Below are 67,261 nucleotides of genomic sequence, written 5' to 3'. Positions count from 1 at the left end.
TCATTTGGACAAAAATTAAAAGAATCCCAAGTCTAAATTATAGATATGATTCTTTTATTAACCTTTGGTCGAGAATACATTTGTATTTCAGAAAACAACTCCAAGACCATGTGGATTCCTGCAACAGAGAGGAATTTTCAGGACTGCTCCAGCCACAGAATAGCAGTGGCCCCATGAGACAACGAGAAGAGAAGCAGTCCAGAAATAAAGATGGTGAAGACGCCTTATCATGCTAGCAGTCAGCAGCTGTGCATCGCTGCAGGTTGCCCAGGACCAAACCAGAGACAGTCGAACCTACATTGCCACCATTTGTCCACCATCCAGAACTGAAATATTACTGCTGACATGTACTCATAAAAAACTGTCGGACACTGAAACATGAACTTCGCCTAAAAAACAAAGAAGGGGGATATGTTGGGGGCCAGATGTAAGCTGGCAAGGTCCTTGCACCTGCAGGGGCTAGCAAGGCTGGGACCCTTACCCACACAGTTTTCCCAGACTTGTGTGGATGGTGATTATCAGTAGAATGGGAGTAACATTTGTAGAATGAGACCAGCCTTTCATAGCTTGCCAAGAAGTCTATAACTATTTACTGAGATATGCTGTACTGAGAACTTGTCCTTCTGCTGTATCTCTCCCTTAGAGATTAAGAGGAACAAAGAATACATTCCTCTCGACAGACCTCCGATTCAGTGTGTTGTGTATAAATAGGATTGTATAGCTAATAAACTCGCTTCAGTTCATCGAGAGAACTGGGGTCCTCCCGACCCCGCTTTCTTGTCTTTCTTTCTTTTCTCAATTCCCACCTCCCTGCCTCAGCCCGGCTCAACCCTGTCAGGCTGGCCCTGGCAATCGATGAGAGAGAAACATCGATCAGCTGCCTCCTTCACATCTCCCACTGGGGATGTGCCCGCAACCCAGGTACATGCCCCTGCCTCTGACCGGAATCGAACCCGGGACCCCTCAGTCCGCGGGCTGACGCTCTATCCACTGAGCCAAACCGGTTTCGGTCCTTTTCTCTTTTTTGTAAAGAACACTCCTAATTGCAAAGACATTGCCCAAGCCAAAGGAGGAACAAGGATAAAGTCCACGGTCTGTGTCTATCATGACAGCTCAACAGGCATCAACTCCCAGGCATGTGAAAGGGGCAAAGGTGGAAAAGGGGAGGGACTAACTGAAAGAAATGGGGCACTCTAAAATCCTTTAGGAAAAGGAGCTGAGCTGTGGCAGCTCTGATTTGTCAGGGGCTACGGGATACTTAGAGCTTTCTTTCTGATGCAGATTTTATCAGTTTAAAGGGAAGCTTAGCTCCTAAAGCTAACATGGTAACATGGACACCCTTTCTCTTACCTCTCGTTCCCAGACCATTTGCCATGATCAGAAGAACCAAACACCCGCTGAGAGAATGGCTTACATGCTTTTCCTTTCCTCCCCGAAAAATTTCACTTCAAAAGCCCCTAAAGATTTCTTGATTTCCAAAAGCCTGCTGAGCAATGAGTTGAGTAAAATGGCAAATGTCCCCATCCCTGACATATGCTCCTGTGCTTAGTAGGAGATGGAGGTATTAGCCTTTCCCTCTTCCTCGTCCAGTCCAAGATCCAGGAACCAAGTTATCCATTGTGTTCTCAGATCAATGTTTTCCTCACCCAAGGATATTTTTCCTTTTTTTTTTTTCTTTTTTAGGGAGTGTGGGAGAGAGAGGGAAAGACAGAAAGAAACTTTGATGTGAGAGAAACACATCTCGATTGGTTGCCTCCTGCATGAGTCTCGACCAGGGCCGAGGTCCAGGAGGAGCCTGCAACCAAGGTACCTGCCCTTGACCAGAATAGAACCCAGGACCCTTTGGTCCCCAAGCCGACACTCTACCCACTGAACCAAACCGAGAAGGGGTCAGATCAATTTTTTAAAAAATATATTTTTATTGATTTCGGAGAGGAAGGGAGAAGGAGAGAAAGAAACATCAGTGATGAGAGAGAATCACTGATTGGCTGCCTCCTGCACACCCCACTCTGGGGATTGAGCCTGCAACCCAGGCATATGGTCCCAGGGGAATCAATCGCGGGGACCCTTCAGTCCACAGGCCCACACTCTATCCACTGAGCCAAACCGACGAGGGCTCAGATAAATTTTTAAGCGCAAATTCACTGGTCAAGTCTTACCAAACAATGATCATTTTACTCCTCTGAACCCAATTAAGGTGTTGGTCCATCTCTCCTAGATCACTAGCCCCTCCACATTCCTGATGCTCCTTAAGTCGGTGCTTCATTAAAGTAGCAGGCAGGCCACAATGACAGGAACCCAGGATGATGGGCAGACCTCCAGGGACACCACACAAGTCCCTGCCCTAGGTAGGGGTCAGGAAGTGCTTTCCTCCAAATCACCCCGTACTGTACAATTTTAGAAAGACAAAAATATGTGTGCAATTACAACCAGTATTTAACGTTATGCAAGCATACTGTACAGAAAAGAAGAAAAAAGAACACCACTTCATCTAAAAGAGCCCTCTGGGACGCAGACCCCGAGGGCTGGGTTCGCAGTGGCCGGTGGGCAGCGCTAAGGCCTATGGGGTCTGCTTACTTTTCTCCTCCACGTTCTTCCCGTCGTCCCCGCTTTCGGAGCAGCCCTAGAAGGAGAGCAGGTGCGACACACACATCAAGAGGGAAGCGATCGATGGAGCTCACACAAGGCTCCCGGAGGGCATCCGCAGGGGGGCTGCGAGGTCCCAAACCCCTTCCCCTGGGGGTCAGAGCCCCCCGATGCAGGTTCCAAAAAAAAAAAAAGCCACCTCCCCGAGGCCACCACGGTCCCCTCCCCGGAACCGCCAGGGCTACCTCCCCCGAGGGAGGTGCCATCGCACGGGGATGGCCACGGCCACCACCCGGGACTCCCTCCCGGGAGGCCTGTGCCACCTCCCCAGATGGCCACGTCCTCAAGCCGGCCGCCAGGGCGCCCTCCCTGCCACCATCTCCCCTGGTCGGGGTTGTGCCACCTCCCCGGGACACCCGTGTCCCCTCCCCGGGCCACCCGGGCCGCCTCACCGGGGGGGCCGGGCCCTCGCCGGTCGGGCCGGCCGGGAGCATCCCGCCTTCGCGCGCGCCCTCCGCCCCGAGCGCAGCCGGCGTGGCGCGGGAGCGCGGGCCAGCAGCTCCGCTCGGAGACCGCGGGCCGAGCGACAGGGCCACTTCCTCCGTCTCTGTGGTCGCTTCCTCTCCTGCCAGAGAGGGCCTGCCGCGCAGCCGCGGGCCCGTGCGGGCGCCCCCTACCGGCAGGGCGCCCAGCCGGCCGCTCGGGACGCGGGCCCCGCCCGGAGGCTCTCGGGAGAAGCGGCGCCGGTCCTTCCCAACCTCCTCCACCCACCCCGCGGGGGCCCTTAACCGTGGAGCTTGGGAGCACCCGCCCGTCCACGCCGCACATTCAGTACGGGTCATTTCGATGTGTGTTTTAAGCGACAGCTCAGGTGTTCTGGCAGTGGGAGGGGGCTTGCTGACTAGCTGTAATGTCATTGGGTCGCGCTGTCGTTTAGTTGGGGCATCTCCAGTGTCATTATCTTTGGATCCTTTAAGGTTGATCTGATGCAACTAGAGATGCCCTGGGAGCAGACTAGACCAGAGCAAAAGGACTCGGCGTCTAATACGCACTTTACCCAGGGCAGAGACCGCCCCAAGCCTGCCCTTTGCCAGGGAAAAGGAACAGGAGCTACCTGGTAGCTAGAGGAAGGTGGAGGACCAGGGATTTGACAACTTCAGAAAGAGCATGGAAGGTGGTGCCATAGAGACATAAACAGGGTGGGAGTGGGATGCGGGGGGGTGGGGGGGGGCGGGGGGGGCGGGGGGGAGCAACCCAAGAGGGGAAAACTTTTTAAAAAAATTATATCAGTATCCTGAGTTATGAAATATCATTTCAACCATAAAACAGTAACAGATTACTGTTTCAATAGAAGCATTCAGCCATGGCCTGTGTGGCTCCGTGGTTAGAGCTTGGGCCTGCACACCAAAGGGTCGCAGGTTCCATTCTCAGTCAAGGGAGCATATCTGGGTTGCACCCTCCATCCCCTGCCAGGTCATGGCTTGGGCGGGAGGCAACCAATCGACGTGTCTCTCTCACATTGATGTTTCTCTCTCTCTCTTCTCTCCCTCCCTCTCTCTCCCTCTCTTCCACTCTCTCTAAAAAGTAATGGCGGGGGGGGGGGGGGTCCTCAGGTGAGGGTAAGAAAAAAAAGAAGAAACATTCAGAGACAAAAATAAGATAGCAGAAATGTGAAGTTCAATAAAAGAGTTGGAAGATGGGAAATATCTTAGGGGGCAAAAAGCAAAAGGGCAAAGAAATGAAAATAAGAGATAAATAATAAATTAGAGGACCACTCCAGGGGGTCCAAAATCTGAGAAATAAAGAGTTCCAAAAGAAAAAACCAACAAGGATTAGGGAAGGAGTGATCATCGACAAAATAATTCAAGAAAATGTTTTCCACACTAAAAGTTTCCAAATTGAAAGGGCCCACTGAGTGCCCAGCACAATGAATAAAAGTTGACTAATCCCAAAGCTCATCGTTGTGAAATTGCAGAACACTGGGGGCAAAAAGGCAGCCCTAAGCTTTCAGAGAGAAAAACAAAGGATCAAGATTCAGGATATTTTTCAATTTCTCAACCGTCACAAAGAAAGCTAGAAATCATGGGAGCAATTCTATCCACTTCAAAGAGAATTTTATTTCTAACTGGAATTTTTTGCTTAATTACTAGTAAACTACCAATCAAATGTGGGTAAAGAATAAAGGTATGTTCAGCCATTCAAGATCTCAAAAAATTTCCGTTTCACTTACTTCTTTTTTCAGGAAGCTACTGGAGATTGTGCTCCACTAAAATGAAGGACTAAACAAAGAAGAAGAAGACATAGGCTGTAGGAAACAGAAGCTACAACACAGGATTCTCTTTCATCGATGTTTCTATCTCTCTGTCCCTCTTCCTTCGTCTCTCTCTAAAAAATCAATAAAATATATTAAAACTAAAAAAAAGAAGATACAACACAGAATTCTCTTTCATCGATGTTTCTATCTCTCTGTCCCTCTTCCTCTCTCTCTAAAAAATCAATAAAATATATTAAAACTAAAAAAAGAAGATACAACACAGGGAAAAAATGAAGCGATGTCCTGACACCTGTGCATTAGACATAGACTGGTGCAGGTCAGAAGGGTCCAGAGTCATGAAACTGATAGAATACCTCATCTATCTCAATCTCTGCAGGAAAAACAAAACAACTGAACAGGAGCAGTAATCACAGTATACAGTACCATTTTGCCCAAGATGTGAGTAATTACAATGTAGTAAAAACAAATCTATTTTAGGCATATAAAGGGATGATGGGAAGGGTGATGGGGTGGGAGGATGGAATCGGGGAAGTAAGAAGACCTAATCCTTATTTTTTTAAATATATATTACTGATTTTTTACAGAGAGGAAGGGAGAGGGATAGAGAGTTAGAAACATCAATCAGCTGCCTCCTGCACACCTCCTACTGGGGAGATGCCTGCAACCAAGGTACATGCCCTTGACAGGAATCAAACCTGGGACCTTTCAGTCCGAAGGCCGATGCTCTATCCACTTAAATCCTTAATTTTCATTAAGTGAAGTCAATAGATAATATCTAAAAGTGAAAAACCAAGAAATAGAAATACAAATATTTTATGTAGAGAAATGACGATAAGTACTAGTATCTAAATAACCAGTTGAAAGATGAGATGACTGCCTTTGAGGAGAAGAAAGTAGGTAAGGGGAGGAGTCGGAGACAGTCTCTGCTGTTCCATTGCAGAACTCTGACCTCAGATCCAACTATTGGTCAAAGAAATGTGAATGCTTTCCCTCCACACTCATTTACGAGGAGTTGGGCCAAAATCTCAGAGAAGACAGTGTTTAAGTTACACAAAAATTAAAAGTTTGAGTTTGAATTTTTTACTGCATGGCTGTGATAAAGATATTTGCAACTGCTGTCAATTGGACATTAAACTATGTATTAACCACAGCCCAAGGGCATGCGATTGTGTACTAGGAACAGAAAACTGAGGTACTTAATTGAGGTGAATAATCTAGGCGATTTAGAACCCTACCAGTCTGAGCAAATTATCTCTATTTAGTTAGACAGATCCCCACATGTAAACCCAGATTTTAAAAACAAGTCCAGCCCTAGGTGGTTTAGCTCAGTGGATAGAGCATCGGCCTGCGGACTGAAGAGTCCCAGGTTTGATTCTGGTCAAGGGCACATGCCCAGGTTGCAAGCTCAATCCCCAGTAGGGGGAGTGCAAGACGCAGCCAATCAATAATTCCCTCTCATCATTAGTGTTTCTATCTCTCTCTACCTCTCCCTTCCTCTCTGAGATCAATAAAAATATACTTTCAAAAGAATAATAAAAAAATAAAAACTAAGTCCATAGCTGCTATGTAAAACAGTATGGGGGTTGCACAAAAAAATAAAAATGGAATTACCATATGATATCAATTGCACTTCTCCGTATATATACACACAAAAATTGAAAGCAAGGTCTCAAAGAGATATTGAACACCCTATAACACTGCCATGAACATGCAGCATTGCTCACAATAGCCCAAAGGCGGAAGCAACCCTAGGGATAGTAGGCATATTGAGAGTGGTACATACATATAATGGAATATTATTCTGCCCTTAAAAAGAAAAAAAGGAAATTCTGACACATGCGACAGTGTGGATGAATCTTAAGGACATTATGCTTAAGTGAAGCCAGTCACGAACATATATTGTGTGACTTCACTTAAATGAGTTACCTAGGTGTTACAAAAAACCCGGAGAAGAACCAAGCAACGCTTAGAGAGATGGAGTTACACTTATTACGCACGAGCCCAGAGGAAAATGTCTCTCAAATTCTGGGTGAAATCACACAGGAAATTTCCCATATTTATACTATTTTACCTTCTTTGTCTCCCAAATATAGGGTTTCTCCGGTTTCCTTTGCAAGTTCTTAAAGGGCCCTATGTGCTGGGGCTTTGAGACCTCGACCAAAAGCTTGGCCTGGATGCCAGCACTGATAACTTCATCTGGGGAAGGTTTAATGGCCGCTCTGAAATGGGAGTAAGTCTTATTTTCCTTACTATGTAAGCCAGCAAGCATTTACAGAAGCCAGAAATAGCAGGGTTAAAATTTCAAACGGCAGTTTTTATATAAGATGGATGCTTCATAGGATTTTAAAATTCATAGGGACCAAAAGTAGAACGGTGGTTGCCAGGGGCTAGGGAGGAGGGAAAACTAGAGAGTTAACAGTACAATTTCAGTTTTCAAGATGAAGAGTTCCAGAGATGGGTGGTGGTGATGGTTGCACAACAATGTGAATGTGCTCAATACCACTGAGCTGTATATTTAAAAACGGTAAATTTTATGTTATGTGTATTTTAACACAATTAAAAAACCCCACAAGTCTAGCAAAAATATAAGGGCTTGAAATAACACTGATTTTTCACTCAGGATAGCAAAACATTAAATGTGCAAAAGCTATTTGCTTTGGTCTGGAAACAAGTGCTACTTGAAGAGCACGGGAAGAGTAATGAATTTAATTTGCTTTACACAGAGCACAAACTTGCTATGATCAGGATTTTGAAGGGGAGCCATCAAACATGCACGTAAATTGAAGGAGTGGAAAAATGGTGCTCTTGGATCCGTTGCATTCGAAGGAATTATATACATAGAACAATGTGGACCCTAATGTGATTCTCTATTCATTATGACGTTAACTGCGTGGCGGAAGGCAACAAAAAAAGGGCCATAACTATGTGGAAGAAACCCTTATTAGCACGCAACTGACATTCCTAAGGCAACTGCTGCTTTAGAAGGCACCGAAAGGGCTCCTTGGTGCCGTAAAATCACTTCTTGTCCTCGCCAAAGCCCAGGAGCCACCGCCTGGGAAGCTCCTGGAGCGAAGGGGCCACGGTGAGCTCCCCACCCCGCAGCGGATAAGGCCCGGGGGCGCAGCTGCAACACCTGGGGACCCGCCGCTGGGGGCGCTCAGCCGCGGGGCCGCCCCGTCTCCCGGCGGGCGGGCGGTTCGGGCGGCGGAGGGCGGGCTCCGCCCCGGGGGAGGGGCCGGCTGGGAGCAGCGCGTCCCTGCGCCGCACGTGTGCGAGCCCGGTCGCGGGCGAGTCCACCCGAGCTCTGCGGGCCCCCGGCGCGGCCGGAGGTGCCTATGTCTGGCCGCCCTTGCAGCTGGCTCTTCCGAGTGACTCTCGCCGCTGCCGCCCTGCTGCGCCCGGAGCAGCGCGCCCGCCCTCTCTCCGCTCGGCCCGCGGCGCGCCCGCGCTCTCTCGTCCCGGGTAAGTGCGCGGCCTCCCTGCAGCCGCCCGGGCTCCGCCGCCTGCCATCGGCCCGGTCCCGCGCCCAGGATCTCAGGTCCCGCCTGGAGGGGCGGTGCGGACTGGGAAGGTGTCCCAGCCGTGGTCTGTGCCCACGGTCCGCCCGCGGAGCCTCCATTACGGATTGTACCGACGGGAGCGCCGCGGGAGCCCCGCGGATCCTGCGCTCCGGTGGTGCCAGCTCCGCCCCCCGCACCCCCCCACCCACTACCGGGGCAGGTCCTCGGGGAACGCTGCGCCCTCCTTCCTCCCCGCGGCGCTGTCAGGCTGACGATCCCAGTCCCACTCCTCCTTTCTTTGCCCCAGACGCTCCCTAAACTCTGCTCCCTCCCGGAAGAGAAAACTGGCTTTTATCCCAAAGCCTTTCCCATCCATCGCTGGGCCAGTGTGTTACGGGGTGCAGCCCACGTGCTTGCTCCTCGCACTCCGCTTCCATCACTCCTTCTTGCGAGGCTTCCTGTGCCAGGTGACTGCCTGTTGGGTAGAAGTAGGAGCGAACAGGTTGGAGCCAGGAGTGTGTTCTGGAGCCCTCTGCCGGGTCGGAGTTTAACCAGTGGAGGGAGGGCGTGCAGCTGTGCGCGTGGAGACATCCGTCCGGAGCCCTTACCGCCAGCCCTGCGCCGAGTGAGAGGTTGATAAGGACTTCCTCAGTGCCTGGGTTTTAGCGCCTGCCAAGAAGTAGGTTTGGAGTTGGGTTTTTCAAATATTTGCTCCCGTGGTCAGACCACCTTTTTTTCCCCTTCATTTCGAAAATATGTACTAGGATAGAATTACTAAGGGCTTCTGTTTCAAGCCTCTAATCACCTGTGAGACAGGCAGGCCCCATTGGCCTGCGGATGCCTCGACAATGGAGGGATCTGTCCAATAGCCAGCAGTGCACTCGTACTGAAAAGGGGATGGACAGGCAATGATTTTGTCCAGTCATTAGACAAGTAGCCAACACTCAGTAGTTATTGATTTAATAACAGCTTTTGATACAGGTATTATTAATAAAACACAACTTTTGCCCTAGCTGTTTTGGCTCAGTGGATAGAGCGTCAGCCTGCGGACTGAAGGTTTGATTCCAGTCAAGGGCACACCCCGGGGCTGTGGGCTCGATCCCCAGTGAGGGGGTGCAGGAGGTAGCCAATCAATGATCCTCTTTCATCATTGATGTTTCTATCTCTCTTCCCTCTCCCTTCCTCTCTGAAATCAATAAAACAATATTTTTTAAAAAACGTACATCAATAAACGTTCACACATATTTAAAAAAATAAAACATAACGTTTGCTCCCAAGTTGGAGAGAGAAATTATAACCCAGTTGAGCTTACTGTTGACTAAAGTCCTTTAAAGGCACCTCCATGGAGAGTCTTCACTAAAGAGTACCCCTCTTTTTCTCATTCCTCTTATTTGTCTTTATTTGTAGCTCTTATGCTTGCATTTTAAAAAAAAAATTTATTCTGCCATATATCCTTAAGTATATGTAAGCTCCATAAGGATGGGAAAATTTCCCTTTATTCACAGCACCTGAAACAGTGCCAGACACATAAGAGACGCTCAATAAATATTGTGGAATGAACAAATGTAATGAACTTAACGATTTTTGCATATTAGAGTGTAGTGAGTGTGTGCTCTGTCCTGAAGAAAGTGCTCTTTATTGTGAGTGCTAGAGGGATTAGTCACAGTTTGCAGAAAGGAGAATAGAAGCATTTAAAAAGGAAGTTATGGAGGGTTTTGAAATATGGATACGATTAAGACTAATATGGCCCTTTTTGTAGATGTTCATTTTGCAGAAAATAATACTAAAGAACTGTCAATGATGTATTAAAATTTTGAAAATGCTAAACTTTTATTTTTGTTGTGGGTGTAGAGGAAGCTTATTGGTGAATCTGATACCATAATGGAAACAATTTTATTTATCTATTATTTAAATCCTCGAGGATATTTTCTCCATTGATTTTTAGAGAGTGGAAGAGAGAGGGAAAGACAGGGAGGAATATCTATGTGAGAGTAACACATCGATTGCTTGCCTCCTGCACGCGCCCTGATCAGGGCCCAGGCTGGGGAGGAGCCTGCAACCGAGGTATGTGCCCTTGACTGGAATCGAACCCAGGACTCTTTGGTCTGCAGGCCGACGCTCTATCCACTGAGCCTAACCAGCTAGGGCATAATGGAAACAATTTTAAAATACAGTTAAAATTATAATATTCTTAATCTCATTTGGCTCATTTGGAGTGTAAAGGAAACAGAACTCATTTTAGTATTCCCTCCAAAGGATTGTGTAGGACTTCAGTTCATGGGTTAGTATCAGTAAATTTCATCCTCTGCCCAGTCATAGAATCAAGCTTCCGGTCTAGAGCGATTTTACTTGACATATGAGATACTGTCATTTCTATCATGGACAATGTATTTGTATAGTATAATATTTCTTTAAAACTTAAAAAAAATAACATTAAACTCATAAAGCCCGTCCCTTCACCCCCCTCCCTTTTCTTCTAAGTCAGTCACTTTTTTTTTATATATATATATATTTTATTGATTTTTTACAGAGAGGAAGGGGGAGAGATAGAGAGTTAGAAACATCGATGAGAGAGAAACATCGATCAGCTGCCTCCTGCACATCTCCTACTGGGGATGTGCCCGCAACCCAGGTACATGCCCTTGACCGGAATCGAACCTGGGACCTTTCAGTCCGCAGGCCGATGCTCTATCCACTGAGCCAAACCGGTTTCGGCCTAAGTCAGTCACTTTTTCTAGCTTTGAGTAGAATGCTTGAATATATGTATTTGGATTTTTCTGAATTTTCCTTAGGGAAGTTTTTAAATTTTCCTAAGGGAAATTACATTGGGGTAGTCAGGGTTGTTTTATCTTTTTGATTGAATTCTCAGTCTCTTTCATGTTCACAGGATCTACCCCCCCCCCTTACCCCCCTCCTTACTTTCTCATTTGTTTTAATTTTATTTTTTAATATTTTTATTGATTTTAGACAGGAAGGGAGAGGGAGAGAGAGATAGAAACATCAATGATGAGAGAGAATCATTGATTGGCTGCCTCCTACATGACCCCTACTGCGGATCAAGGCCATAACCCAGGCATGTGCCCTTGACCAGAATCGAACCTGGGACTCTTGAGGCCACAGGCCTACGCTCTACCCACTGAGCCAAGCCAGCTAGGGCCGCACTTTCTCATTTAAAAGCTATATTGCTCCCTAGCTGGTTCCCTCAGTGGTTAGAGCATTCGCCTGCAGACTGAAGGGTCATGGGTTCCATGCCTAGTCAAGGGCAGGCTCCCCAGCCCCAGCAGGGGCACATGTGGGAGGCAGCCAATCCGTGTGTCTCTCTCATGTCAATGTTTCTATCTTTCTCTCTCCTCTTCTCGTCCCTCCCTTCCACTCTCTATAGAAATCAATGGAAGAAATCAGGTGAGGATTTAAAAAAAATAAAGTTATATTGCATTTCAATCTTTCCTTTTATATAGTTCCTCCTTATATAAACAATACTAATTTCAGTTCTGCCTCTTCTAGTTTAGCAGTTTGCACAGCTGTTCTACTATGTTCTCAGCTTCTAGGCCCAAATACAGAACTTAGCAAAATATATATTAAGTGATTTATAATCATTGGTGCTACATATACTTTCTTTTTTCTTTTTTATTACTTAAAGTATTACAAAGGGTATTACATATGTGTCCTTTTCCCCCCCCACCCTTGACAATCCCCTAGCCTCCCCTACCCCCCAGTGTCTTATGTCCATTGGTTATGCTTATATGCATGCATACAAGTCCTTCGGTTGATCTCTTACCCCCCTACCTCCTGCCCCCCAACCCTCCCCGGCCTTCCGGCTGCAGTTTGACAATCTGTTTGAGGCAGCTCTGCCTCTGTATCTATTATTGTTCATAAGTTTCTAATGTTCTTTATTATCCATGAATGAGTGAGGTCATGTGGTATTTTTCCTTCATTGACTGGCTTATTTCACTTAGCATAATGCTCTCCAGTTCCATCCATGCCGTTGCAAATGGTAAGAGTTCCTTCCTTTTTAGAGCAGCATAGTATTCCATCGTGTAGATGTACCACTGTTTTCTAATCCATTCATCTACTGATGGGCACTTAGGCTGTTTCCAGATCTTAGCTATGGTGAATTGTGCTGCTATGAACATATGAGTGCATATATCCTTTCTGATTGGTGTTTCTGGTTTCTTGGGATATATTCCTAGAAGTGGGATCACAGGGTCAAATGGGAGTTCCATTTTTAGTTTTTTGAGGAAACTCCATACTGTCTTCCATAGTGGCTGCACCAGTCTGCATTCCCACCAGCAGTGTGGTGCTACATATACTTTAATAAGTCATGTCTGATAGGGCCATCACCTATAACAAATGTAAGGTATAATTTCATTTGAAAACAAAAGTGAGGCCCAGCCAGCGTGACTCAGTGGTTGAGTGTTGACCTATGAACCAAGAGGTCATGGTTCAATTCCTGGTCAGGACCCATGCCTGGGTGCAGGCGCGATCCCGAGTGTGGGGTGTGCAGGAGGCAGCCAATCAATGATACTCTCTTGTCATTGATGTTTCCCTCTCTCTTTCCCTCTCCCTTCCTCTCTGAAATTAATAAAAAAATACATTTTTTTAAAGTGAGATTAATGAACTTGTCTTTGCAATCCTATATAATAAAAGCCTAATATGCTAAGTGTCTGGTCAGCTATTCAACCAATCAAAGTGTAATAAACTAATGATATGCTAAGGCTGCTCTGCCACTCGCTATGACATGCACTGACCACCAGGAGGCAGATGCTCCAACGGTAAGTTAGCTTGCTGCTGGGATCCGGCCCATCAGTACTGAGCGAGATGGGCCAGACATGCCCTTGAGCCCTCCTGTGGTCCCTCCCTGGCTGGCCAACCTCCCGCGTCCCTCCCTGGCCCTGATCGTGCACTGTGGGGTCCCTTGGCCTGGCCTGCACCCTCTCACAATCCAGGATCCCCTGGGGGATGTCAGAGAGCCAGTTTTGGCCCGGTCCCGCAGGCCAGGCCGAGAGACCCCACTGGTGCCCGAATTCGTGCACTGAGCCTCTAGTCTATATATATAATCTTATATCTATACTAATAAAAGGGTAATATGCTAATTAGACCAGACATCCTTCCAGACAAAGCCACGGTGGCGGGGGCCAAGGCAGAGGCAGTTAGGGGCTATCAGGCCAGCAGGCAGAGGCGGTTAGGGGCGATCAGGCAGGCAGGCAAAGGGGTTAGGAGAGATCAGACAGGCAGGCAGGTGAGCAGTTAGAAACCAGCAGTTCCAGATTGGAGAGGGTGGGGGCCAGGCTGAGGGACACCTACCCCCCGTGCACGATTTTCGTGCACCAGGCCTCTAGTATATATATAAAAGTGTAATACGCAAATCGACCAGACGGTGGCTGTGATGCACACTGACCACCAGAAGGAGATGTTCAATGCAGGAGCTGCCCCCAGCCGGCAGGCCCGGATCAGGCCAACCTCTCGATCCCTCCACCTGGCCAACAGGCTCCGATTGCCCGATGGGGAACCAGGAACGGGTAGTGGCATGTCTGCTGGGGCCCCGATCGTCCCGCCAGTCGCCCCACATACAGAGGGCGACTGGTTCCAGTGGGGGGGCAGGGCCGGCGAGCTGGTGGGAATGGCCAACCTCTCGGTCCCTCTCCCCCAGCCGGCAGGCTCTGATTGCCCAATGGGGAACCAGGAACTGGAAACCAGGGGTGGGTGGTGGCTGATGCAGGCGGTGCCAGGGCCCTGATAGCCTTGCCGATCACCCCCCACACACACAGAGGGCAACTGCAGTAGTGGCAGGGGGCAGGGCCGGCTGCTGGAAGATCGACTCTGATCGCAGTTCCAGGCCTAGGGACCCTACCCGTGCACGAATTTTGTGCGCCGGCCCTCTAGTTAAATGTAACCAAAAAAAGATCAGGCAAGGGTCCACAGGATCAGGAAAGACTTCCAAACAATACTGAAGGTTGTATTTGATGCTACTGCCAGTGCTCTGAGGGTTTCTTAAAATTAAATGGTTATAATAGAATCAGGGGCATAGAAAGGGAGTGGACTGACTATTCTTGTGGGGGATGCGGGAAGAGACTGGACAAAAATCGTGCGCCTCTGGATGAGGAGGGGGGCGGTGAGGGTGGGGGGGGTAGGAACCGGGTGGTGGGGAGCTATGGGGGGGAAAAGAGGAACAACTATAATCTGAACAATAAAGATTTCATTTTAAAAAATTAAATGGTATTTGAAGGAGAAAACCATGTTTAATCATTAGCCTAGTGAATGAAAGAAGCATAAGCTTTGTTTTTTTCTCCAGATTCAGCAATAACAACTCTGTGTAAACCATCCATAATAAATATTAATGACCCACAGTTAAATAGAACAGTTATCACAGGCCTTTGACCAAGTCATCATTTTTCAGCTTTACAGAGAAATAAACTGAAGCTGAGAGAGATTAAGTGATCTGTTTATTAAATGGCAAAACCTAGACCAGGCTCCACATTATACCCCACAAACTGTTACTCGCCTAATAAGAGTTGAAACCAGTGGTTGATATTTCAGATTCATGGTCTGCTGATATTCTCATTCCAAGGATGTTGGGCATAACAATGTTGTCCTAAACCTTCTAGAATTTTATTCACGAAATCACTGATATAGGTGTAGGGGAGAGGGAGGAGTGGGATGACGCCCATATTCTGACACAGGTGACTGGTAGTTAGTTGGTGGTAACATTCCCTGAGGTAAGAGGTGCAATGTAACAGAAGTGTGTTTGTGATGGGAAATGATGAGATCAATTTAGGGCATGTTGAGTTTGAGCATTTGATTCTATCTCTTACTAGCTCTGTAAACTGGAGCAAGATGCTTCATCTCTGGGCCTCAGTTTTTTAGTGCTAAGCTGGGAATGGTAATGACCCTTCTGTGATAGGGTTAAAGCGAGGCTTGAACAAACTCACCACATACACTTTATCATTGCTTAGCTGTCTTTTTTTTTTTTTAAATATATTTTATTGATTTTTCACAGAGAGGAAGGGAGAGAGATAGAGAGTTAGAAACATCGATGAGAGAGAAACATCGATCAGCTGCCTCCTGCACATCTCCTACTGGGGATGTGCCCACAACCCAGGTACATGCCCTTGACCGGAATCGAACCTGGGACCTTTCAGTCCGCAGGCCGACGCTCTATCCACTGAGCCAAACCGGTTTCGGCGTTTAGCTGTCTTATGATTGCCTTGGACCCTGGGTAGGAGTTGGAGATGGAGGGGTCTTGACTGGAATACTTAGGAGTGAGAAGGGAGCAAGACGGGAGAAGCCCAAATTTAAGGGGCAAGCATCTCCAGAGGCAGGAAGGAAGGAAGAAGCAGGAGAGTTTTGAAGCAAGAAAGCAGTGATCTGTGTTGCGTTGGGAAAGGGTGTCAGATAGGGCCAGGCTTGAATGACTGTTATTTGGGCAAGGAAGCCAATGCCGGTGGGGCATTTATTTCATTCAGTGCCCTGTCTTGTCCCTAGTGGGGATAATGTCTGGTGCAGGGGTGCATGGTGAAAGTTTGTTGAAGCGATGAAGTGCAGTGCTGAGGAGTGAGTGCTAAAGTAAGTATGGGCTTTCCTTAAGAGGGTTCCCCTATTAAGGGGAATGGTTATAATATGTGGTCTTGTCACGGGAAAGCGACTGAGATCAAGGCAGGTCTGCCCCCTAAGGTCTGTAATGTGTGGGTTATTGACTTTGTGCAGGAAAGATTTTGTGGCATAAGTCCAGGCGATTTTGAGAGTACATTTATTAAAACTGGGGACAGGGAAACAAGGGAAGGACTTAAGAGAGAAGAGGCAAGATCTCAGCAACAGGAGTGAACCCAGGCAGGGCTGCCTTGGCCCTTTATTTATTTATTTTTATTTTATTATTTTTTAAATATATTTTTTTGATTTCAGAGAGGGAGAGAGAGATAGAAACATCAATGATGAGAGAGAATCATTGATCAGCTGCCTCCTGCACGCCCCCTACTGGAGATTGAGCCCACAACTTGGGTATGTGCCCTGACCAGAATCAAACCTGGGACCCTTCAGTCTGCAGGCCGATGCTCTATCCACTGAGCCAAACCAGTTAGGGCTGCCTTGGCCCTTTAGGAAAAAAAGTCACCAAGACAGAATGGAGCCAGCTGGGTTGTGTGAACTCAGGAAACAACTTACAGAGGCAGAAGGAGGGCCCTTGGAGACAGTTGCTGCTGCCCAATGCTCCCCTGCTTGTAAGTCCCCTGGGAACCTTTAGAACTTAGAAAGAAAACAAAGATACACCCCTGAGGAAAGAAGGGGTGGGAAGTGTGTGTGGGGGGGGGGGGGAAGGGGGGAGGCAAGGGCATGCTCCAGAGCATACACTGGGTCCTTTGTCTTAAGGGTTTTTATCTATTTTCTGATGGCAGGGAATTTTAGGGGAAGTGTCCGGAGAATCTCAACAGAATATTCATCAGATTTCAAAATGTGTCCTTTGATATGGTGATTCATCCAAATGAACTTATAGATGGGTCAGGATCATTCTCTGGTTAGTTTCACCTTCAAAGAATGTCACAGAGGAGGGACCAGACAGGCGGGCCTACTACCTGCGTGGTCTGGAATGTGTAAACCATTTGCTCCTAAGTGTCCTTGGTTAGGGAAGATGAGACTTTGCGATTTATTATCTGGCTGTAAATTGCTCAGCTGGTTCAATATCTGTCTCAGTTTCCCCGTTCTACTTGTCAAGGAATTCTCCTAGCTTTTTACTGTCCTGCCTCATTGGGAGTATGCTGGAGGGAGGTGTGTCTGCCGGGAGACCTTGCTGACTGGGGAGGGCCAGGCAGTGTGGAGGGCTGTCCTAAGAGTAATTCTCCTGACTGGCCAGCTTTTCTCCAGCAGCAGCCAGAAGCATAGGCACAGGCAGTCAGATTGTACGTGGTTGAGGTTTAGCAAGGATCATGGGGCAGAAGGACTCGTGAACAAGAATACTGAGTAGTGGCTAAGCGTCATTGAGGTTTGGGGCGCTTGAACAAGTAAAGGTGGAAGAGGTGGTGTCGTGGGCCTGGATATCTCTGCATTTGAAGAACAGGTCATGGGAGAAAGGGAGCAACGGACCTGAACAGATTGGTGGTTTGATCAGAGTAGAATAGCTTGTATATCATTTTAGACTTTGCACTTTTATTTTTTATTATAAAAAATATTAAACAAAATGTAGCGAGAATGATGATGTGATGACCTCCCTGTGCTCCCATCACTCAGTTTCAGCAAATTACCAACTCAGCCAGTCGTGTTTCAAATCCACACCCACTCTGCTTCTGTTCACCACAGGTAAATTATTATTTTTTAAAATATATTTTATTGATTTCAGAGAGTAAGGGAAAGGGAGAGAGATCAACGATGAGAGAGAATCATTGATTGGCTGCTTCCTGCACGCCCCAAACTGGGGATCGAGCCCACAAACTGGGGATGTGCCCAGGAATCAACCCATGACCTCCTGGTTCATAGGTTGACAGTCAACCACTGAGTCATGCTGGCCGGGGCTGGTAAATTATTTTGGAGCAAATTCCAGACCATATGTTTTCAACTATAAATAGCTCGGTTTCTATCTCTAAAATACAAGGATTCTGTTTTTAAATGTAACCACAATAACATTATTTCACTTAAAAAGTTGACAGTACTACTAATATCATCACATACCCCTTGTGTTTCAGTGTCCCAGATTCTCATAAATGCTTTTAATTTTATTTTGCCAGGCTGGTGTGGCTCAGTGGTTGAGCATTGGCCCATGAACCAAGAGGTCACCAGTTCGATCCTCGGCCAGAGCACACGCTGGGGTTTTGGGCTCGATCCCCAGTGAGGGGCATGCAGGAGGCAGTGATGTTGATTCTCTCCCATGTTTCTATCTCTCCCTCTCCCTTCCTCTCTCTCTAAAATCAATAAAAACATTTTTTTAATTTAATGTTTTTATCCTCACCCAAGAATATTTTTCCATTGATTTTTAGAGAGAGGGCAAGAAATATCGTTGTGAGAGAAACACATTGATTGGTTGCCTCCTGCATGCACCCCAACCAGGGCCCCGGATCAAGCCTGCAACCGAGGTGCATGCCTTTGACCGAATTGAACCCGGGATCCTTCAGTCCACAGGCCAGTGCTCTATCCACTGAGCCAAACCAGCGGGGGCTTAATTTTATTTTTTAATTGATTTTTTAGAGAGAGAGACACACACACTCACATAACAATAAGTTGTTCACTTACTTTATGCATTCACTGGTTGCTTCTTGTATGTGCCCTGACCGGAGACTGAACCCGCAACTTTGGTATATCGGGACAGCACTCTAACCAACTGAACTACTCAGCCAGCGCCTCATAAATGTTTTTTAAATAGTTGGTTTGCTTAAATCAGGATCTGAAGCAGGATCCACCCATTGCATTTCTTTGTAGGTTTATCTGGAGATTCCCCTTCCTCTTTTTTTCCCTTTGCTATTTATTAGTTGAAGGCACTAGCAGTTAGACATAGAATTTCAATCAGTAAATATTCTTCATAAATTATAGCATGTAATTTCAGGGGTAGTCAATGTCTGGTTGTCTCTCTTTGTGATGTTAGTGGATATTGATGGTTATTGCCCGGGTCCACTATTTCATTAAGGATTTGCTATTTATTGTGCCTTTGATCTTTATAGGTAGGGAACTATTTGGGCACCTATTTTAAGAATTCTGCAAAATATCTATTGATGCTTGTTATATCCTGCTGGATTTTCTGGCATGTACAAAAGAAATAATAGACTTAAAGAATTTGCAGCCTTTTTTTTTGTTATTGTTGTTGTTAATCCTCACCCAAGGATATTCTTTTTTTTTTTTTTTTTTTTTTTTTTTTAATATATTTTATTGATTTTTTACAGAGTGGAAGGGAGAGAGATAGAGAGCCAGAAACATCGATGAGAGAGAAACACCGATCAGCTGCCTCCTGCACATCTCCTACTGGGGATATGCCCGCAACCCAGGTACATGCCCTTGACCGGAATCGAACCTGGGACCTTTCAGTCCTCAGGCCAACGCTCTGTCCACTGAGCCAAACCGGTTTTGGCCCAAGGATATTCTTTCCATTGATTTTTTTAGAGAGAGTGGAAGGAAGAGGGAGAGACAGACAGAGAGAAACATCGATTGGTCGCTTACCGTACATGCTCCTACGGCCCCTACTGGCATTGAACCCACGACCCTTCAGTCTGCAGGTGGATGCTCTAACCACTGGGGCAAAGGTATACAGATTTTTAAAGCTTTTGATGCACACAGTCAAATTTTTGCAAAAATGTTCTGTCATTTTTGTATGCCACCAAAGGTATACACCAACATTCGGAAGAATTATTATTTTTTTAAACACCACTTCTCTCTTCTTTTTTTTAAAATTGATTTTTAGAAAAAGGGGAAGGGAGAAAGACAGAGAGAGAGAGAAACATCCATGTGAGAGCAAAACATCGATCGGGTGCCTCCTGCACACCCCCTACTGGGGTTGAGGGATTGAGCCCACAACCCTGGCAATGATGTGCCCTGACTGGGAATTGGGAATTGGTGCACTAGATAATGCCCAACCAACTGAGCCACACGGGCCAGGGCAGGAAGAATTCGTTTAATTAATGGTTTTTAGGACTAGGAACAAAATTAACTGTGCTTCTGTTTGCTGAAACCCACTTAATTAAAGAAGTGATTATTACTTGTCTACTCTGTCTTCCTAAAAGGTTTTCTTGGAGCCTTAAAAATGGAGATGACAGAAATGACTGGTGTGTCACTGAAACGTGGATCCCTTGCTGTGGAAGATAATGACAGTCTGACCCCAGCTGAGGAGGCAAAAAGACAGAAGGTCTCAGAAGGCTGGCTGACCAAAGGTCAGGATGGGATAGACAATAACTCTCCACCCAGCTGTGAGAATGTGCCTGGGCTACCTGAAGTTGTAAGTGCTGGAAAGAGGAAGAAACATTCGGATGCCCCGTTGCAAGAAGAGGAAGAGGAGGAGGAAGATGGCCTTTCAGAGGAGGGTGAGGAGGAAGGGGAAGCTGAGAGCTTTGCAGACATGATGAAGCATGGACTCACTGAACTGGATGTAGGCATCACCAAGTTTGTAAGTTCTCATCAAGGATTCTCAGGAATCTTAAAAGAAAGGTATGTTTCATTTATGTACAAAGTTATTTTAGTTATGTTCTTTATAAAGAAACTAAAGGCCTGGTGCACGAATTCGTGCACCAGCAGGGTCCCTCGGCCTGGCCTGTGGGGATCAGGCTGAAACCGGCTCTCTGACATCCCCCGAGGGGTCCTGGATTATGAGAGGGCAGTTCTCGGGTGACGCACCCTGGAATTGGGCTCCCTCCTCTCTGGTTCCAGGTGCGTCACTCGAGAACCATAGCTGCCAAGTTGCCGCAGCTCAGCAGCTCTGTGTTGAGTGTCTGCCCCCGGGTGGTCAGTGCGCATCATAGCTGCTGGCCAGTCGCTTAGGCTTTTATATATGTAGATCAGCAGTATAGTCTTCTATTTATTTCTGTTCCCCAAGGATTAATTTCACAGATGGTCAAAAGGATGAGAGCTGCCGTAACCAGTTTGGCTCAGTGGATAGAGTGTCGGCCTATGGACTGAAGAGTCCTGGGTTCGATTCTGGTCAAGGACATGTACCTTGGTTGCGGGCACATCCCCAGTAGGGGGTGTGCAGGAGGCAGCTGATCGATGCTTCTCTCTCATTGATGTTTCTAACTCTCTATCCCTCTTCCTTCCTCTCTGTAAAAAATCAATAAAATAAAAAAAAATTAAAAAAAAGGATGAGAGCTGCCCAAATAAGTAAATGAAACCATTTAAAGAAAATATAGTGAAACCATACAGTTTTTGTTCTTTTTACGTCTGACTTATTTCACTTAGCATAATGCCCTCAAGATGTATCCATGTTGTTGCAAATGGCAATATTTCATCTTTTCTTGTATATATAGAGTGACAAAAAAAATGTATATACACTTTAACAGCTGATAACTCACTTAGTTTTTTGTGTTTTTTTTTCCTCACTTAGTTTTTAAAATGAACTGTATGTTAATAAACACTGACTTGATACTCGTTGAAAGTGTATATACTAGCTGATCATTCACTTAATTTTGAAGTGTATGTTAACACTCATTTTATAACCATTCAAAGTGTGTATACGTTTTTTTAGACACCCTGTGTATCCCACATTTTCTTTTTATGCACTCATTCATTGATGAACACTTAGGTTGTTTCCATGCCTTGAGAACTATAAATAATACTGCAATGAACATGGGACACATATATCTTTTCGAATTATGTAGTGTTTTCTTATTCTTCAGATAAATAGCCAGAAGAGGAATTGCTGGAGCATATAGTAGTTGTATTCTTAATTTTTTGAGGAATCTGCATACTGCTTTTCATAGAGGTTGTACCAATTTACAGTTCCACTAACAGTGCACAAGGGTTACTGTTTCTCCACATCCTCTCCAGCACATGTTATTTCTTGTTTTTTATAATGGCCATTTTAACACATGTGAAGTGATATCTCATTGTGGTTTTTATATGCATTTCCCTAATAATTAGTGAAGTTGAACATCTTTTCATATGCCTGATGGCCATTTGTATGTCTTCCTTGGAAAAATGTCTATTCAGACCCTCTGCCCATTTATTAATCGGGTTGTTTTTTGTTGCTGTTGTTGAGTTGTATGAGTTCTTTATATATTTTGGACATTAACCCCTTATTGAACATATTATTTGCAAATATAATATGCAAATAATATGGTTGGTTGCCTTTTTGTTTTGTTGATAGTTTCTTTTGTTGTGCAGAGCTTTTGAGTTTGCTGTCCCATTGGTTTATTTGCGGTTTTGTTTCTTATGCCTTTGCATTTTTATATATATATATAAATTGTTATATATATCACTACATATATTTTATTGTTTATTGTTATATATCACTATATATATCTATATATATAGTGATTTCATAGAGGAGGGGAAAGGGAGAGAGAGATAGAAACATCTATGATGAGCGAGAGTCACTGATCAGCTGCCTCCTGCACACCCCACACTGGGGATTGAGCCCACAACCGGGCATGTGCCCTGACCGGGAATCCGACCGTGACCTCCTGGTTCATAGGTCGACACTCAACCATTGAACCATGCCAGCTGGACTCTCATGCCTTTAGAGTCAAATTCACAAAAATACCACTGAGACCAATGTCCAGAAGCTTAATGCTTATGCTTACTTGTATATATTTTATTTGTTTAGGTCTTACATTCCAGTCTTTAATCCATTTTGAGTTCATGTTTCCATATGGTATAAGACAGTGGTCTAGTTTTATTCCCTTGCATATGACTGTCCAGTTTTTATTTATTTAAATGTATTTTTTTATTGATTTCAGAGAGGAAGAGAGAGGGAGAGAGAGATAGAAACATCAATGATGAGAGATAATCACTGATCGGCTGACTCCTGCACGCCCCACACTGGGGATCAAGCCCGCAACCCAGGCATGTGCCCTTGACCGGAATCAAACCTAGGACTCTTCAGTCCACAGAATGATGCTCTATCCATTGAGCCAAACCAGCTAGGGCACCCAGCACCATTTATTAAAGAGATTTTTCTTTCTCCATTGTATTTCTTGGCTCCTTTGTCATAATTTAGGTGTCTACAAAGTATGGGTTTATTTCTGGGCTCTCGATTCTGTTCCATTGATCTGTTTTTATGCCGATATTGCACAGTGTGTTTTTTAAGGGTTTTATTTATTTATTTACATATTTTCTTATTGATTTCAGAGAGAGGAAGGGAGAGAGATAAATAGAAACATTGATGAGAAATATCCATCAGCTGCCTCCTGTATGCCCCCTACTGGAGATCGAGCCCGCAACCCAGGCATGAGCCCTGACCAGGAATCGAACCTCAACTTCCTGGTTCATGGGACTGTGCTCAACCAACTGAGCACTAGCTGGGCAGTACTGTACTGTTTTGATTACTGTAGCTTTGTAGTATAGTTTGAAATCAGGGAATGTGATACCTCTGGCTTTGTTCTTTTCTCTCAGGATTACTTTGACTGTTTAGGGGATTTTTTGGTGGTTTCTCCCAAATTTTAGGATTTTTTGCTCTATTTCTGTGAAAAATGCCTTCGGGCTTTTGTTGGGGATTGCATTGAATTTGTAGATTGCTTTAAGCAATTTGGACATTTTAACAATGTTAATTTCTTCAATCAGTAAACATGGGATATCTTTTCATTTCTTTTTGTTTTCAGTTTCTTTTAACAATGTCTTGTAGTTTTCAGTGTACAGGTCTTTCACGTCCTATGTTAAGTTTATTCCTAGGAATTTTACTCTTTTTTTTTTTCTTTTTTCTTTCTGATAGTTTACTGTTAGCATATAGAAACAACAGATTTTTCTATATTGAGTTTGTAAGGCTTACTGTTGATAAACTTTTTCCTAAAATTAACAGGAAACAAAATGTTAATGCTCTGAAAGTTTGTGTTTTCTTTTCGTCAGATACTCTGACTTCGTTGTTCACGAAATAGGAAAAGATGGGCGCATCAGCCATTTGGATGACTTGTCCATCCCAGTGGATGAGGAGGTAGGAGCCAGCTCTCTAGCAAAAGTCACCTTCTGTATAAAAGTAGCATTTTTTAGAGATCAAAGAAATATAGAGCTCTAACAGCCTTGAATTCTGTGTGTGACTCATTGGGAGTTTTTGTGGTTATTTAAAAGGATCCTTCAGAAGATGTATTTACAGTTTTGACAGCTGAAGAAAAACAGCGTTTAGAAGAGCTTCAGCTTTTTAAAAATAAGGAAACCAGTGTTGCCATTGAGGTAAGTATTACAGAAACATATGAAAAGGTTGTATAGGGTTTTCATTGCTTTTTGGGGGGTAGATGTTGGTAAGTGTCTGTTGGTAAAATTATAATAGTTAACAAAAGGATGATGTCCTATTTGACCTAAGAGGGCATTGTATATACTAAAAAATGTTTTTGTCAGTAACAGATACCACTATCCAACATAAACCATGACCAAAAAGGTGTTTTTTTAAAAAAAATGTTTCAGATGACCATAAATCAACAAAGAAACCTGTTTTGTACCTGATAGTGACTATTATATCATACTGACCAACCTGGCGGTCAGAGGTGTGGCCTGGCCCTCCCTCCAGTGCCAGCAGCCTCTTGGTCTCAGATAGGGTTCTGGAAGGGAAAGGATTTGGGGGGAGGAAGTAAGGGAGCATTTTTCTGCTCAGCGTAAGTCTACTTCTATTCAAGAAAAGGAGAGCTCAGCCACTACATAGAATAGTAAATCCCTTCTTTAAAAGAAGCTTTTGTTCTGGACATTTTATTCTGCTCTGTTAGTGCTACCCAGGGGAATTAAATTACTGAGATGTTTTACATTGTGTTTTTCCTACTAAGTCCTTAACATCCTTTGTTAAATTGGTAGCATGTCTAAGTTTAGACTAGCCACAGTTCAGATGCTCAGTTGCCACATGTGGCTAGCGGCTATGGTATGGGACAGAGCAGCTCTAGGTGATCGTTTTGCAGGGTGATGTGTTACAAAATTTTACGAATGTTGTAGCATGAGATTTTTAGAATTTTATGTTCAATTCATTTTGTAGCATATTTTTTAAAAAAATATATATTTTATTGATTTTTTACAGACAGGAGGGGAGAGGGATAGAAAGTTAGAAACATCGATGAGAAAGAAACATCAATCAGCTGCCTCTTGCACGCCCCCCACTGGGGATGTGCCCACAACCAAGGTACATGCCCTTGACTGGAATCAAACCTGAGTCTGCAGGCCAATGCCCTATCCGCTGAGCCAAACTGGTTAGGGCCATTTTGTAGCATATTTTAGCAACCTGTTGGATCTGGGGGTATTTGAAAATCCTCCTTCCATCACCCCTAATTAGTAAGAATTTATAATTTCTCAGAAATCACTGTCTGTCTCCAACCCTCATCTACTTCTGTTCCACCCACCAAAACTTCCCAAAAGTGTGTGATCTTTAGAGATCTTCAGTTACTGAATTTCCTTACAGACAAAATGTCAGGGAGAAAATCTCTAAGAATTGGTTCTGAGAATCCTCCAGGAGGATGGTCTGGGTTTCCCTTACTTATGTAATGCAGTGGAGTATCTTAGCCTCATGATATACCTACCTCGGTGACAAGACTTACCATCTTACAAACTGTAGTTATGCTGAAATTTTTTTATTATGTAGTTATCTACTGAAATTTTTTACTTTTAGATAGCATAAACCATGGGCAGGTGTCTTTGTCTGTAAACCAAGGAAAGCAGACTTTCTGAACTTTTAAGACCTAAGTATGTTTTCACTCATACACACAAATCATGATTCCAACTCACTGCTTTTAGTAAATTCTAGATCTAGACTCACTTTTCTGTATGCACATGTCACTTGTCTGTAATTATAATGTAGTTTTTCTTTTGCATTTTGCTAAAACATTAAGTTTAGCTAGCAGTAGTAGCTCAGTGTTTTTTAGCTTGCAGGTTGCAGTCCACTAGTGGGTCATAAACCCAATTCAGTGGATCTTAACTTTTTTTAATGCAATAAAATAAAATAGAAAATTATAGTGTACTAGAGGCTCAGTGCACAAAAATTTGTGCGTTTGGGGATAGGGGGTCCCTCAGCCCGGCCTGTGCCTTCTCGCAGTCTGGGACCCCTTTGGGGTGACCACTTACTGGCTTAGGCCTGCTCCCAGGGGATTGGGCCTAAGATGGCAATCAGACATCCCTCTGGCAGCCCGGCAGCCCTTGGGGGATGCCCACTTGCCAGTGGGGAGCAGACCTAAGCTTCAGTCAAACATCCTTAGCGCTGCTGACGAGGCAGGAGAGGCTCCCACCACCACCGCTGTACTGGCAGCCATCAGCCTGGCTTGTGGCTGAGCAGAGCTCCCCGCTGTGAGAGCACACTGACCACCAGAGGGCAGCTTCTGCATTGAGCGTCTGCCCCCTGGTGGTCAGTGTGTGTCATAGTGACCAGTCATTCCCAGTCTTTCTGCTGTTAGGGTCAGTTTGCATATTACCCTTTTACTATATAGGATAGAGGCCCGGTGCATGGGTTGGGGCTGACTGGTTTGCCCTGAAGGGTGTCCTGGATCCGGGTGGGGGTCCCGCTTAGGTGCCTGGCCAGCCTGGATGAGGGGATGATGGCTGTTTGTAGCTGTTCACACCCCCTTCAGGGTGGGGGTCCCCACTGGGGTGCCTGTCCAGTCTGGGTGAGGGGCTGAGGGCCGTTTTCAGGCTGGCGGGTGATTGAAGCTCCCAACCTCTCCTTTTTTTCTTTTTTTCTGGCATTTATTTACCTTCTATGGCTGTCACTGGAGCTGAGAGCCGGCTTTAGCTCTAAGGCCGGCTCCAGCTTGAGGCCTCGGCTGCTGAAAGCAGTAATCTAGGGTTTGTTTGGGTTCTATAATTGCAACATTGTTTCGGTCCTGCTCACTCCAGCTCTGATGGCTGTAAGCAGGTTTCTGGATTTTGTTTAGCTTCTATAATTGCAACATTGTTTCTTAGAGTGCAGCTCAGAGGCAGGCAAGGCAGGTGGGGAACCTTGGCTTTCTCCATCACTGGAGCAAGCAAGCCTCCTGTTCGCTTCAGCTGCCTGGCTGCTGGCCGCCATCTTGGTTGGCAGTTAATTTGCATATTGCCCTGATTAGCCAATGGGAAGCGTGTCGGAGGTATGGTTAATTACCATGTTTGTCTATTATTAGATAGGATTGTACATAGTAAGGGTAAGTATTGTTTCTTAAAATTTTTTAAATTGTTAATAAGATATGTACACATACATCCTTCCAACTGTTGAATCCAGATGTGAAATGTGTTTCTTAATGTGAGACCCATTCAAAAATTAAAAAACCGTTATGTAACTAATAAGTTTACATTTTCTCGATGTTGGGTTTTTTTTTTATTGTGAACAGATGTACTAACACATCATTATAAAATGAGTTGGTATAGAATTCATTGTGGGGCAGTTGTAGATTGGACTGTTTGAGGGAGGGAGTTTCTGACATCCCTGCATTTCTGTCTGTGGGCCCTGAAGTGCTTGTCCAGTAGAGTCCCTGAGGGAGCGTCTGCACAGTGCTTGGCACAGTGCCTGGTATATGGACATGCTCCATTAACAGGCTCATTGCGTTTGCATATTGTGAGGCTCTAAAAGATTCCTGAAATCACATGCATGTACTTCTGTTATTTCACATAGTTAATAAGATAAATAGTGTTTTTGCTCACTCATCAGTATGATTTCTCTATTTAAGGTTTGTTAAATTTGTAATATCATTATCTATGTTTTTAATAGGTTGTTGAGGACACCAAAGAGAAAAGAACTGTCATCCATCAAGCAATTAAGTCTCTGTTTCCAGGATTAGAGACAAAAACAGAGGATAGAGAGGGGAAGAAATATATTGTAGCCTACCATGCAGCTGGGAGGAAGGCTCTGGCAAGTAAGTGTGTGAGTGACCTGGCATTTCTCCTGCCTGGTGAGCCCCAGAGGCAGATCCGCGCCTCCTCTACTTTGCTGTTGTTCAAAGGAGGATATTGACCGTGTCACTTCTTCAAAGAGGGTGGGTAATATTATTTCAGATGCTGGAGCAATCCTATAAAATATCTGTCTGATTGGGGGCGTTAGGTTGTTTATGTGAGAAAAGATTTGCTGAAATTACAGTGGTGCCTGAGAGAGCGTCTTAGGAGTGACCTATCCCCTGAAGAGCAGAGGGTCTGAGTGGCAATTCAAGAAGAAAATGAAAGGCTATTGTTCATTCTGTGCTCTTCGTGGAGAGAAGAAAGCTTTCAGATGGACAGAAAATGCTTGTCACCTATCCTAGTAGTATATATTTTTGGCAAAGTTCTTATATTGAAAGAGCTGCTGGCTTTCCTACTGTATCTTCTTCACTCACATAGAAAAAACCACAGAATAAAAAATAAAAAAAGAAAGAAAAACCACTGGATATATAGAAAAGCACCCCTTTGCCTAAACCTTGTGTATCTTTCATTTGAAATGGGTGTGTTTTCAGTGAATCTCTGATATTTATGTTCTGACTAGAGGCCCGGTGCACAACATTTGTGCACTGGGATGGGGTTGTCCCTCAGCCTGGCCCGCACCCTCTCGCAGTCTGGGAGCCCTTGGGGGATGTCAGACTGACGGCTTAGGCCCGCTCCCTGCACATCCCCCGAGGAGTCCTTAGTGCTGCCACAGAGGTGGGAGAGACTCCCGGTTCATGTCGCTGGCATGAACCCGGCATAGGGCTTCTGGTTGAGGTGTGCTCCCACTGTGGGAGCGCACTGACCACCAAGGGGCAGCTCCCGTGTTGAGTGTCTGCCCCCTGGTGGTCAGTGCACATAATAGCAACCAGTCGTTTTGCCGTTCGGTCTCTTTGCATATTAGCCTTTTACTATGTAGGATGTTTTCTACAGCCATGAAAATTTCTACTTGTATATAATCTTAAGAAATAGTAGATAGTTTTTCCTTGTCAAATCAGTAGTTAAAATTTTAATGAAAATAACAATAAGAAAAAGTTGTTTCCTCACTCTCCTCCTCTATTAGTAATGGCCCCTATTAGTTACTTCTAGATATTTCTAGTTACTTCATTGCAAATTTACATATTTGTTAAGAGCAAAACCCCTAGACCAAATTAAAAAAAAAAAAAAGACTGTTCAAAGCATTAATGCTTGGTCATATTTCCTTAGGTTAATACTGTGAATATATGAAACCTTTATTGTTTTTAACTATGGTTCTAATGAAATGAGAGGATATAAGACAAATGGGCAGAAATTAGGTTTAGCTATGCCTGAGAAAATAATACAGTGAAATCAGTAAGTATGGATGGTAACAGAAATGAGAAACCTCGAACAGTTGGGGAGAAGAAAAAGGAGATTGGAGGCCACTTCTCAGTGGATGCCAAAAAGAAAAGTGAGATGAAGTGTTCCGAAGCTACTTGTGGTTACGTGTTGTTAATTACTTCCAATTCCACAAACTAATGGTGTGGTTACTGTATGTTACTTCGATGTCTGAGTCAGGAGTATAAAATATTACCCAGTAGTCTTTCTTCAGCCAGAATTGTTCAAGAGCGTTCAGCCCAGTGGAATATGGTGTGAGTGACTATTTTTTCCAATCCTCCCAAGATTAGTGTGTAGCTGGTAACTGTTCTAGATGGAGAGAAGAGAAGGCGACTTGCTTCATACAGTCAAATGCCTTGGAACCCAGGTTGAGAAGGGCTGCTAGGGAGATGTTCCCGACAGAGAGGCAGTCCATGTTGGTCAGCCACCCTCTTGCAAAGGCAAGAAGAAAAGTCAGGATCTTGTTCTGCTGAGTGTGGTCATGAGGAAGCAAATTAGAAAAGGTAAAACCTCTTGATATTGATGCTTGTGATCTTCAAGGAGGGGAGTTAGCGCATTTAAGGCCAAAGGGGCCATTTTAGTTTTCTCACCCTTTTGTCTCAAGTGAGTGGTACCAGGTCTCTCAGGCCCTCTCTTTATCTATCTACATGTTCTGTGCTTTATGCCAATCCCACCATTCTTTCTTTTTTTCCCCCCAAAGAAATTCCCTTAAGAATTTCCAAGTGAGATGCTGAGCTCTGTGTGACGTACACCACTCCTCCCCATCTCCCTTTGCACATCTTCAGTAAAACAATGGGTTTTTCACTTTAAAAAGAAGCACGAAGGCAGGTTAGATTGGATCACTGCTTGCACCTCCCAGGCTTGAGGTGGTGTGGCATTTAGTGAAGGTGGATGAGAGGTCTCCCTCTGAGCGCTCCTCCCCTGTCTCCTCATGGACCCAGACAGGCACTTGAGAGCCTGCATTCATCTCTTACAGGTCTAGATCCCCACCTGAGAACAAGAGTGGCTTAAAGTAATCACCATTGGAAAGGCAGGGAGAGCTGGTATCCAGAGTCTTGTTCATGCCCCTGCAAATAGAACCTGATACCAATGACAACTCCTCCTCGGTCACCTTGCCTAGCATTTGAATTAATTAGCTTTCAGATCTTCATTGCAAATCTACATTTATCATGTTTTTAGAGTCCATTTACTACCAGACCCTGGTACAAATTCTTACTGTTTTCTCAAGTAGAGCATGCATCCTAAAAGCATAGGCATAGTGGATTCTGAATGATGGTGCCCAAACGTCACAGATTACCCACTACTTCAAATTAGACGTCCAGTCTGATAGACAAGGCACATTGGATTTACCTACCGGAGCCTACATAGAGAATTTTTCTGAAAATATGTGATTATTAATAAACCATCTAACCGGGTAAATTGATTTATGTTTTGGGATAGATCATGTACATTACAAATACCTCTAAGAACTTCTTTTTAAAGACTTAAGTGAAGAAAACAAAACAAAATTCTGCCAGGTGATACGTAGAGGTTGTCCATCCCTGGCGGATACCTGAGCTAGGGATCCACAGAGACTCGGGAGGGAGAGCCAGGTGGATGAAAAGGGGACTCTGTGGGAGAGACTCATGTGATGGCACCCACAGGAAGAGGGCATTCCCGTCGCCAGAGTGGTTAACAGTGGAAACATGGCAGATAGGCCCAGCAGAACAGAACTCTGAAACATGTCCGCCGGGTTTTAGCAACATGGAAACCATTGGTGCCTGCCAGAGCAGTTTCAGCGGAGTAAGGGCGGACACCAGTTTACACAGTAGGTTGAGGAGGACGGCAGTAAACACAGACTGCTTTTTCAAATAAACTCTCAAAAGGAGGAGAAGGGAAAGGAACATGGTCAAGGAGAGGGAGACCTAGGGCGGACTTTTAAAGGGGAAGAGCCCTGACCATGTTGATAGACGGAAGGAAGAGCCAGTGCCGAGGGAGGGTGAAAATTCCGGCCGGAGAGAGATGATGGAGCAGGATCCCTGAGGAAGCTGGAAGGTTGGCGTGCAGGGGTGCAGCACTGGGCACGGCCTTGAATAAGAAGGAAAGAATGTTCTGCATGCTACTCCGTCCTGTCATCTTTCTTGAGCCACAAACATTTTGTTTCTTCCTTATTCATGAGGGTCTCTGCCCGGGGTTCATGAACCTTCCTGAGCATTTCTTTTGTTTGGTTTCTGCTTCTACTAGACAGGGGCTGCCATAGCAGACCATCGGAAGGCCACTTCCTGTTTTCTCAGCCTGAGGCTTCTTTGCGTTAACATTTTAAATTAGAATGTCTCAGAAATTCTGAAAGTTATTTTAGATTCACTTAAATTGTAACGCCATACATGTGCTACGTAGCATTCTAAGGATTTGGGGTTTTACAAAGTTAAACTACCCAGAAATAAGTTGATACTCATAGGTTTTCTGTTAATCAATGCATATGCTTACTATTTTGTATACCGAGTGCACTTAGAAAAAGAATCTTTGCATCTGGTATTGGCAGAGGAGGTAATTGTATGCATGCTCAGTGCTTGGATTTGCCAATAAAAGATGCATGCTCATCCTGGCCAGTGTGCTCAGTGGTTAGAGTGTCAGCCTATGCACCAAAGGTCTCGGGTTCGATTCCTCGTCAAGGGCACATTCCTGGCGAGTTTGCTCCTCCCCACCCCATCCCCGTTGGGGCGAGTGTGGGAGGCAATCAGTGGATGTGTCTCTCTCACATGCATGTTTCTCTCTCTCCCCCTCCCTCCCGCTCTTCCACTCTCTGAAAAGCAATGGGAAAAAATATCCTCAGGTGGGGGTGAACAAAACAAAAAAAAGATGCATGCTTGTGAGCCGAAACTCATTCAGTTGTCATGGTTTCTCTTAAGGCAATGGTTCTCAACCTTGGCTGCACATTAGAATCACCTGGGAATCTTTTTAAAATCCTGATTTCTGGGCCTCATCCTCTGGAAATTCTGTTTTTTTGTTACTAATGTTGTGGCCCCACCCCATAATAAAGAAACAGAATTTCTGGGGGATGAGGCCCAGAAATCAGGATTTTAAAAAGATTCCCAAGTGATTCTAATGTGCAGCCAAGGTTGAGAACCACTGTCTTAAGGTAGTATAGCATTTAGTTTTTTAGTCTTCTGGCTTCATTTATTTTTTGCCATTTTTGGTTTACTGTGAATGTACTACTGAAGGGGTAGTTAAGGAAAAATGTAGCTACACTTCATCAACTTTTACCACAAATATATTTTTAACTTTTTAGTATGGACAGTTTCAGATATGCACATAAATGCAGGAGGTAGTGTATTAACCCCATTGTACCCATCAACCGTCTTCAAGATTATTAACATTCTGTTGTTTTTGTTTGATCTATTCCTCCAACTTTTTTTTTTCTCGTTGGAGTGTTTTAAAGGAAATTCTGCATAGTACTTTAGTTCACTCATAAATACTTCAGTATGTATCTAACAGATAAGGACTAAAACCATAAAACCATTATCATATCCAACAAAATCAACAAGTTCTTAATATCTAATATCCAGTGCATGTTCAATTTTTCCCTGGTTATCTCAAAAGTGTCTTTTACATACAGATGACTTGTTCAAATAATGATATGAACAAGGTAAGAACATTGCATTCAATGGATCTCTTTTTTTTAAATATATTTTATTGATTTTTTTACAGAGAGGAAGGGAGAGGGATAGAGAGTTAGAAACATCGATGAGAGATAAACATCAACCAGCTGCCTCCCACACATCTCCCACTGGGGATGTGCCCGAAACCAAGGTACATGCCCTTGACCAGAATCGAACCTGAGACCCTTCAGTTCGCAGGGCAAGGCTCTATCCACTGAGCCAAACCGGTTTGGCTCAATGTATCTCTTAAATCTCTTTGAATCTATTGGCTTAAAAACTGTTTTTCCATAATAATTTCACATTTTTTCAAATAAAAAAAATATTTGTAACTCACTACAGGAAACTCATAAAACACAAAGCAAAACAATAATTACTTGCAGTCTCACCATCAAAAGTTAATCACAAAGAGCATATTGGTACATGTCCTCCCATATTTAAGAACACAAACCTCTAAGTGGGAATGCATTTTGCATCCAGTCCTCTTTTTCCCCCCAGTATATTTTTATTGACTTCAGAGAGGAAGGGAAAGGGTGAGAGAGACAGAAACATCAGCGATGAGAGAGAAACATCAGCCTCTTGCACACGCCCCACTGGGGATCAAGCCTGCAACCTGGGCATGTGCCCTTAACCGGAATCAAACCCGGGACCCTTCAATCCGCAGGCCAACCCTCTATCCACTGAGCCAAACCAACTAGAGCTTCTTCTTTTTTTTTTTTTCCCAATTGATTTTAGAGGCAGAAAGGAAGCAGAGAAAGAGAAAGAAACATCAATTTGTTGTTCCACTTATTTATGCATTCATTGTTTGATTCTTGTATGTGCCCTGACTAGGAATCGAACCCACAACCTTGGCACAACAGGCTGACACTAACCAATTGAGCTCCCCGGCCAGGTCCAGTCTTAAACCTTTTGCTACTTGTGGTGGGTAGAGACAGTGCAGCTTTGAGGATGAGCTGACACGCCATTGTGAGGGGATTGAGACAGGGAGGCTGTACCTCTAGGTGACTTTTCTGCTTGTTCACTGTTTGCCTCTGCGACATTCCATTGTTAACGTCCACATGGCTGTTACCCCACCACATTCTACCAGGTGCTGCCGAAGGCCTTGGTAGAAACTTCCCATGCGATCATTTGCATGTTCACCTCTAAAGCCCTTTAGTATTATTTGTTATAAATTAAACGTTGCTCTCTTGTGCTCTTTATGCTGTGCATTTGGACAGAGGTCAGAACTGCAGCAGGTAAGAGCGGTTGGCGTTTCATGTAGATAAAATGAAATGCCAATGATTTTTGTCACAAGTGCCAAGTGTAGACAACTTTGCTTAACTGTAGTGATCTGGGCGGAAAACCAAAATAATATTCCCATTCACAATTTTCTGAGGATGAGTTGTGAGGCATTCACACCAAGAGCCAAAGAAATACTTGTAGTACTTTTCTGTTCAAGGCGGAGAAGCCTCACACTCGTATTTATCAGAAAGGAAAAGCAATTCACTAAGCATTCGTGCTCTGGCAGTTTTCCCAGATGGTTTATTGATTCTTTTGTTCTTTACATTTTGGCTTTAGTGCTGGAAGTGTCTTAGGTTTCTGAAGATGGGTGCGTGAATTCACGCTAACGGATTATTGTAGGGACAAAGACAAAGGAACATTTTTTAAAAGCAGACTCTTTTCTAGGGATTGCGTGAAATATTTTCCACAGTTTTTCTTTCATAGAGTGTCAGACATTGAGTAAATTAGATGTGTTCAATTAACAACTGCAGCTGTGTGTCACCTGAGACCCACAGATATTCTTGTATGTCTGGGAAGTGCAGCTGTGATTTACGTATTTTTTCCCAAAGTGTTGATTTTTTTGAAATACCCTTTGGGCAGCTTAAGTCTAAATCTAATATTGTTTAAACATGTGCCTATCTTATAGGATAATTAAAATGTTATATGAAAAGAAGTGTTAAAAATCAGGTTCTCCAAAGTCTTGAAATGTTTATTTCCAAAAAGCTGAGCAAGCGAAGTAACAGTAGCTCAAAAGTTAACAGTTAACCTGGCTTAATTTTTAACATTTCCTTTTCCCCAAGAATGGCAATTAGGTCTTGAATGCCAGCTGCTCTCTCTGTAAACCATCCAGTTTTAGCTATTTTGTGATGGAAGTGGCCTTTGGAAAATCTAAATGTGTCATTAAGGCAACTCCTTACAAGTTTCATCCCCATCCCGTCTAAGGCGTCCAGCCTGTATGTGTGCACACCCGGGGATGAGAAGCAAGACTGGAATTCGACATGACGGGATTCCCTCTGGACTGCATGCGTTCCAGAGAGCCCGTCGGCCCACCTGTCATACATGTGCTTTAAAGTAACTGCTGTGTGAAGATTGTTGGTTACCTGTCACACCACCTGCCTTCAGCTTTTGATTTTAAATATGAACAGATAATGTCAGTATCCAGTCACAAAAAGTTTAATACTGAGAGTCCACACAGCTGTAACCACTTAACCTGCACTTCTTGTCAGGCTAGATCCGATTTCTCACTCAGGTTCTACAGCAGACAATGAACTTGTAGGGTTTCATAAGGAAAAAACTCAGATGACTTTTATTGCCGTGTCTATAACATTTAATTCTTTTGTTTTTAAGATCCAAGAAAGCATTCTTGGCCAAAATCTAGGGGGAGCTACTGCCACTTTGTACTGTACAAGGAGAACAAAGACACCATGGATGCTATTAATGTCCTGTCCAAATACTTAAGGTTCGTATCTTGTTCTTGTGCCTATACAAAATCAAAACATGGACATTTATTTTCTTCTTTCCGTGCCAATAAGAAAGAAGTGGGAACCCTAGCCAGTTTGGCTCAGTGAGTAGAGCGTCGGCCTGCGGACTGAAGGGTCCCAGGTTCGATTCCAGCCAAAGGCACATGCCTAGGTTGCAGGCTTGATCCCTAGTAGGGGGCGTGCAGGAGGCAGCCAATCAATGTTTCTCTTTCATCATTGATGTTTCTAGCTCTCTCTCCCTCTCTCTTCCTCTCTGAAATCAATAAAATTATATATTTTTTTAAAAAGAGGAATGGGAAAATAGGCAAGCAGATAGCAAATATGCCTCGCAATTACAGTTTCCTTACACAGTAGGTGAATCAATTTTTTTTTTAATCTCCCTGCATATTGCCAATGATTCAAGATGAAAATTTTCTAACTAGTTCACATGTAGTAGAGAGTAACCAGTCGGCTCAGCTGAACATAAGGGTTAACTTTTTTCCCTGAAGCCTACACTTTGATGGGGCTGCAGAGGTTTGTTTCACTAAACTAAGGAGATTGAAAGCCTGAGACGGATTTCCTCACAGGAACGCAGATACAGCAGAGATGGGCCAGGTCCTGAAGGATTTTTATTTTATTTTTTAAGAAATGGGTACAGGCACCACAGCAAATCTCTTTGCAATACAAATTTGCTTTCTAATACATATTTAACCCAGTTTAAACAAGGTTCGTAGTGTGTTAACTTGTGGCTGCCATAACAAAATACCACAGACTTAGACAAATTTTCTCACCATTCTGGAGGCTAGAAGTTTCAGTCAAGGTGGTATAGGTTTGGTTTTTTTCTCCTTGGCAGGTGGCCACCTTTCTGTGTCCTCACGTGGCCTTTCCTGTGTCGTCGTGTCCCCGGAGTCTCAGTGTGTGTCCAGATTTCCTCCTCTTACTAGGACGCCAGTCAGATTGGATGAGGGCCCACCCTATGGCCTCATTTTAACGTAATCACATCTTTAAAGGTTCTGTCTTCAAATGCATTTAGAAATACCTGGAGGCAGGGCTGCATCATAGGAATCTGGGGGAAACCCCGCTCAGCTCAGGACACAGTACTCTGTCAAGTAATGTTTTATTTCACTTTAGTTGCTTGCTCTCTGGGAGAGAGTTGTGGTGCTTTGTCTGCACCTGAGCCTGGGAGAATAGACAAGGCACCACAAGGAAGGGTAGACGGTGTGGAGGGACTTCCTCTGAGATCTGGGCTGAGGGTTGCTCAGAGTTCAAGAAATTCTCCCTTTTTTCTGCAGTTAGGGTGGAGCCGTTTGTATAACATACGTCTTAGTAAACTAGCTTACCTGTAGCTTCATTGCAAAACTGTTCAGATCCCAGCTTTAGCATTTGGCTTTTGAATACAAAGAAATAGCATGTCTATTCAGAAAGTTCACATCATTACTCACTTTTTTTAAATTGAAGATACAGAGTTTTCAAAGTGCCACATTATACCAGTATATCTAGAATGAGTATTTCTTTACCTTCACAGCCATGCAGTGTAATGCATTACATATGATTCATAGGAAGTGCATTATTTCTTTGCTTGTTACTGGCCAGCTAAGTCTTTAAACTTATTTAGTGCCACAAACATTTTAAGTCGAGCACTGCTAGGGAGTTGTTCAGGCATCACTTACTTTCTCATGTTGCATATTATGTTTTCCTGGGTATGTTTTTAAATTGTATCCCCTTATTCTCTTAATCTATTATGATTTTAAGTATATTTTGAATCTGAAGTTATGAAAAATATGATTTCTTACTGGTATACTACTTCAGATGGTTTTGTTTTTGTCTTTCCAGAGTCAAGCCAAACATATTCTCCTACATGGGAACCAAAGATAAAAGGGCCATTACTGTCCAAGAGATTGCTGTTCTCAAGTAAGTGGAGGGCACATATTGGGGTTCACATTGCAAAACCCTAGCACCACCTTTCAGAAGCCTCAAATTTGCTTTGCAGAATGTCTCTCTTCAGTCTTTAGATGGTGTCTCTACCTATTCAAAAGTTGTTTTTCTGTTTCTTTTCATGCTTGCTTATTTGTAGTTCCCAAAGTTTTTAGAGCACACAGGTATTATTTGTGTGATTTTAAGGGATTTTTGTGGCAGAGCTATGAGGATAGTGCATCTTTCTTTCTCTCTCTTTCTCTTGTACATTCATTATTAAAAACTAGAGGCTCAGTGCTCGAAATTTGTGCACTCGGGGTTGTCCCTCAGCCTGGCCTGCGCCCTCTCTCAGTCTGGGAGCCCTTGGGGGGTGTCCGGCTGCCTAAGCCAGCAATTAGACATCCTTAGCACTGCCGCAGAGGCGGGAAAGGCTACCACCACCGCCACTGTGCTTGCCAGCCGCGAGCCTGGCTTCTGGCTGAGTGGCGCTCCCCCTGTGGGAGTACACTGACCACCAGGGGGCAGCTCCTGTGTTGAGCGTCTGCCCTCTGGTGGTCATTGTGTCATAGCGCCGAGTCGTTCTGCCATTTGGTCAATTTGCATATTAGCCTTTTATTATATAGGATAAGTTACTTAAAATTTTAATACAAAACAGTGAATGAGCACTTTTGTGACACACTGCAGATATGCAGATGAAAAAGATGGCCTCTGCTTCTGAAACAGTTATTTAGTAGAGCAGACCAGTAAATCAGAACCCATCACACAGTGAGATTAATGCTGAAATAGAAGGATATTGGTGGTATTAGGGTAGATCTGACAGCAAAGCCAGGGACTCATTGTTGGGGGACAGCCAGGGAAGGTTTTCTCAGAAAATGGGATACTAGAGTTTTAATCTAGATCAGGGCTTCTCATTCTCTTTACTGTTGACATTTTGGGCTAGATAATTCTGTTGCGGGTCATCCTGTACATTGTTGGACATTTAGCAGCAGCCCTGGCTGCTGTCTACCCACTAGATATCAGTAGCATTCCCCCTGCCACCTAACTTTGACAAGCAAAAATGTCTCCAAGCATTGCCATTTTTCCGTGAAGGGCAAAATTGCCCCTGGATGAGAACCACTGGTCTAGAAGGATGAGTAGGAGTTTCCTGGGGCTGCGGCAGGTCTAGGGTTATGTGTTCCAAACTAAGAAAACAGCTTGTGGAAAGACACTGGGATGGAATTGGGAACATAGCACATTTGGTACCTGGCACGTACTTTAGTTGTGTGGGAGCACAGCAAGAAATAGGCTTGGGGGTAGGCAGAATCCAGATTTGAAGGGCCCTACAAGGTCATATTCAGGATGTTGGACTTGATCTACACAGAGGAAGTTGTGTTTAGAGGCAGGATTATGAGTTGTGGGCAAAGCAATAGAGCTGAAACTGGAGCTCTTGGAGGTATTGGCACATCCTGAGGAGGGAGAACAGGAGTCTGAACCCAGTCAGTTCAGCGAAGGTAAAGGCTTTCATCTGAGTGCACCCCTGAGGTGAGGAATGCTGGGAGGACAAGGTAAACGGGCAGGAGGAAACTTGGGGGTGATGCACATACATGTTCATTACCTTGAATGTGGTGATGGTTTCACGAGATTATTCACATATTAAAACGTATGTTTTTAATATGTATACTTTACCTTATGTTAGTTATACTATAACTAGAGGCCCGGTGCACGGGATTCATGCACTGGTGAGGGTTGGCCAATGGGGATTGGCCCGCTGTGGGAGCGCCACTCATCCTGGTCAGCCCAGCAGCACTCCCACTATGGGAGCACACTGACCACCAGGGGGCAGCTCCTGCATTGAGCATCTGCCCCCTGGTGGTTAGTGTGCATCATAGCAACTGGTTGACCAGTCATTCTGGTTGTTCCGCCATTCGGTCGCTGAGCTTTTATTATATGGGATTAAAAATAAGACATCTGTGCTGGCTGTCCCCACTTAAAATAAATACTTATATTTACTTGTAATTCCCTTATCTTTTCATAATGAATTTGACGTGGAATCTCCTCTTTACCCTATAACCTGGCTTCTTTCCCATCACTTTTCTGATTCACTAGAACCAGGGATTGAGCTCCTGGTTGCATCATAATGGATTCTCCAGTCCTTTTTTTCCCTGACCTGGGGACAGTGGTGTGCTGTGGCAGTAAAGCAGAGTGAGAGCACGTTCTCTCCATGACAGAGGTGTGTGCAGATGTGATGTGTTTGAGAGAGAGCGGGAGGAAACTCTTGAAATGGTGGTGCTCCTACCTTCCTGCCTAATCTTTTTCCTCCTGTGACGCATCGAATGTGGTCATCTGTTGAGAGTGAACAGGGCAGGAGTGGGGAAGGGAACTTGAGAAAAGTGTGAAGATTTAAAACAGCCTCTGTAGGAAATGGGGCCAGGGCTGGCCAGGAACTCTGAAGAATGGGTGAGCAACAGGGGCTTGAGAGCTCAGGCTCCCAGACTCTGGATGTGGGACACGGGGTTGTTGCCTTCTCTTTGTTATCTAAAGTATTGTGATAGTCAAGTCCTGTTCTTTCTGGCTGGCTCTGTGAATTTTCACCTAAATTAAAATTTAAGTTGGTTAGTTTTGTTTTCAACACAGAAGAAATCAGGTGGAAATGAAAGTTCTGCCATAATTGTACTCCCTCAGAGATTGCTTTGTTCATAGCTTGGCATATTTTCTCTCATAAGCCAAAATATTTATATCAAGTATGTCCCTTTCTTGTGAATAATAAATGATGCATCTCTTTCTCTGTTAATAAAAACATTATAGCCCTAACCGGTTTGGCTCAGTGGATAGAGCGTCCGCCTGAGGACTGAAGGGTCCCAGGTTCGATTCCGGTCAAGGGCATGTACCTTGGTTGTGGGCACATCCACAGTGGGGGGTGTACAGGAGGCAGCTGATCGATGTTTCTAACTCTCTATCCCTCTTCCTTCCTCTCTGTAAAAAAATCAATAAAAAATATTTAAAAATAACAACAACATTATATTACATAGCAGAAGGTATTTAAATATATGGATATATCCTAATTTATGAACGATTACTTTGTTTCTAAATGTTTATATTGTTTCCCATTTCTTGCTTTCATAAGCAATTCCATGACAGACATATTGGTAGCTGAATTTTGGCACACATCTGTAATAACTTCATTAAGATAAACTTAGCAGTGGAATTACCAATTTTTTTTCTTTTAATCTTTATTGTTGAAAGGATTACATAGATCCTCCTTTTTCCCCTATTAACCTCTTCCAGCCCACTCCTGTCCCGTCCCCCCCCCCCCCCGAATTACTGATTTTTTAAAATGTTTTTTATGTTAATTGATTTGAGTGGGAGAGGGGGAGAAGGGGAGAGAGAGGGAGAAATACTGATGAGAGAAACATCATTCTGCGGTCTCCTGCATGCTCCCAACTGGGGATCAAGTCTGAAACCCCAGGCATGTTCCCTGACCAGGAATCAAACTGGTGACTTGTCGGTGCATGGGACTACGCACTGCCATCGGAGCCGCACTGGCTAGGGCAGTGGAATTACTGATTTAAAGGGAATGTGAAATTCTAGGTTTTAGGTTTTCAATAGGAAATCCTAATTGCTGGGTAGAAAGGTGGTACCTATCTTTATTCTGCTTCTCCAGAATTCTCCACACTGGTTCTTTAGACCAAGCATGTATTATGACTTTCTAAAAAGTCATTTGCTAATTTGAAAGTCAAAAAAAAGGCACCTCATTCATTTATATTGCATTACTATATGATGTGAAATTTTTGAATATTTGAAGAGTGAAGGAATTTATTTTCTCCTTGGTCAGCCACCAGGTGTCACACTTAATCACAAGGCTGATCTGTCTTCAGACCTTTGTTGCCTTTATCATCTGTTGATAGTAAGAAACTGCATTAGACACCTAAATGCTGGCCTTTGCACAGCCCATAGCACCTATCTTACAGATGCAGGCTGTACCCTTAGTTTGCTTAATGGATGTGGAGCTGGGCAGATTGGCCTTTCCCCTGAACACTGTTGCACAGGATAAATCCACTCTCCCATGCGAGGATTTCACTGTTTCTGAGTCGGCCAGTCCTGGGGATAAGCTGCATTTCTTTTCAGCTTCATGCAGCTCCCCAAAGCCACCTCGTAATTTTAACAGGATCCCAAGCAGGAACAGCTTCGTTCAGAATGATTTCTTTCTTTTCCTGCCTCTCCCTCCCAGTGTACTTTCTGAACCTGAGCCAGTATTTCCCTGGCTTTGTTAATAAAGGCCTTTTGTGCAACATGCTGCTTAAGTTGGCATTTGAAAGTGAGATTTGGGTATTGCCAACTTATTCACAGTATTGGCTGTGAGTTTACAACCAAAAAGCTTGAGCCAGGGTCATCAAAGTTAAAACTGTGAACAATTTTGTGAAGATATTGTCAACTCCATTTCAGCTGTTCTCCAGGAGCACCCAGACCAACAAGAACTGAATACAGCTCTAGCTTTCTGCTGTGCTAGAGGGATTCAGAAATACATGTCTGTTGTATATTCAAGAACAGGCAACAGAATATGATTCTGCCAAAAAAAGGAATGAAGTGCGGATACATACTACCACATGGATGAATCTTAAAAAACATTATACTAAGTAAATGAAGTCAGATATAAAAGGTCTCATGTTATATGAGTATATTCATATAAAATGTCCAAAACAGATAAATCTATAGAGACAGAAAGTAGGCTAGTGTTTTCCAGAGGCTGCAGGGAGAGGGAATAGGGTTAATAAGTAAAAGGTTTCTTTTGGAGGTAATGGAATTGTTCTGGAATTAGATAGTGGTGGCAGTTTCACAACCTTGTGACTATATTAGAAACCACAGAATTATACACTTTATAAAGGTTAAAATGATAAACTTTATGTTAATTTTAATCTCAACTTATTTAAAAAAAAGAAGAAGAAGAAGAAGAACAGCCCAGCTGGCATGGCTCCATGGTTGAGAGTCAGCCTATGAACCAGGAGGTCACAGTTCAATTCCTGGTCAGTCACATGCCCAGGTTGTGGGCTCAATCCCCAGTGTGGGGTGTGCAGGAGACAGCCAATCAATGATGCTCTCTCATCGTTGATGTTTCTATCTCTCTATCCCACTCCCTTCCTCTCTGAAGTCAATAAAAAAGAATATATATATATATATATATATATATATATATATATATGATTTCATTTAAAAAATAAAGCATTATTTATTATATTAAAAAAATAAATAAAGCATATTGAAATATAGCAGTTAAAGCAATTTGATACTGGCACAGAAATAGGTAAAATAATTAGACCCAGATACATCCACAGATTTAGTACACATTCAAAGTAGCATTTAAAGTCAGCAGATTTGATTGGTTGAATCAGTGAATGTGGCTGAGATAACTGAGTAGCCATCTGAAAATAAAATTAAAGTTGCTCCTTACCTTAATTCCCTATTCTAAACACATTCCAGGTAGATTTAAAAAATTTATTTTTTATATATATATTTTTATTGATTTCAGAGAGGAAGAGAGAGATAGAAACATCAGTGATGAGAGAGAGAATCATTGATCGGCTGTTTCCTGCACACCCCACACTGTGGATCAAGCCCACAACCCGGGCATGTGCCCTTGACTTGAATTGAACCCGGGACCCTTCAGTCTACAGGCTGAAGCTCTGTCCACTGAGCCAAATGGCCAGGGCTGGATCAAAAATTTAAACATGCCCTAGCTGGTTTGGCTCAGTGGATAGATTGACAGCCTGCGGACTGAAGGGTCCTGGTTCGATTCCAGTCAAGGGCACATGCCCGGGTTGTGGGCTCAATCCCCAGTGTGGGGTGTGCAGGAAGCAGCTGATCAGTGATTTTCTCTTTCATCATTGATGTTTCTGTCTCTCTCTCCCTCTCCCTTCCTCTCTGAAATCAATAAAAATATATTATAAAAAATACATATTTTTTAAAAACTTAAACATAGAAATATAGCTGTCTTGAGGCCTGCGCAGGTCCCAACCTGTCGGTGGTTTGGGGTTGCTGTCTGCCTCATAAAGCAAAGTAGAGGGTTTGTCATCTGGCAAGACAAAGCGGTCTTCTCCTTGGATGAAACCTCCCACATCGTTGGCTTTGGGACCTTCCAGGAATGGAAGGGCAGAGACTGAGGCCTCATGAGTCTGGGTGTTCAGTTGAGGTAGAAAGAGAAGACAGTGGTTGTAAGAGAAAGTCCAGAGTGGTGTGTAGTTACCTTAAGAACGTGTCACTGTTAACATGACAGTCACAGATGTGGATTCCTCAACAATACAATAATAATAACAACAGTTTCCAAAAGGTTACTTTCTTCTTTCCCTCTCTTTTTAAATGTGGCTTCAAAGAATTCTTAAGACGTGAACAATAGAAAGACATGTGAGCAGATCACAAAATGCATAGGTGTTAATTATTTTATTTTATTTTTTCTCATAATATTTAAAACTTCCTCGTATCTTTAAAATCTTAAGAGACCTGGGATTAACCCTAGGGATTTCTTCCTGATACTCTGGCCACACCTCCCAACCCAATTCAAAAAACACCTGCTGGCACACGATGGCTTAGAATGGGCTGCAAGGGCCCATACAGTGACTGCTCTGGGCAAGGCACGGAAGTCTTCTGGGGATGGTAGGGGAGGCTGTGTCCAAGGAGCCTGGTTTGGAGTTGACAAAAATGTTCAGGGCTTCTTTTTCAGTTCTGCTTTCACACGAGCTCTGGACCCCTAGACAGATGGTTCTCAGCCCTGTCAGATCCAACACTCTCCTTTTCTATGGCAGTCTGTAACTTCCTCCTTCACTATCCTGAAATGAATTCCATAGGTAATGTAAGTTACCTTTTAGCACATCTTAACTATAACATAAAAGGGGTGAAATTAAAAGAAAGTATTTTGTTAAAACAATTTTTAAAATACAACTGAATGAACAAATCTGTGTGATGTTTGTATATGACTCTGTTGAATGGAAAAGAGGCAACACTTTGTCAGATAATAACAAAACCAGTTAAAAAGCAGCAGCAGCCACAGTATCGTTGCACATAAATATAGATCTATAAATATAATATAAATACGTATTTTTATAGCCAAGTCCCGGGGGCAGTATTTATACTCCACAACCTACCTTTAAAAAAGAACAAAAAGCCAAAAGGTATGTATGATGCTGTTAATTTAAAATGCAGAGCCAGCCGCAACCGGTTTGGCTCAGTGGATAGAGCGTCGGCCTGCGGACTGAAGGGTCCCGGGTTCGGTTCCGGTCAAGGGCCAGTACCTGGGTTGCGGGCACATCCCCAGTGGGAGATGTGCAGGAGGCGGCTGATCGATGTTTCTCTCTCATCGATGTTTCTAACTCTCTATCCCTCTCCCTTCCTCCCTGTAAAAAATCAATAAAATATATATTAAAAAATAAATAAATAAATAAATAAATAAATAAAAAATAATAAAATGCAGAGCCAAAGCTACTGACCAGCAGTTGACACAGTTGCTGGTTTCTGTGTGAAGAACACTTTCCCTCCTCTTAACCCTCTTGTTGTAACCCTCTTGTTGCTTAGAACGAGGAGACTCCATAATTTAAAACACGGCGAGAGGAGCAAATCTTCCTGAGTCAGCATGGCCCATTCCCCTCCTTTCTAAAGCTACTTTTGGCATCAGAAGTTGACTGGGGAGGGAGAATCAGAAAGTGCTGGTCAAAGCCCCTAGAACGACAGTGCTCAGAGTCCTTTTACTTGTCGCTGCAACCAATATACTAGTAAACTAGTGAAAGACCAGCAGTGAAGGTTAATGTCTTGGTGAATGCATAGAGGCCAACACTGCTCTAAGTGAGACATGATAAAAAAAAAAAGTGTGTCACTACTCTAAGTCAAAAGGAAACAAAATTAAAAGTACTCTTTTTACTATAAACAACTATATAAGTACTCTACATATTCTTGGGATAATTAAAAATACATATCTGACTAGGCATTAGGATTTAGGATATCCTTTCTAACTATGCTTTATGTCCCAGGGCTATTTAAAAGGATTCCTGAATTTAACTGACATTTTACTATGTAGTCCTTACTTACAGAAGAAGGCCAACTAAGCAATGGTAGATACAGAAAAACACTCTTTTACACATGGCAGCATTTTTCCTGGGGAAGCTGAACAGCTGGATGAAAGATTGGGAGAACAGGATAGTCAGCATTTAAAAAATATCACCCCAGCCTTGACCAGTGAAACTCAGTGGTTAAAGCTTTGGCCCTGGCACTGAAGGGTCACGGGTTCGATTCCCAGTCAAGGGTATGTGCCTGGATTGCAGATTCCATCCCCAGCCCCAGTTGGGATGTGTGCTGGAGGCAGTCAATCAATGTGTCTCTCTCACATCAATATTTCTCTCTCTCTTTCTCTCATTGATGAGAATCATCAATTGTTGGCCTCCTGCACTCCGCCTACTGGGGATCTAGCCCACAACCCAGGCATGGAAATCAAACCAGTGTCCTCTTGGTGCAAGGGATGACACTCAACAAACAGCCATCCTGGCTGGGCCAATTTGTACTTTTTAATCCCTTCACCTTTTTTACTCTTCACTCCACCCCCTCCTAACTGACAACTATCAAAATGTTCTCTGTATCTATAAGTCTAGTTCTGATCTACTTGTTCATTTATTTTGTTTTTTAGATCTAATTGATAGATACATATTTATTACCTTTTATTCATATTTTTTATCCTTTTTTTTCTTCTTAAAAAATAGCGTTTAACATTTCATATAATACTGGTTTGGTAATAATGAACTCCTTTAGCTTTTTCTTATCTGGGAAGCTCTTTTTCTGTCCTTTAATTAAAAAAGCTAACGTTGCTGAGGAGAGTAATCTTGGTTGTAGGTCCTTGCTTTTCCTCACTTTGAATATTGCCAATCCCTTTTGGCCTGCAAAGTTTCTGTGCAGAGATCAGCTGACAGTCTTATGGGAGCTCCCTTTTAGGTAACTAACTGTTTTTCTCTTGCTGCTTTTAAGATTCTCTCTTTGTCTTTAACCTTTTGCATTTTAATTATGATATGTCTTGGTGTGGGCCTCTTTGCGTTCATCTAGTTTGGGATTCTCAGGGGCTCCTTTTTTTAGGTAGACTTGCTACATCTCCCAGGCTTGATAGAGTGGTCTCATGTAGCCTAATGTGTCCAGTGGCACAGCCTCCATGATCACCCCTAAACACTCAGCCTTTAAAACCCCTGGAAAGGAAGGTCCTGACGCACTCTCACCTGTAACACTCTCTGCTCTGTTTATTTATTGTTGTTGCGGTTTTGGGGTTTTTTTTAGAATAACTGCGCAAAGACTTGCCCACTTGAACAAGTGCTTGATGAACTTCAAGCTCGGGAATTTCAGCTATCAGAAAAACCCTCTGAAATTGGGAGAGCTCCAAGGGAATCACTTCACTGTTGTTCTCAGGTAAGGAACTGGGTCAGGTGCAGACCAGGAAGGGTCTTGCCTAGTCACATCTATACTCGATGTGACCTCATAAGGAAAAAACAGAGCAGTTATTAATCTAGGTGAACTGATACTAGCAGTCATGGCAGCAAGGGAAGGCAGAGTGGCCTCATAGGGTTGGGGGAGCAAATACGACTGGAGTATTTGTACTGACACCCCTCTAAAAACTCAGCACCACTTTTGGAAAGACTCCATCTCCTTAAATACTGTGTTAAAAGACAAAGAATGCATCGTTCCACTTACGTGTGAGGCCTCGAATAGGCAAATCCTAGACCCAGAAAGTAGAAGAGGTTTCCTGGGCCGGGGGTGTAGGAGAGGGTGAAGAGTTAGTGTTTAATGGGTGTAGAGTTTCGGTTTGGGAAGATGAAAAAGTTCCAAAAGTGGGTACCATTGAAGGTTACACAAGATTGTGCATGTCCTTAATGCCACTATAAGCTTGAAAATGGCTAAAATGGTCAGTTTAATGTTACATCTCTTTTACCACAATTTAAAAAAAAGAAATATCAAAGTTGTCAGGAAGCAGAGAGAAAGCTGCAAAGAGCACGGGGAAAGCATGGAAACCAACCCGTGTCATTTATGATGTGCATTCCTGAATGTGTTTGTGAATTTTTTCCTCTGGATAATCTGGGCCCCTACAGAAATATAACAGGAACTGATGGCCAAGTAGAACAAGCCATGAACTCTCTCAAAGAGATTGGTTTTATTAACTACTACGGAATGCAAAGATTTGGAACTACAGCCGTCCCCACATACCAAGTTGGAAGGTTTGTATTCAAGTTCTATACTCTCATCTAAAAGAGCTCTCATAAAAAAAGAAGCAGGTGGTGGGGTTTTTAAAAAATATTTTATTGATTTTTTTTTTTACAGAGAGGAAGGGAGAGGGAGAGAGAATTAGAAACATCAATGAGAGAGAAACATCGATCAGCAGTCTCCTGCACACCCCCTACTGGGGATGTGCCGGCAACCAGCTAGGGCTCTAAAATTCAGTTTTTAAAAAATATTTTTAAAAATACAAATAAGGCCAAAACCGGTTTGGCTCGGTGGATAGAGCATTGGCTTGCGGACTGAAAGGTCCCAGGTTCGATTCCGGTCAAGGGCATGTACCTGGGTTGCGGGCACATCCCCAGTAGAAGATGTGCAGGAGGCAGCTGATCGATGTTCCTCTCTCATCGATGTTTCTAACTCTCTATCTCTCTTCCTTCCTCTCTGTAAAAAATCAATAAAATATATTTTTTAAAAAAACAAACTATGAACAAATTCCTATGCACACTGCACATCTTATTTTGAAGTAAAAAAACAAAACGGGAACAAATACAATATTTGTATTTGCACGTGGCCCGCGGGCCGTAGTTTGAGGACCCCTGGTCTAGTTTATCAGACTATTCTACTGGTGAGTGCTTCAGATGTGGGAGGGAAACTCACCTGTTTTACTTGCCTACTTTAAGTGTCTGAGAAACAAATCTCCTTCGTTCTCCTGGGCTGCAATGGAATAACTTTAAAGAGGGTTTTGGCATTCCCTTTCCTTTATAAAACATGCTCAGCAACCTGCACCAGTTAACTACAATTTGGTAAGTTGTTGTGTTAACAATTATGATGTCTGCAATGTTTTATAAAGCAGATCATTTAATAAAATCACTATTGTGAGGAAAATAAATAAATAAATAATAAAAATAAAAATATTGGCACACAAAGGACACTCAACAATGAAAATGCAATCCACAGAATAGGAGAAAATATTGCAAATACCTGATTAGGGATTAATATCCAAAATATAGAGAGAATTTCTACATCTCAATTAAAAAACAGCAACAACCTGATTTAAAAATTGGCAAAGCCCACCTGGCTCGACTCTGACTGAGCCTCAACTTATGAACCAGGAGGTCACGGTTTGATTCCCTGCCAGGGCACATGCCTGGATTGTGGGCTTGGTTCCCAGTGGGGGGGCGTGCAGGAGGCAACCGATCAGTGATTCTCTTTCATCATTGATGTTTCTATCTCTCCCTCTCCCTTCCTCTCTGAGATCAATAAAAGTATATTTAAAAAAAAAAAAGATTGATAATACCCTAGCTTGTTCCAGGACTTCAAGGATGGCCATCAAGAGGAAATTTATTAATGTAATTTGTTGTATTAGTAGATTTAGAATTCATATGCTCAGCTAGCATGGCTCAGTGGTTGAGCCTCAACCTATGAAGCAGGAGGTCACGGTTCGATTCTCTGTCAGGGCATATGCCCAGGTTGCGGACTCAATCCCCAGTGTGTTGCTTGCAGGAGGCAGCTGGTCAGTGATTCTCTCTCATCATTGATGTTTCTGTTTCTCTCTCCCTCTCCCTTCCTCTCTGAAATAAATAAATAATATAAGTTTTAAAAAATAAAAAAGTAATATGATCTCATCAACAGATACTAAATAGCACTTCATACAATTTAATATACAAAATATCCCATATAGAGTAACCTAAATGTGAAAAGTAAAAATACTAATTAACTGGAGGGAAAAAACAAAACAAATTAATAGAAAGGATTTCTATATTTTGTTAGAGAAAGTCTTTCTAAGCGTGACTCCGAAACCAGAAATGTTACACAAAATATAACTTCTGTATGGGAAAAGATAGTTCAATAGAAGAAAGGAAAATTGCATATGCTTATAGATGCATCAAAAAGTTTTAAAAAATACTCTCTAAAGTGTTAACTTTAAATTCTTAGAGGTTAGATAACAGGTAACTTTCTTATGTACTGTTTAATTTTTAAGATGCATGCATAACTTACAATCAGCAAAAATAAAGGCTTTTTCATTTTGAAAAGAATAATAGAAAAGGATAAGTTGTTTTCTGTTTCATTAGGTAAGAAGTTTACAAAAACATGGGGAGAAATTTTTTTAAGCAGTTTCAAACAAGTTTTGGTATCTAAAGACTTAACTTTTTTTACAGATAATACCATATGTAGCAACTTAAAGCATAACTGTGTGGTATTTACACTTTTTTAAAAATATATTTTTATTGATTTCAGAGAGGAAGGGAGAGGGAAATAGAGATAGAAACATCAAGTATGAGAGAGAATCATTGATTGGCTGTCTCCTGCACACCTCCAGCTGGGGATCGAGCCTGCAACCCAGGCATGTGCCCTTGACCAGAATCGAACCTGGGACCCTTTGGTCCACAGTCCGATGCTCTATCCACTGAGCCAAACCAGCTAGGGCAAGGTATTTACACTTTTTAATAAAATTTATAGAATTTTAAAAGTGTGAAATGGTATTAAATGTTATGAGTAGAACTTACGTTTTTTTCTTCTCTCTCTTTTTTTTTAATAACTAAAAATTCCCTGGTCCAAATTTATTATGTGTCTCTGAAGGCTTTAACTGAAGAAACAAAATACATACTCATGGAACAAACTGGGCCTTTGTTGTGATAAAACAGCTTCAGCTACTTGGCTGGAGGAGTTTGGCTTCACTATAAAGGGCTGTGCACAATTTGGGTAGAACAGGATCTTCTCTCTATTTTTAAGTTCTTTTGGCATTTACATTTGAAATCTATATCATATTAGGTTTTCTGTTTACTTTTAAATTTAGTAAAATAGAAGTCAATGTGATTTGTTGACTCCACAGATTTGGACATGTAAAGTTTCATCGTAATGTGAAAGTAACTAAATTAAATGCTGTTTAATTTTAGAGCTATACTACAAAATTCTTGGGCTGAAGTCATGGATTTAATATTGAAACCCCGTTCTGGAGGTGAGAATAAAATTCATGTTATGAAAAAAAATAGAACATATGGCTAGATATTCATGACATTGCTGTGAATGAAAGTATGTGAAAATTAGGGGAGTTATTTCAGAATTTTTAAAAACTGGGTTTTATTGGTAAAATAAAAATATAGTTTATTTCTTTATTTTCATAAGGTTTATGTACATGTTTGAGATTTATCATTTATATGCTGTTTTCAGCTTTTTAGCTCATCTGATTTATTAATTCATAAATGAATACATTCATTCCCTTTTCTCCATGCACTATTAAATCTTTGAACACAGGAATCCAAATATATTTCATTTGTAGTTAATTTTTAAAAGTGTAATAGAATATAAAAACTTGGCAAAAACATATTGAGAATCTTTAGTTTGAAAATTTCACTAAAACTTTCCAGAAAATATTTCTAAAATTATACTGCATGAAAAATGATTTAAGTACTACTTTACAGATGATCAAAAATGATGCCCACTTTGGGTAATCATTCATTTGCATATTTAAAAGAGATAAAATTATCTAATTTTAAGGGAAGTAACCCGTTAAATTTGACAATCCTATAGAAAAGGGGAAGGAAGAAAGGAACTCCCAGGTTCTGTGTTATGTTGAATCAGCTGTGATAATGAACAAGTAATGGCTTTAAATCCTGGGGTGATGACAAAGCTGTGTAGTTCTATAAACTTTATACATTTCCCATCTTCTTATTTTCTGATGGTGATTCTCAGGTTAGCAGAAGCTTTTACAAATAGCATTTTCTAATTTGTGTTCTGTATGAAGCATTTTAAGTTATGCAAGTCTGTCTATTGGATAAATTGTTTAATCACAGCTTTCCCTCCCCCCGCCCCCTTTAGCCGAAAAGGGGTACCTGGTTAAATGCAGGGAAGAGTGGGCGAAGACCAAAGACCCAGCTGCTGCCCTCAGAAAGCTACCTGTCAAAAGGTGTGTGGAAGGGCAGCTGCTTCGAGGACTTTCAAAATATGGAATGAAGAATATAGTCTCTGCATTTGGCATAGTGAGTGCAATTTGTAAAGTCAGGCAAATGACTCAAGGTGGTTTAATGCTTTTTAAATTTTATCTTTAAATATTTTACTAAATTCAGAAAGAACAGAAGGTAAATGAGGATCCTTCAGTGATCTCTGAGGCGTGTGTAATATTTGTGTGGTTCTTCAGACTCTGAAAGGTCATGTGGGCGGGTCGTGGATGCCAACAGTATCGGCATAATAGTTTACATTGAGGGCACGAGAAGAGCAGTGATGTGGAAAATACAAGGAAATTTAAATTCACTGTCTTGCTTTTTGAGAAACTCAGAATCCATCATTGAGTTCATTTCTTGATCATTCTCTGGCATCAGAACTGTAACCTGCCTCAGGTTAAGAGGGTTGCACAGTAAGGGGTCTAAGTGATGGTATCTCATTTAGTTTCTTTGTGGTAATGCAAATTGGTACCCACTCTTGTGTCGCCTACACTAGTATTTGGATAACTACAATCCAGAATAGACTACAGTTTAACTCAAACTTGAGTCTTATTGACTCTTCCCCCAGGATGTACTCAAAAAAGCAGGATTCTTCATGAAATTATTTGTTAGTTCCATCATTTAGGTTTTCTCCCTTACATAAAATTATGGGGGAGAAAGCACCATTAGCTCTAGAATTGACATGGAAATTCCTGTCTTTGACGGAGGGCATACGTTCTGTAGTGTTGGCCCTATCTGCGTGAATGTTTGCACTGTGGATGCACATGGGCGCAGCTGTGGCTGCAGCCGGTTGTGAATACCCTTGAGTGTGAGGGCTTCCATGTCTAACACCGGTTGCTACATATTGGAGGTTTAAGGTGTGAGTGTCTTACAGTAGGGTCACCACTAAAGTGAGATGCCTTGGAAAGTACTCTATTTTTTTAATATTTGGAACTTTTCTTTTTCTTGCCTGTTTTTTCTTTTATTCTTCCCTCCAGATACCTAGAAATAATCGCTTAATGTATATTCATAGCTATCAAAGCTATGTGTGGAATAACATGGTGAGCAAGAGGATAGAAGAGTACGGACTGACGCCTGTTCCAGGGGACCTAGTTCTCAAAGGAGGTAAAAAGGCAGATACTGTCATTATTCAGTCAAACTAGAGTCCAGGTATGCGATACCAGAGTTTAAAATCCAGCCTGACTACTAGTTAAGAGAGAGAGATGTCTAGTAATTTGGAAATGGACGGACATTGTAAGCTCAGACTGACAAGTTTGGATGTGTATCTTTAATGAAAAATATATCTCTGATTTGAGTAAGCGCCTGACTGTCCATTTTCTCAGCTGGAATAAGATTTGGGCTGAATGTTACCTAAAATCCCTCTTCAAGCTTTAATCTGGGCCTAGCAAATGCTACTCTGCACTTTGGGATGAACTCGCCTCTGGGCTGTTGGCCAGGTTAAGGAGTTTCCTTACTTCAGATTGGAGCTCACTTTCCATGTTCTAATGGACATTTTGTGCACACCTTGAGCCCGAAATGTTTCTCAGGCACCCAGACAGTCTCATCTGCTGCTGAGCTATTACTGTGCACAGTCCTTATGCTGAGTCCCTCATCTGTGTCTTCCAGTTTGAAGCTCATGGTAATACTGCCAAGAATTCTTTCCATTCTTCAGATGAGGTTCAGTCACGTGCCCGGGGTTCCACAGGTGGTTAAAGAAAGAAAAGGCTGGGATTCAGTATCAAGACGGTCTGTTGTTGAGGTATTGCGTTATCAGGTCTTTGAAGAAATAAATTTTGAGGAGGTGTGAGAGGAAGGAATACATTTTATAAATCGTACAGTGAAGCTCACGATTAATGTTTGAATAGCAGGAGTTTTAAATATGCTGTTAAAAATCTGTAATGGAAAGTTAAGGGAATTGCCAGACAGTGAAAGAAAAATGTGAGCTTGCCAAACAAGGATTTCAGTGTAGGTTTTTTTTTTCCTTTTCTTTTTTTTAAATATATATATATTTTTAAATATATTTCATTGGTTTTTTACAGAGAGGAAGGGAGAGGGATAGAGAGCCAGAAACATCGATGAGAGAGAAACATCGATCAGCTGCCTCCTGCACACTCCCCACTGGGGATGTGCCCGCAACCCAGGTACATGCCCTTGACAGGAATCGAACCCTGGACCCTCAAGTCCGCAGGCCGACACTCTATCCACTGAGCCAAACCAGTCAGGGCTCAGTGTAGATTTTTATCTTTTTTTTTTTAAATACATTTTTATTGATTTCAGAGAGGAAGGGAGAGAGAGAAACATCAATGATGAGAGAGAATCATTGATTGGCCGCCTCCTGCACGCCCCCCACTGGGGACTGAGCCCGCAACCTGGGCACCTGCCCTTGACTTGAATCGAACCTGGGACTCTTCAGTCTGCAGGCCGATGCTCTATCCACTGAGCTAAACTGGCTAGGCCTAGATTTTTATCTTTATTCAGTGGTCTTAAAGGAACTAGTTAAGGTTAAAGACTGAATGGAAGACCCTGCCATTGTTTCACATCTGTTGTTGCTGTTTACAGTCCTTTATTGAGCCTATTTCTTCATAAGCTTTTTAGCAGGTATATGTCAAACACTTCTCTTTCATGGTCAAGACAGGATCAGAGGCCATGGATACTGACAACTGATTTGTCTGCTTTATTCTGTTGTTTTTCCATGACTGTATCTACTGCCTCTTCTTGATGTATTAGCAAAACTGGGAAAACCTACAAACGTGTGTTTTGTGGTTTTCTAGGAATAAGACAGAAAACATTGCTCTTATTTTTGGTGAAGAAAAGTTGTGCATAGTTTATTTCAATGTAAAAAAATGTGAATTTTGTTTTAAATTTTTTAAGTATTTTTCCTCCCAATATTAATCATATCAGTATATTTTTTTAAACTTTTTAAAAATATATGTTTTATTGGTTTTAGAGAGGAAGGGAGAGAGAGAGAGAAAAACACTGATATGAAAAAGAAACGTTAATTGGCTGCCTCTTGTAGGCCCCCTACTGGGGATTGAGCCCTAAAACCAGGTATGTGCCCCAACCAGTTATCGGTGCACAGGACGTTGCCCAACCAACTGAGCCACGCCGGCCAGGGGCTATATCAAGTGTGTTTTAGTGTCCTGTGGGCCACCATATTTTATCCTCTAACTACCGACTGTTTTGGTTTTTTATTGTTCATTCTTTTAGCAAAATGCATTAATTTGTGATAGCTTTCCAAATAGTATTTTGTAGCATTGTTTAATAATGAAAAGGAGCTGTTTGTTAAAAGCAAGCATTCCCAAACAATGAAAGTGCAGCTGAGAAATAAAAGTTTTAACTTGGTACTTTTTCTAAGTCTGTGATTTTTATTTCTTGGGTGGAGTCGAAAAAGTGAAAGGTATATATTCCAACTCTAAATTCTTTAAGCTTTGTAGGCCACAGAACTGTACCACCTTGCACTTCTGACTGCTCAGATGTGTATAATTTTAGAAGACTGCGCTCATGAAAATATCGCCTATTTTCTTAACTTTTCTTAATTTACGTATTTGTGAATTTGTAGCCACAGCCACCTACATTGAGGAAGAAGATGTTAATAATTACTCCATCCATGATGTGGTAATGCCCTTGCCTGGTTTTGATGTTATCTACCCAAAGCATAAAAGTAAGTTCTCTGTGTGGGGAAATAGTTCAAACAAAGTCTAACACAATTAAGCCACTGGCAGCCAAGAGTAGAGAAAGAGGGGGGAAAAAACCAGTTATTTTAAATATAATATAGAACTTTGTTATCTATCATGTTTAGACTTTAAATATATATAAACTGTGTTCACTTGTAGAAGCCTCCCAGAAAGGGATGCATGCAGATTATTTAAATTAAGAAGCAAGGTGATGGTGTTATTTGGTATTTGGTATTTGTATTGTTGTTATTAGTATTGTTATTGGCATTATTATTTAAGTTTCTGAAATTCATTAGTTCTTACGAAGGATGGAAAGTTTTTAGAAAGAATCCTTGAGAAAGTGAATGGATAATTCTACTTTAACTTTACTTTTCAGCTCATTGTGTTTTAAAAGTCAATAAGCACAGAAGTTTATAAAGTAAAAAGTTAGAATTACTTCCCATTCCACAGAGCCTGTTAAGAAGTACTTTTGTGCCCTACCCAGCTTGGCTCAATGGATAGAGCATAAGCCTGCGGACTGAAGGCTCTCCAGTTCAATTCCTGGTTAGGGCACAGCCCGGGTTGTGGGTGGATCCCGATCAATGATTCTCTCATCATTGATGTTTCTATCTCTCCCTCTCCCTTCCTCTCTGAAATAAACAAACAAACAAAAAAGAATTACTTTTTTTTATATAAAGAATTTGAATTTTATTTATTTAAACATATTTTATTGATTTTTTACAGAGAGGAAGGGAGAGGGATAGAGAGTTAGAAACATCGATGAGAGAGAAACATCGATCTGCTGCCTCCTGCACACTCCCTACTGAGGAAGTGCCCGCAACCAAGGTACATGCCCTTGACCGGAATTGAACCTGGGACCCTTGAGTCCACAGGCCGACGCTCTATCCACTGAGCCAAACCGGTTAGGGCAAGAATTACTTTTGTTACCTTCATGGATGCCATTGGTGGGGGTGAGTGAGCGAAGATTTGAACTTTTATTGTTCAAGGATTCAGAAATTTAGAAGAAAGCAGCTCCGAGCTCGGGACCAACATGGTGGAACTGAACCTGGAGGTTTACCAGTACCCCTAGCCAAGCCTGGGTTGTGGGAGGTGTTTTCCTGTTAAGACATCTCTCAAGAGGCCAGAATTATTTTAATTATTGTTATGGTCTTTGAAATTTTACTGATAGTGAAATGATTAGGATTAACATCCTTCTTTGATAATGCAAATACTTATAAAACAGTGAAATGGTAATCTGCCACTTACATGTTAATTAACTTAATTGAGTTGCTGTGCCCTTCATTGTCCTGAGGGCTTAATGCAGTGGTTCTCAACCTTCCTAATGCCGCGACCCTTTAATACAGCTCCTCATGTTGTGGTGACCCCCAACCATAAAATTATTTTAGTTGCTACTTCATAACTGCAATGTTGCTACTGCTATGAATCGTAATGTATATATCTGATATGCAGGATGTATTTAGGTGACCCCTGTGAAAGGGTCGTTCGACCCCCATAGGGGTCGCGACCCACAGGTTGAGAACCCCTGGCTTAATGCTTAAGGGAGTGGTTGTGCAAGGGCTTGTATGGGAGTCATTTGAGGCTCTTCTCCATTCCTTTATTCCTCCTCTGAGGGGGTCTATCCCATAACCAGGGATATGCTAGGGGAGGAAAGGTCACCCTGGGGGCGAGGTCCCACCCTATTGTTCCTTGCTAGGCATGCAGTGCTTTCCACCCTGCATACCTGGCCCGTCATCCTTGCCCTGGTCATGCCTAACTGCCTACTACACTTGGTGCCCAGCAAAGCTGAGTTGTCCTGATAAGTGTGTCCTCAGCCAGTCTTTCCTTGATCCTAACATTTTTTATAAATAACTTGAATAAGGATATCTGCTTATCATATTTGCAAGTAGTGTAATCCAAAATAGTTAATATTAATTATATGTAAATGAGCATTTAAAAAGAACTGCAGGGGTCATTTAATAGGGTTAAATATAAATTCTCACATTTATGCTCCAAGGTCAAATATATAGATAGAAAAGGCTCAGTTTGATAGTAGTCTATATAAAAAGTATCTGGAGTTGGACTGGATGAGAGAAAATTAAGGGATTAAGAGAAAAACACATACATATATGTATATAACACAGACACAGACAACAGTGTGGTGGCATCCAGAGGGAACGGGCTGGATTGGGGGGTGGGGGTGCAAAGGAAGGGAAAATGGGTACTTAGAAGGACTGCTTGGGGCAATGGGTTCATGATACAGTGTGGGATGATGTTTTATTGAGTTGTACACTTGAAACCTGTATGGTTTTGTAAACCAATGTCACCCCAATAAAATCAAATTTAAAAAAGGTGTCTGGAGTTACTGTTAAACTTAAGCTTGTTACCCCAGTGGCAGATAAAGGGATTTGGTGCAGAATGCAAAAATGTCAAAGGAGGGACCGTTGGGGGAACCGATGTTTGGCCTAGAGAAGTTATGGCTTAAAGGTCCAATGCTCATGAATACAGGTAGAAGTGGACCATTAATCTGCTTGTTTCAGAGCAGTCAACAGAAATTGCGAGAAGACAGATTTCAGCTTGGAAGAGGAAGACTTCTTAATAATTGTGTACCTCACATGGCAACGGGCTAGCACCCACTGGAGGGCTGTGGCAGCTCTCTCTGGTGTTAGGAGAAAGATGCTACATCAGGTGCCCGGGTGAGCCAGATGGTTTCCCAGGTCTCTTATTTTTATACATTTATTTATAACTACCTTCTGCCAGAAGAGTTTGGGGTTTCTGTATATCTTCTCTTCTATCTCTGAGCATGTATAAATTGTAGTTTAGTAACTTCTGATGAAATGGCCTTTTGTAACTAGCTTGGGAAGCTTACTCCCCAGATACTGAAGCTGTTTGCAAAGGTAATTTATAAGTAGGTTCAAACCTAAGCTGGAGAGACCTGGTCCTAGTTAGTTAGTCACTAAGTTTTGGTTCTAGACAATAGACTGGATCATAAATTAGCGTGACTAATTGTGTTAGGGTTAACCAACTGAATTTACATGTTACTCTGTAGTCTAGTTCAAGGTAGCTTGCTGACATGGTACATTCCAACTAACTTGTTGTACTTTATGTTAGTTAGTGACGCCTACAGGGAAATGCTCACAGCAGATAATCTTGATATCGACAACATGAGACACAAAATTCGAGATTATTCCTTATCAGGGGCCTACCGAAAGATCATTATTCGTCCTCAGAACGTCAGCTGGTGAGTAATAGTCCAGAATGAAATAGAACTGTTGTCATTACTAATATTATTACTGTTACTTTTGGTAATTTTCAAATCATCAAGAAATAAATGAAGGCAAACATACAGTGAAAGTGGCTTAATTTTTTTTTGTATTGGCAATAAATCATTGAACAAATGTGAAGAGACTGAACTTTTTCCCTATTAAAGATTTTTCATCCTGGTGAAACATTTTCTTTTCCATAGGCTGGCATCATCTGTCACCTTGCTATATAATAATATAAAAGCAGTATTTATGCATAAAATCTGGTCCTGTTCTGTTATTAAATAGTTCCACTATTGTCTATAATAGACCTGTGTTTTCCTTACTAAACAAATGGTGATGAATGACTTGGTACCTTTTATGGAAGTTCACGTTTATCCTTTTTTTGTTTATATGTTTTAAAGGGAAGTTGTTGCATATGATGACCCTAAAATTCCACTCTTCAACACAGATGTGGACAATCTAGAAGGGAAACCACCACCAGTTTTTGCGTCTGGTAAGTTTACTTACCCACCAGGTCTGTATCAACTTTGAAATATAGATTGTCCCCAGAAAATGTATACACAGTTTGAATAATGATAAAGGCATGATTATCATTGAAAATACATTTCATTTTCAAAATTGAGCTATTAACTGTTAAAGTGCTTTACATTTTGGGGGGATATCCTGTATTTCTCATACAAAAACAAACAAAAAAAGTTCTTATAATCCCACCACTTCCCATCCACTCTGTAATTTCTGTTTTGTGTTTTGTCATCTTAGTTTCATGATTATAGCTAAAAGTCAGTGATTAAAACAGTAAATCCCACTGAAAATGAAGGACAGTTATAGAAGGTTTTTGTTTTAGGTGACTGAATATCTCCTTCACCTCCATAGAGAGTTAGCAAAGGTGAGCGGAAATCCAGGAAGAATATCTAAAACATTAAATTTACATTGTCATTGTCCGATTCTGGTTGTCATTGCTTTGTCTGTCTGCACCCTGTGCTCTAATTGTTGTTTTTTATTTTAATTTTACATGCATTTCTCTCCTGTGCTATTCTGTCATCTGCCCTTTTTATGACAGTTCCAGGTGGAATTCACAGAGAGTCAACTGGGTCAGACACTCACAGATCTTTTACTTTGGAGGCTCATTCTCTGCGGCCCCCTGGGAAAGAAAAGCCTGGGGGAAAAGAGCACAATACTCTTATTTGTGTAGAGATTATATGACTTGCCCCAGTCAGTCTGCAACTGCCTTACGTTTCTGACTGTTCTCTTCTTTCTTGCCTGGCAGAAGGCAAATACAGAGCTCTGAAGATGGATTTTTCTCTTCCTCCTTCTACCTACGCTACCATGGCCATTCGTGAAGTGCTAAAAATGGATACCAGCATCAAGAACCAGACCCAGCTGAATACCACCTGGCTCCGCTGAGCCCTTTGTCCCCAGATTAGAAAATGCAGACAAGTGTTTGCTGGCCTCCTGTTCCTCTTTCTCTTAGTACAGACCTATATGGATTTTGGATCTTTGTAGTAAAAGATTGTTTGTATTTTTTCAAGTTTTTATTAGCTTAATTTGCAATATTTATACACCTATACAAATCCTGAGGATCCTAATTCTAGCTTAGAGAATATAAATTGGTTACAGTGTATTTCAGGTGCTTAAGTCATAGTAAAATGTCAGCTTTACTGGCTTTATAATAATGAAAAAGGACTTTAGTTTAAAGTGGCAGTTTTAGCTTTTGCTACTTTTTTTTTTTTTAATCATCACCCAAAGAATATATTTTAATGATTTTATAGAGAGAGTGGAAGGAAGACAGAGAGAAAAACATCAATGTGAGAGAGAGAGAGAGAAAAACATCAATTGGGTGCCTTCCCATGTTCACCTCGACCAGGGATCAAACCCAAAACCCAGGTATGTGCCCAGACCGGAAATCGAGTCCATGACCTTTTGGTGCACTGGACCACACTCCAAACAACTGAGCCACACCGGCCAGGGCAGGTTTTGCTACATTCTTGGACAACGGGAATTTTTAACATCTATGAAATGAGTACACAATAATGCATTTTTAAGAGAAAATGCAACAAAACAAATCTTGGTGGGTAAATAATTACAGCACCCCCTGACCTATGAATATAAACATAGTACTTATGCTTATTTAAATGATGAAACATCTGTGCATTTATGAACACAAAAGTGATTGCCATTATCTAGCTTAAGTACAGGTTCAGGTGATTGTTTATAGAGTTTTTAGTTACAATGGCTTTTGCATTTATATCATCACTGTCTTGCAGAAGAGTTGCATTCATAGGGCCTTTTTTCTTAATGTAAACATGTGTACCTATTTTTATTAGTCAAGGTCTAAATTTTACTCTAGGTGCCTTTTATGTTCAGAACTCTTTCCGCTGGACTAGTATTTGCCCAAAAATAAATGATAGCAGAAAAGAAAACTTTAAAAATTCACAAGGGCTCCTCTTAGCAGCATTAACTTTTGTCACTGACTGCCTAGGTATTTCCATTTCTGGCATTGCATAAAACTCCTGTCTGGTGTGAAAAGATAAATATGCTTTCTAAGGGTCTGTGACATGATTGTACCAGTTTTTATTTTCTATAATTTCTAGAACCAAATATAATAAATATTTTTAAAAACTCCTTTCTACTGGTTGTATTAATAATATCTAAAATTGAGTGCAAATGAGAATCTTGGCTCTGACTGAAGACAAGGAACTAATAAAGGATCCTCAGAAATGGTGTGGACACAAAGCTGTGTTATGATCGGGTGTGTGGTATCATGGAAATAGTATAGAATATCAGGTTGTATATTTGACTGGATTCAAGGTCAAACAGTAGCACCATTCACTTGCCTTCCACTCTGCTTTCTGGAGTGGAAAAGAAAGGGATGATGAAAAGTAACTCTTAATCAGGAATATCACAGAATGGGTGTGTGAATGACATTTGTCCCGAATTTCGCAGTGGAAATGGGATTGAGGACTGTTTTTCAGTCGTATTTTAATGACATCTATCACACTTCGGAAATTAAAAAGGGATTTAAAATATGGTACATTACTGCCTTAGCTGGTTTGGATCAGTGGATAGAGTATTGACCTGCAGACTGAAGGGTCCGGGTTCAATTCTGGGTAAGGGTATATGCCCGGGTTGCAGGGTTGGTCCCCGGGGGGGGGCGGGGGGGGCGTACAGGAGGCAGCCAATCTATGATTCTGTGTCATCATCGGTGTTTATCTCTCCCTCTTCCTTCCTCTCTGAAATCAATAAAAATATGTTTATATGGTACATTACCTTTCTAACTGCTCTGTTCTCTCTTCTTCTGGTATTCTAATGATATATATGTTACATCTTTTGAAATTGTTCCACAATTCTTAAATATTCCATTTTGGGTTTTATTGCCTTGTCCTTTTATTATTATTTTTCTTTGCGTTTTAGTTTGAGAAGTTTCTTTTGACATCTCTGTAGATCCTCCCTTCCCCCAACTGGTGGGCGGAGTATGACATAACCTGCAGCCCGGAAATACCTGAGTGACTAACCAGGTACCTTATATGGACTATACATTGGACCACCACCTGCCAAATACCCTAAGCCCTTGTCCTATATGGACAATGCAGTAAGCCACCAATCAGAGTACACTAAGCCCCCCACCCCTTCCCATTCCACCCCTCAAAAGGCGTGCCCATCCCTGCATGTGCTGCTGTCCTCCCTTTGTGAGACAGCCCGGCAGGTGCTTCTCTAATAAAACCTGTAGTCCTGGTTTTCAGCCTCTGATTTTTTTTTTTTTTATTAAGGTATTACAAATGTGTCCTTATCCCCCCTCATTAACCCCCAAACCGCCCCCCCCCACACACACACACACCCTGCACACTCATGCTCCCATCCCCCTGTTGTCCGTTTCCATTGGTTTGGCTTATATACGTGTATACAAGTCCTTCGATTGATCTATTCCCCTTACCCCCCGCCCTCCCCTACTTTCCTTCTGGAGATTGATAGCCTGATTGCTGTTTCTCAGTCTTTGGGTCTGCCCCTTTTCATCAGTCTGTGTTGTTCTCTATAATCCACAAATGAGTGAGATCATGTGGTATTTATCTTTCTCTGACTGGCTTATTTCACTTAGCATAATGCTTTCCAGTTCCATCCATGCTGTTGCAAAAGGCAAGAGTTCCTTCTTTTTTACCGCAGCATAGTATTCCATTGTGTAGATGTACCACAGCTTTCTAATCCACTCATCTGCTGATGGGCACTTAGGCTGTTTCCAAATCTTAGCTATGGTGAATCTCTGTCTGATTTTGCAATCTCCAAATCACTGATTCTTTTTTTGATTGTGTCCAGTCTATTGATGATCCCAACAAAGGCAGTCTTCATTTCTGTTACAATGTTTGGTTTTTATTCCTCACATTTCTTATTTATTCTTTCTTAGTGTTTTCGTCTCTGCTTACATTACCCATCTGCATGTTATCTACTTTTCTATTAGAACCTTTAACCAGTAATCATAGTTATTTTAAATTCCAAATTTGTGCCATATCTGAATCTGATTTTGATGCTTGCTTTGCCTCTTCAGACTTCTTTTTTTTTTTTTTTTTACTTTAAAGCTTAGTATGTCTTGTAAATTTTTGTTGAAAGCCAGACATCATGTATCAGGTAAAGGAACTGAGATAAGTAGGTGTTCAGTGATGGTTTTATGTTAATCTGGCTAGGAGTTGTTCTGTGTTTCATGTTTGCTGCAGCTGTAGGTGTCAGAGGCTTTTATTCCCTCTCGTGTCCTTTTTGTCTCTCCTGCCTTTATGATTCCCTAAAAGCTCCTTAAATAGAGTCTGCATCTTGCTTCTCTTTTAGCTGTAATTCACTGTTACCACACTGTAGCCCTGTTGATGTGGTAAGGGATCGGGGAAAAGTTCTATAATCCTGTGGTGAGATCTGTCTTTCAGTGGGCCTGTGTCCCTGCCTGTGACTGTCACACATTGTTTCTCAGCATTTTTTCCCCTCTTAGGTAAGCAAGGAAAATTAGACCTGGGCTGGATATGGGTAATTTCCCTCCCCCCAAGTCAGATAAGGCTCCGGTGAAGTATTTTCCCCCTGCTGTATAGGCCTTTGTTACGGAGAACACTGGGCACATTTCAGAAGAGTTACTTTCCCCCTCCCCTTGCCAGAAGCAAAAGTGGTTTTTCTTTCTTCTTGGCTCTTTATAAAGAACACCTAGTGCATGCCTGGAAGTTAAGGCTATTGCCTCTAGGGCAGTGGTTCTCAACCTTCCTAATGCCGCGGCCCTTTAATACATGTCCTCATGTTGTGGTGACCCCCAACCATAAAATTATTTTCGTGGCTACTTCATAACTAATTTTGCTACTGTTATGAATTGTAATGTAAATATCTGATATGCAGGATGTATTTTCATTGTTACAAATTGAACATAATGAAAGCATAGTGATTAATCACAAAAACAGTATGTAATTATATATGTGTTTTTCGATGGTCTTAGGCGACCCCTGTGAAAGGGTTGTTCGGCCCCCAAAGGGGTCGCGACCCACAGGTTGAGAACCACTGCTCTAGGAGATCTTAGTCAGCACACAGCCTCTAGCAATTTACAAAGTTAACATTTTCGTTGTCCTACTGGTTTATGACTCCAGCAGCAGTTGTTCCAGATAAGGTAGGTGATCTAATCTGATTCTCTGTGTTCTGTCTAGTTTTTCCTGCAACCTAATTTCTCTGATGGCTCCAAGAAAAGTCATTAAAGTCATTGATTTTCAGTTCTGCCTTTTTCTTATAAAGACATTAGTGACACCCTTGGCTGGTGTTGCTCAGTGGTTGGAGCGTCCTCCCCTACAAAGAAAGGTCTCTGGTTGGACTCCCATTCAGACACATATCTAGGTGCAGGGTCAGTCAGGACGTGTAGAAAAGGCAACCAATGGATGTCTGTCTGTCTCTCTCTCTCTCTCTCTCAAATCAAAAAACATCGTACGGTGAGGATTAAAAAGAAAACAAAACATGAGTGACAATTTCCAAACTGTTTACAGTGAACCAGAAAGTCCCCCAGTATGTTTTTTTTTCAAATTAAATATATATATATATATATATTTAGTCCCTTCTACTTAGAATAAATTTCATGATACTAGTGCCTCTCAATCACCATTGTATTAATTATAAACCTACTAAAATAACTAGTGTTAACGTTTTGCAGTGATTTCTAATGTTTATATGTGTGTATGTATCTATATGTGTATGCATATTATATATACATTTTTATAGTTTTTAATATATTTTTATTGATTTTAGAGAGGGGAAGGGAGAGGGAGAGAGAAAGAAATATCAATGTGAGAGAGAAACATCGATCACTTGCCTCCCGTACACACCCCGACCGGGGAGCTACCCCGCAACCTGGGTATGTGCCCTGACTGGGAATCGAACCTACGACCTTTTGCTATGGGACAACCAACTGAGCCACACCAGCCAGAGCCATTTTTTTTTTAATCTGTGGATTTGAGAGAGAGGTTTATTTGTTCCACCCATTTATGCATTCATTGGTTCTTTTATGTGCCCCGACGAGGGATCAAATCCACAACTATGGCACATCAGGGTGATGCGCCAACCAACTGAGCAACCAGCCAGGGCCTATGCACATTTTTAATGTGGGTATAATTGGTATATAAGACTATGCTGCAATTTCTTTTTCCATTTAATATTCTCTATACTTCCTTTTTCTTTAAAAGCTAAATTTATTTTAAATGGATTTTATATTCAACTAACAAAACTGTTTCCTTGGGAGCCCTGAAATTTTATCTGTTATTCATGATCACGCATTTCCTTCACTAAAAATATATTAAGTGGATGCTATATCAATTTTTTGCAATTCTATTAAAATCATAGGCAAAAGAATCTTTCACTCATTTGCCACTAATTTTTTCAGCAAGTTTTTAATTAACATATCATTTTTTCCTAATTTCCAAATAAAATATCAACGTATAATAAATAGAAAAATCTGTGCAATTTTTTTTTTAATTTTCCATCTTGTGAGGACTCAACAAATGTTTTAAAATACATTTTTTTAGTAACTATACTTTCAGATATACTTCTAGTTTAATATAGCAGATGAGCATATGCATCTATCTTCTTTCCCCAGGTCTCATTCAATTGTGGAATTATAGGAGAGAGAGCATGTGGGATCACAGTGGAAGAGAAAAAGAAGAAATTCGCCCAACACACCATACGGAATGAAGGAAACCCTGGCCATCGCCAAGCTTGAAGTCAACAAATACAAAGATGGGTAGGTGAATGCACAATGCAATACACAGATGATGTATGATAGAATTGTGCACCTGAAACCTATATAATTTTATTAGCCAAGGTCACCCTAATAGACTAAATTTAAAAACAAACAAATACAAAGAGCAGGGTTGGCCTGGAAGCCATGTTCAGGATAATCCATTAAAGAAGCATGCTGGAAGTTGTAGGGAGTTGGTCCCTCCCCCATGTGCTCCACCATTTCGTCACTCAACAAATACTTGTTGAGAACGTTTGTTGTAAAGCATTAGGCCCTCTTCCAAGTGCTTCAGCTCTTGACACAAAGCCAGTGAACACTTCTCTAAAGAATGTGGGTAGGTGACCGCAGGAGGGCCATGTTTTACACTTGCGTAAAGGAGGGCAGAGCCCGAGCTGACTTCAGAACGCCACGCTGCCGTGGATGTGCGTGGGGAGGAGGGAAAACCAGCCCCTCCTCGGAGAGAAACACACTAAACCTGTTCCATCCAAAGTGCAGCCCTTCTTAGTTTGGTGATTGGAGGATTCCCCAGCCGGCCTGCTGGCTCCTCACCCACACATCGTTAATGACGAGGCATGTGAATGAGGCACGCTGGAAGGCATCCTCAAAAGCCTGCAACCACTGCAGCCTGGACTAACCAATGCAGGCCTTTGCTCCTGCACCTCAGGGACCGCCGGGCTCACCAGAGAGGAGGGAGAACAGCAGCAGCATGGAGAGAAGGACCAAGAACAGGCTAGTGACAGACCCCCAGAGGAGACATAGATTACTCCAGACACAGAAGAGAATGTCAAACTGCCCCAATTAGTATACAGCAGCCCCTCTTGTCCACTTGCCTTGGTTCCAGTGACCAGTGGTCAATCCCCATGACTTGATCCAGGATCCCACGAAGCAGGTAATCCTCCTGACGTATAGTCAGAAGGTCAGCAGTAGCCTAATGTTCCATCACAGTGCCTATGTCATTCACCTCATTTCGTCTCTGCACATGGTCATTTTATCATCTCACATCATCAGCCAAAGAAAGGTGAGTACAACACAATATTTTGAACCACTTTCACATAACTTTTATTACAGTAGCTATAATAATAAAAGCATAATATGCAAATCAACCGAACGGCCGAACAGCAGAATGACTGTCTGGACGACCACACTATGACATGCACTGGTGCCAGGTTAGCCAAGGTGGGTGCAATGTGATTAGTCAGTGGGAAGGGGGGGCACGCAGAGGGAGGCCCAAGCTACCCAGCTGGTGGCACTGCGGTGAGTGGGCAGGGCCTCCCTCTGCAGGGCGATTGATCACGGAGCTCCCAGACTGGACTGCGAGAGGGCACAGACTGGGCTGAGGGACTCCACACACACACACACACACACACACACACACACACACACACACACAGTGCACGAATTTCATGCACCAAACCTCTAGTATTGTTATAATTGCTCCATTTTATCATTAGGTGTTGTTACTAATTTCTTACTGTGCCTATCATGTCAGGGCCAGCCTGACAGGGTTGAGCCGGGCTGAGGCAGGGAGGTGGGAATTGAGAAAAGAAAGACAGGAA

General features: G+C 42.5%; 1 protein-coding gene across 1 annotated transcript; it reads left to right on the top strand.

Annotated features, from left to right (window-relative positions):
* The first annotated feature begins 8,098 nt into the window (after window positions 1-8,098).
* On the top strand, window positions 8,099-61,093 carry PUS7 (pseudouridine synthase 7). The gene is made up of 16 exons (XM_081101786.1): window positions 8,099-8,323; window positions 20,052-20,472; window positions 23,821-23,905; window positions 24,040-24,141; window positions 27,620-27,764; window positions 35,400-35,511; window positions 37,346-37,423; window positions 46,703-46,831; window positions 47,509-47,634; window positions 50,533-50,594; window positions 51,455-51,615; window positions 52,554-52,680; window positions 55,115-55,216; window positions 58,317-58,446; window positions 58,873-58,964; window positions 59,739-61,093. Exons 1-16 carry the CDS (start codon window positions 8,197-8,199, stop codon window positions 59,873-59,875), a joined length of 2,136 nt encoding a protein of 711 aa, XP_080957912.1. The 5' UTR covers window positions 8,099-8,196; the 3' UTR covers window positions 59,876-61,093.
* Window positions 61,094-67,261: the final 6,168 nt, after the last annotated feature.

The sequence above is a fragment of the Myotis nattereri genome, assembly GCF_964212035.1.
Source record: "Myotis nattereri genome assembly, chromosome: 11".
Lineage (NCBI taxonomy): Eukaryota > Metazoa > Chordata > Mammalia > Chiroptera > Vespertilionidae > Myotis > Myotis nattereri.
The sequence above is the reverse complement of the archived record's forward strand: the minus strand, read 5'-3'. Positions and strand labels throughout refer to the sequence as shown.

Bases quoted from the DNA above. Each gene is read 5' to 3' on its own strand.
- PUS7 (XM_081101786.1), top strand. From the start codon at position 8,197: ATGTCTGGCCGCCCTTGCAGCTGGCTCTTCCGAGTGACTCTCGCCGCT. The intron at 27,765-35,399 runs GTAAGTGTGTGA...TTTGTTTTTAAG, and splicing joins TGGGAGGAAGGCTCTGGCAA to ATCCAAGAAAGCATTCTTGG. The intron at 37,424-46,702 runs GTAAGTGGAGGG...GGTTTTTTTTAG, and splicing joins CAAGAGATTGCTGTTCTCAA to AATAACTGCGCAAAGACTTG.